Genomic DNA, 53,292 nt, shown 5'->3' on the forward strand with positions numbered 1-53,292 from the left:
TTGATGGGCTCAGTAGTAAAGAATACACCTGCCAAGCAGGAGATGCAGGTTCGATCCCTGGGTTGGGAAGATCCCCTGGAGAAGGAAATGGCAACCCACTCCAGTATTCTTGCCTGGAAAATCCTATGGACAGAGGAGTCTGGTGGTTTATAGTCCATGGGGTCGCAAATGAGTTGGACAAGACTGAGCATCTAAACCACCACCACCGCATTATTGATACTATGTACAAAATAGATAACTAAGCAGAATCTACTGTATAGCACAAGGAACTCTGCTCAGTGCTCTGTAGTGACCTAAATGGGAAGGAAATCCAAAAAGGAGGGGATACATGTGTATGTATAGCTGATTCACTTTGCTGTGCAGCAGAAACTAACATGACACCGTAAAGCAACTATACTCCAATGAAAATCAATAAAAAATAATCATGTATGAATTGAGATAAACTCTAAGATGGAGTGGTGAGTTGCTAAGTAGTGTACAACTCTTTGTGACTCCCTGGACTGTAGCCTGCCAGGCTCCTCTGTCTATGGGATTCTCCAGGCAAGACTACTGGAGTGAATTGCCACGTCCTCCTCTAGGGGATCTTCCCAACCCAGGAACTGAACCTGCGTCTCCTGCATTGCAGGTGGATTCTTTACCAAATGAGCCACGAGGGAAGTCCTAAGATGAGGACCTGCATGTAAAAGGCAGTCAATTAATGGAAAAAAACAGGCCTCCGGAGAGCCAATGAGACCTCGGAGGGACAGAAGTGCCCTTTTCAGCACTTCTGCTTTCGGTTTGATAAGAATCACGTGTCACACGTATTTCTGGGAATCCCAAACTCATCAGTGTTGGGGCCTATGGTTTCCTTCTGTTGGGGCTGATGCACGGAGCTTTGCCGCGGGAGGACTCCAGGAACCAGTGACTCACAGCCACCAAGGAGTGTTGGTGACACATCTGAGGAGGTTTCCCAAGAAGCAACAGAGGAAATCTCTTTCATCCTCCACACCTGGAAAGGCCCCTAAACACAGGGCTCTTTCTCTCTTTCCCTTTGACTGGGGTAGTAGATTCAGATCAGCTCTGCAGCCCACAGTGGGGGTCCGGGGATCACGTTCTGAAAACAAGTTGCTCACTTCCTACAGGTAGAGAGGGTGGGGGTGGGGGTGGGGCTGAGTCAGGGTGTAAGGGAAGGGGATGTGAGAGCCTCCTTTCTCCTTTGAACTTGGCCTCCACTGGGGGAGGGGGCACACCCTTGCTTCCCACTGAGAGGAAGGGAGGGGAAGAAACCAGCATTGCCCCAGACCCTCCTATCTGTGATCATTCAAGGCCAACGGCAAGATCAAGAAGGAGATACCACTGGAGCCTCCATTTCAAGGGAAAGAACAGGTTCACAGAAGTCAAATAGCCTGCTCAAGGTTATAAAGCTGGTAGAGTTAAGACCCTGTTGTCCAGCCACCTCAGTGTGTATCACTGATTTCCATTGTACAGATTTTTAAAAATCATGATTTAATAACAAATCCCTCATTGATGGTTATTTAAACTGATTCCAGTTTTTTAATATTACAATCACCAGAGCCTCTTTTAATAGAAGCTGTTTCTTTCTTCCAAGCTTTTTCTTTCTCCCCAATTATAAAAGTAATAGGTGATTGTTGTGGGGGGAAAAAATTCACAGACCATAGAAATGTACGATACAGAAATGGAAATTCCCCAGTGCAATTGCCATTACCAGTTTGGAGTCGATCTTTCCAGACCTTTTCTTATGCATATAGGAACAAACATGTTCAGCGGTCTCAATATATTATTAGAGAAAAAAAATCAAGCAAAACGATTCTGTGTTCTATGTTTTATATTATACATTATATTTTATAAGATTCCAAGTTTTGGTTTAGAAAGTACATGCAGAGGGACTTCCCTGTGGTCCAGTGGCCCAGTGCAGGGGGTCTGGTTTCCATCCCTGGTCAGAGAACTAGATCCTACATGTCCCAACTATGAGTTCACATCCTGCAACTAAAAGTTTCCACATGCTGCAACTAATACCTAGCACAACTAACTAAGTAAAAAGAAATAAATTTTTAAAAAAGATAAGACAGAATTTTTTAATAAATAAATAAAAAGTACACGGAATTTTTAATAAATTTTTTTTAAAAGTACATTTTAGAAGCATAAGAAACTTTAAAATACCAGTTTTACACATTTCTGCAATGTTCTATACTTAGATTTTTAAAATCTCTCTTTTTTTTTTTAATAGAAGTATAATGTACATCTATTTCCATAGCTATATGTGAAAGTTGAGGGCTTCCCACGTGGCTCAGTGGCAAAGAATCCGCTTGCCAATGCAGGAGACGTGGGTTCAATCCCTGAGTCAGGAATATTGCCTGGGGAAGGAAGTGGCAACCCACTCCAGTATCCTTGCCTGGAAAATTCCATGGACAGAGGAGCCTGGTGGGCTATAGTCCTTGGGATCGCAAAAGAGTCAGACACGACCTAGTGACTAAGCCACAACATGAAAGTTGACATCGCATGACTATACAGCTGTATGACTTTTCACAAGCTGAATCCCCCCTGGGACGAGCTCCCATATGGAAAAACAAAACATGTGCACCCCAAACCTCTGCTCCCTTCTCATGATCATCCTTGCACCAAGGGTACCCATATCCTGCCTTCTAACTTACATACATTTGCCTGTTTGTTAAAATCTGTTGAATTTTAACAATGACCACGTATTACATTTAAAATGAGAATAATCTGGGACTTTTTAGGCATTCCAGTGGTCAAGGCTCTGTGCATCCACTGCACGGGACTCAGGTTCGAGTCCTGAACAGGGAATTAAGATCCCACACGCCTCACAGTGAGGCCAAAATAAATAAATAATAAAAAGAGAATAATCCATACAGATGTTAAAATAGATACAGATGTAGTGGCCATCATTTGATGGCAGCGAATAGGCATCAGTTCTTTTCTTCACAGCTACACGGAGTCCCTTGGACAGCATTCGATCTAACTGGCTCTTTTTAAGGGACATTTGGATTGATTCCAATTTTTGGCTCACAGGCAACACTCTAAGGAACAACCTGATGCCTATTTCTATGGCACATCACTTTGGGATGTGTCTCGTTAAGATACACACTGACAAGTGAAACTGCTAGTCAAAAGATAGCTAAATCAAGAAACATTTTTGGATATTTTGCTGTAGCAACCCTACAGAAAGCAATAAATGCTCTGTTACTTCTTCAAAACAAGAGTCAGATGCTGAGTGCAAACCTCCTCACCGCAGCCCCCCTCACTGGCAGCCAAGTCAGTACACCTGGCTCCCAAAGCAGATGGAGCCCAGGCGGCACCGAAAACAGAGGGTCCCCCTCCCCCACCCAGACCCCCAAACCTCACTTCATGAGAATGTGCAAACAACTAAACACTACCACAAAGACAGCGGCTGGGAGATAGAGTTAAATAGCAGAGCTCGTAAAGGGATGAGGCTGTTGAGGCCTGCTCTTAACTTCCTCTGCGGACGGGGTGTGACCTTCAGGGAGGGCAGAGTGCTCATCTGGGCCTTAGTCTCTTATTAAATAGGGCATCTCGGAGCTAAGTGAAACCTGGAGGACTCCGGTCCAGGCTGCCCTGGTGGCTCAGATGGCAAAGAGTCCACCTGCAATGCGGGAGACCCAGGTTCAATTCCTGAGTCGGGAAGATCCCCTGGAGGAGGAGATGGCAACCTACTCCGTTATTCTTGCCTGGGAAATTCCATGGACAGAGGCGCCTGGTGGGCTACAGTGTGGGGGGTTGCAAAGAGTCAGAAACAACTGAGTGACTAACACTACACTTCTAAATAGGGCATCTTGGAGCAAAGTGAACCCTGGAGGACTCTAGTCTAGCTTAACTCGGCCCTTTCCGCTGACCCGTCAGCCTCAGAAGACAACCTGTTCTGTTGACCTCACAGTTGGTGGGCAGAAAATGTTTGCTTCTCTTCGGCACTTCCTTCATCTAAGCGTTTCTGACTCCCATCCACCACAACTAGACCTGCCCGGCCCTCCGACTCCACAGGGAGCCTTTCAGATGCCAGAAGATGTTTCACACCAGCTTGAGTCACAGTCACATTCTGTGGCTGCCAGAGGCCTCTGCATGGAGCCTGGTTTGTCATTGCCTTTCTTAAATTACACCTCCCAGTCCAGGGCAGGCAATGGGACTCTCTCCTCCTTTGACCTGGGTCGGGTGCTTCTATTAACATGGCCAAAGGCTCAATTCTTCTTCCACCCGATAGCTCTTAAGTTGCTCAAGTGCAGGCTGGGAAACCAAGATAAGATCCAGGGCTCTTATGACTCCTCCATTCCAGCTCAGCATCTTCTCCTTGTAGCTTTCTTCTCTGACTACCGAAGCTGAGAGACAGTAAAATATTAATGGACATGCGGCAGAGACCTCGAGGTCTCTCACCTTCCCCCCTCTCTCTATTTTTTGATATGGGTCATTTTTAAAGTCTTTATTTGGTTTGTTACAATGCTGCTTCTGTTCTATGCTTTGGTTGTTTGGCCAGGAGTCATGCAGGATCCCAGCTCCCCAAACTGGTAGACTGAACCTGTCTCCTTCCCGCATTGGAAGGTGTAGTCCCAACCACTGAACCACCAGGGAAGTCCCTCTCACCTCTTCTTTGGTGCAAGTTCTCCTGCCTCATGGCCAGGCGTCCCCAGGGTTTCATGCTCAGTAGAAATGAACAGGCGCTAGTGAAAGCAGTTTCGGGGTTGGGCTGGAGCGGGGTTTGGCCCTGGAGGCACCTGCTTCTTGGCTCTAGGTGCCCTGGGTGCTTCCATCCCCTCCAGGCTTTCTCTACAGCTACTAAGAGGACTACAGCATGTTTGGGGGCAAATGAGGGTGCTCTAATGGTAAAGAACTCTCCTGCCAATGCAAGAGACATAAGAGATGTGGGTTCAAATCTGGCTTGGGAAGATGCCCTGGAGGAGGAAATGGCAACTCACTCCAGTATTCTTGCCTAGGGAATCCCATGGACAGAGGAGCCTGGCAGGCTACAGTCCACAGAGTTGCAGAGTAGGACACAACTGCAGCAACTTAGCACGTACACACGAGGAGCTTGATGCAGAATGAAGCCATAGTCATTTTAACCTCGTTAATTTCTTTTTAACTGAGCACAAACATCTTTGCCGCATAGATGAGCTTTTGTGCATTTACATCACAGGAACCATCTGCATTTTTTTACTCAAGACTTTATTGTTCAACCAAGATATTATCATAAAAGGAACAGCGAGCAAGAAAAGAAATATATAAACCATGGGAGGGCAGAAGTGAAAGCGGAACTTCCTAGTGGGAGATCAAGGGGCCTCGTCTCCCAGACTACAAGTTCCTGCCCAAAGGAGGTCCTCAGAAACTGAAGTGACCCTGAGAGCCAGATCAGCCCCTTGGAAGCCTCATTTCCAATCTGGGTCTGCCCTCAAGGGCCACCCTGTGGAAAGGGTTAGCCCGGGAAGACCAAGGGGACGCATCCTATCACCATCCCATGAGAGATTCGGGTCTCAGTGTCATTGCCCTACCTGGGCAAAGAAATGTGGTGGCTGGAGAGTCAACACAAAGTTCCCAGCCCAACCCGGGCTGAGTTACAGGAGCCAGAAGTGGTGCACTGGGCACCATTCTGTATTCAGTCCTCCAGAGTGCCTTGCAAGTAGCAGGAAGTGCCGTGGGGTTCTGAAGCCTTCTTTCTAAGATTGCCAGTGATCATGAACAAGTAGATCCCATGCAGGAGGCCCATAGAAAGAACTTGCTGTCGTTAAAAACAGGCAGCTTCTGCGGTTTCAGTGACAGTTCCATGGCTGAGTGTGTCCATTCTCTCTCATTTTTCTGGATCTCGCTCATCACTGACCAATGTTTTTGTAGCGGGACACCAGAAAACATATTCTCTGGTCACTTGTAAAACCTTAAAACAAAGGGAAACTTGTGAAACCACTTATTTTCAGGCAATTGCTACTGAATTTCCTAGAACAGAGATAAATAGCTCCTCAGGATGCAGGGCTCCAGTCCCAGTAAGTAGCCTAGGGCCAAGAGTTTTGTGTTAGAATGTTTTTAAGGCCCATCTTCGTCATTAAAGAGAAATTAAAAATGCCTGGAGAAGGAAATGGCAACCCACTCCAGTATTCTTGCCTGGGAAATCCCATGGACAGAGGAGCCTGGCAGGCTACAGTCCATAGGGTAGCAAAGAGTTGGACATAACTTACCAACTAACGCTAACACTTTCGCTCTCAGGATGGATTTTCTAGCTCCAAGTCACCTTTTGAGGAACTGCCTCACTTTGTACTGCTTTGTGTAAACAGAAAGACTATTGTTTAAGACACACACAAAATTTAAATGCTTAAAAAAAAAAAAATGCAGCTCTAAGAACTCTAGCTTTGAATAGTGTTACCTCTTGCGGCGCCTTCTAAGATAAGCAATTCACCCATGTGCATTAAGGGACCAGAGGAAGATGACCTGCTGACCTGCTGGATGATTTTCTAAAGCCAGTTAGCAGGTGGGGAATGTCTGCCCCAAACTGCAACCTGAATTTGTAACAGCTGCTCTTTGAGGCCCAGGGACTATTTCATCCACACCTGGATCGTGAGAGTTAACCCAGAGGTGGTTTCCAAACTTCTTTTAGCCTCAGACCCTTTTGTTCAATGACATCTTACAGGTAAGTGTAACTATGGGCAATGGATGAGAGGAGAGCTGTTTGGAATGAAGAGGGTGAAGGGGCTTGGGTCCCACCTAGGGCCACCCCCAGCCCCTTGCTCGCCTGACCTGATCCTCAGCACCCCTGGGTTTGCCACAGCATGAGGTCTGGCAAAAGACTCCCCCTAAACTGGCATCAAATCACCAAGGGAACAGATTAAAACAAAGTGGTGGGAGGGAGGCAGAGTCACAGGCAGTACCCTGACGGGGAGAGATTTTCCATAAAAGGTCACTACAAGGAAGATACGAAGGAAACACACCAGAGGTCTAGAGTGAGACAAAAACTCTGAAGTTACTGTCTCCTAAATGTGGGGGAGTGTCTAAATCTAGCACATGAAGTAAGAATTGCAGACCATCAAAATGATCATTGAAGGACTTCCCTGGTAGTCCAGTGGTTAAGAATCTTCCTGCTAATACAGGGGACATGGGTTCAATCCCTGGTCCTGGGAGATTCCAGCTGCGAGGCAACTGAGCCTGTGCACCACAACTACTGAGCTCACACTCTAGAGCCCAGGAGCCCCAACTGCTGAAGCCCACGTGCCCAGAGCTTGTGCTCTGAAGCTAGAGAAGCCACCACAATGAGAAGCCTGCACACCACAACTACAGAAAGTCTGCTCGCAGCAATAAAGACCCAGTACAGCCAAAAAAAAAAAAAAAAAAAATCATTAAAAAAATACGAAATGTAGCAGGCATGTTTAAGCAACTGCATAATACAACATGTATAAATATACACAAATACAATGTATATGATAATGTAGAACATATAGTATAGCGAGTACATTTGAAAATTTATAATTTCAGAATATTTAAGAGTACATTGTGGTCTTCCCTGGTGGCTCAGTGGTTAAGAATTTGCCTCCCAATGCAGGAGACACAGGTTCAATCCCTGATCCAGGAAGATCCCTCTTGCCTCAGGGCAACTAAGCCCAGTGCGCCACAACTACTGAGCCTGTACTCTGGAGCCCAGGAGCTGCAACTACTGAAGGCCGAGAACCCTAGAGCCTGTGCTCCACAAGAGAAGCCACCGCAATGAGAAGCCCTTGAACCACAGCTAGAGAGTAGCCCCTGCTCACCTAACCTGGAAAAAAGCCTGTGTAGCAATGAAGACCCAGCATAGCCAAAAATAAGTAAATAAATAAAAATAAACATTTAAAAACTATTTTATATGTTGCACACCTGAAACTATTATAATATTGTATGTCATTTATAATCAACAAGAAGACATTTTGTGTCTTGGTTGTTGGGCTCGTAAAATTGTCTTTTGTAAGTAGCATGAGCTGGTGCTTGGACTCCAAGAGTATAGGAGCTGAGCACTTGGAAGGTGTTTCCCCAGTAAGTCCTTACAATAGCCATGTGGTTGTTACTGCTGTCCCATTTTATAGATGAGGGATCAGAGGCTCAGAGAGGCGAAGTGACTTGCCTTGACAGTCACAAGGATGGTGAGGAGCAGACGGAATTCAAACCAAGATCTGCTTGAATGGAGCCAGAGCTCTTGATCCTCAATCTAGGGGCAGGAACTTTCTTTTTTTTTCAAACACCTCTACATAGAGGGGAATGTAATTAATGAGATAGGTAAATGTGAAACTATCTCTGTTTTGAGGCAGAAAAATCAGTCCAAGGGCACTGCCCATGTCCAAATAGTGGTCCAGAAGCCCTTCAGTATGGAAGCAGCAAGCAGCCTTGGTTTCTGCTGGAGCTTACACAGTTCAGTGGGCCTAAAGAGCAAGCTTGTTGCCTCTGTGTCTGTGTGACTCAGCCGGTGGATTTGCTGACTTCTGGGACCCAGGTGGGGTCAAGTGCAACACACAACACTAGCCAGGAAGGAATTCCAGTGCCTATGGGGGTCAACTGACTTGTCTTCAAGTTACATTCTGCTCTCTACAGCCCAAAATGCTTTAAGCAGGTCTTGATCTGCAAAAATAAACCTCTTATGTCATATAGGACCAAGTTTAATGAAATAACAGGTGGCAAAAGTTTGGGATATCCTACTGGTTCTAACCAAGCAGGAGTTGATTGCTTAGTCAATAACCTATAGTGGAAAAGAATCTGAAAAATAAAATATATGTAACTGCATCACTTTGCCGCACACCTGAAACTAATGCAGCAACGTAAATCAACCGTATTGCAATTAGGAAAAGAAAAGAGTTCACTGTTATCCTCAGAAAAGCTAAGAGCTAAATCTTACCACACTTGACATAAAGTTAAACAACTAGCCAGTATTCTGTTTGCTTAGTTTCTCTCTTTGCCTGAACTCCATCACCGCATCTACCTATACAGCGTGTGAGTTTTTGAAGGTGGTGTCTGGCTGGGGCTCCTCAGATGCCTGTGAGCAGCCACCAGGGGTGAGAAAGCCAGGGTCACACCCAGGGCTGCAGGCTGGGCACTTCTTTAAGACCTTAACCACTTACTGTTTTAAGAGACGAAGCCGGGCTCTCATCTGCAGGCCTGGAAGGAGAAAACAAAAGTGCTGGTTGATATGGGTTGTGAACTGCAGATACCAAGCCCCAGAGAGCAAGCAGAGTGATGGCAGGGACAGGGAACACCTGGAACCACTTCTTTTGGTTCCAGGCTCTGCTCCAAACATTTCATGGGTTTTAACTCCTTTAATGCTATGAGTTGAATTTTATTATCTCATTTTGCATATGGGGAAACTGCTCTAGAGAGCGAGTGTGTAACTGAGTAACTTGCTTAAAATCCTGTAGCTAGTGAGTGATTGTATGCCCTTGAATGCACCATCTTGCCCTTCACGGCACGTCACGAAGGAGAGGCTGTACAGACAGGTGGTCTTAAACCAGAGCTTGTGGACTCTGGGGGTGTGCAAGATTTCCCCTTGGAATGTAAGAAGGAAATATAAGCATGTGTATTTTCATGTTTATCTCATCATTTTTATTTCTGAAGAACATTTAATAATATACACAGTATTCAGTTGGCCAAAAAGTTTATTTGGGATTTCTATAAGATGGTACAGAGAAATCTGAACCAACATTTTGGCTAATGCAACATATTAAATAAACCTAGGTAATATAAATGTTAATAATTTATTAAATAAGTATTATAAGTATATATTAAATATATACATACATAATATATTAAAAAATAGTTAGTTGCAGTTAGTATTTATAATTAAAAGATTTTTTTCACTGATGAGTTCATTGAGCAAAATGTTTGCAGACCCCTGAGCTCTAATGGTTCTTAGAATGAAGTAAATGGATCCTTTTGGGGGTGGCAATTATATGCAAAAGTGTGCACACCATGCATTTCCCTGTAGAGGGGTGCATAATTGCAATCATATGTTCAAAGGGGTCTGTGACTTATGAAAGAGCCACTGACCTAGTCCATGTTCCAGTGGCCCAACCCCTCTCATTTCATAGAAGCCCAGAGAGGGTGAGTGGCTCGCTCAAGCCCAGAGTGGCACCGGTGAGGAGAGTCTGGGGCTCTGGGGTGCTGGCCTTCCCTGAAACTACCCTGAAAGTGAAAGTGTTAGTTTCTCAGTCAAGTCTGACTCTTTGTGGCCCCATGGACTGTAGCCCACCAGGTCCTTTGTCCATGGAATTCTCCAGACAAGAATACTGGAGTGGGTTGCCATTCCCTTCTCCAGGGGATCTTCCCAACCCAGGGATCGAACCCAGGTCTGCTGCATTGCAGGCAGATTCTTTACCATCTGAGCCACCAGCTCCCCTGGGGGCCCAAAGAAGGAGGTGATCCTACCCTTGAAGTGGCTGAGAACAGCAAACCATCTCTGAGTTTCCCAACAGCCTCAGGGGAGGATTTCTAGTTCTGGGGAGTGAAATGCAACCCCCAGTGTAATTTCCATGCACTATTTCCACCCCCAACTGCTCCTGGGTGTTCCTGCTTGCACAATACCATGCCCTGGGGCAGGACTTTACAAAAACAAGCCGGGGAGGTAGGTAATATGGTTACCCTGGGTAGGGCTGCTGAGCCTCAGTGGGGCCAGGGCATCTGCCCAAGTCGCTAGATCAAGAGTTGAATTCAAATCCAGGTTTGTCTGACTCCAGAGATGGGGTGGTCTCTGACTCCTGCAGCTTGGCCTCAGGCCAAGAATCACTTCTCAGAATTATCATGGGTTTGGGGTTGGAGGAGCAAACTTCCCACCAGCTGCCACCTGCCCTGTTCCCCTAGAGAAGAAAGGACCCTTGGGGACACAGCCAGCAGCAAAAGGAGTCACCATGAAGACCCAGGCTTGCTAGGTGGCTCAGTGATAAAGAATCTACCTGGAGAAGGAAACAGCAACCTACTCCCGTATTCTTGCCTGGGAAATCCCATAGACAGAGGAGCCTGGCAGGCTACTGTTCTTGGGGTTGCAAGAGTAGAACACGACTGAGCGACTGAGCAAACACGTGTTCATGGCGGCCCAAGAGGACACAACTTACAGCGCAGGTGGATGGCTACACCCAAGGACACCAGAAGAATCAGGACACCGGCCACCAGGAGGCCGGTGATGAGCGGGGCACAGGACAGACCTGGAAAATACACGCATGTTGAATGAACATTTGAGACGTGCAGATAAACACAAAGAAGGAAAAATCCACAGGAAGCCCCACCCACCACTCAGAGAATACCACTTTTTTGCACACTTCCTTCTAGTCTTTTCTAGGCTCTTTAAACATATTGAAATCATTTCATATATAAAACTTCAGGAAACTGAAAGTGAAGTCACTCAGTTGTGTCAGACTCTTTTCGACCTCATGGACTGTAGCCCACCAGGCTCCTCCATTCATGGAATTTTCCAGGCAAGAATACTGGAGTAGGTTGCCATTTCCTTCTCCAGGGGATCTTCCTGACCCAGGGATTGAACCTGGGTCTCCCACATTGCAGGCAAATGCTTTACTGTCTGAGCCACCAGGGAAGCCCAATCTTCAGATCCCACATCCAAATTTAAACAGTTAATAAACTCAGTAGCTACTTTTGTTCAAAATGAGATAGACAATGTGTATGCCTGTTAATGGGATTTTTATTATTTATTTAAAAACATTTTTAATTTTAGAAGAAATAGCTGAATATATATTCATTGTAGCTCCTTCACAGAAGTAACTACCATTATTAATTTGCATATACATATATGTAATGTATATAGACACATCACATACAGTTTTTTTTTTAATTTAGGTTTAATTGGAGATAGTTGCTTTACAGTGTTGTGTAGGCTTCTGCCATACATCAACATGAGTCAGTCGTAGGTATACATAGGTCCCCTCCCTCTGGAACCTCCCTCCCGCTCGTCTAGGTTTTGACAGATCACCAGGTTGAGCTCCTTGTGCTATACAGCAATTTCCCATTACCCCACACTGGTCAGGATGGGCATCACCAAAAAGTCTACAATAAATGCTGGAGAGGGTGTGGAGAAAAGGGAACCCGCTCGCGCTGTTGGTGGGAACGTAAACTGATACAACCACTATGGAGAACAGTATGGAGATTCCTTAAAAAACTAAAAATGAAACCACTATGACTCAGCAGTCCCGCTGCTGGACATATACCCTGAGAAAAGCATAATTGCAAAAGACACATGTACCCCAGTGTTCATTGTAGCACATATAGTTTTAAAAATACAAAGGCTTATACGGTACAAATTGTTCTGCAACCAGGCTTTTTTCTTAAACATGCCAGCATATTCTTTTTTCTAACAGCATGCCATCTGAAGTATGGCTGTACCATGGATTATTTAGCCATTAATGTACATTTTGTTTGTTTTTTGCATTTTACAAATAAGGCTGCAGAGAACATCCAGGTATGTTTCTCCCTATGCAGGAGCCTGCCCAAGGCAGATACTGAAAACAAGAACAACTAACCATAGACTACATCCATTTTCAATAATAACAGATTGGTAAAATGCCTTCCAAAAAGGCTTCACTGATTTCCATTCCTAATCACCAGTCATGTACCCTGCCTACCCCTGATATTATCAGAGATTTTAATTTTTGCAGAGCAGTGGGTGAAAAATAATATTTCATTTCAATTTCCTACTTGCCAATTTCAGCCTGTTTTCATGTACTGACCATGCATGATTTTTCTTCTATGGGTTGCCTATTTGTCCTTCTGCCCATTTTGTAAATTATGTAAACAGCAGAGTTTATATCAAATATAAACTGATACCCCAAATCTTTCTCTGATACTTTCTTTCCCTGTGACTGGTCCTTGTGAATAGCAAAGCAGGAAGAATCAGGACCCATGGGTGAAAATGGCAAGGCTGCAGACTGACGCCCAAGGTTGAAAAAGAAAGAGTTTTGGATGTCAGAGAAGGGGTAGAACGTTTACCGAAGATCTGTTACGTGTCAAGTACAGTACTAACTGCAAACTTCCATCTTGTGAGGAAGGAAGGGATTACTATCATGTTTATCTCTCATTTTACAGTTCAGAAAAAACAAGATTCAAAGAAGTTCAATTACCTGCCCAGGGCGATCTGGATAGTAAAAAGCAGGTCCTGGATACAGACTCAAGTCCCCTGAGTTCTACAGTCCCTGCCAGTCTCATGGCTACAGCTTTAGGTCAGGAGAGGTGGTGGGGCGGGGCGGGGTGGGGAAGGGAGGAAGGAAATGGCATGGGCTGCTCTTGGGGAGGGAACCACCATCACCAAGGCTGGATGGTGCCACGTGGAGAGGAAAGTTTGGTGAGAGGCCCTGGGAGGTCCCTTTCCCTTCTGAGACGTGAAGCTTCTGTTTGCCTCCCTCTCATCTCCATGGGTTTCCTAACCTGGATGAACCTCAGAAATGTGATGCGAAGTGAGAAACCAGGCACGAAAAACCATATACCATATGACTCCATTTGTATGAAATGTTCAGGAGAGATGAATCTATAGCGACAGAATGTAGATTAGCAGTTGCCAGGGGCTGGGAAGGGGACAGAGATTAACTATAAATAGGCACAAGGGATCTGAGAGTTTGATGGAAACGTTCTAAAACTAGTTTGTGGTTATGGTTGCATTACTCGGTAAATTTATTAAAAATCACTGAGTCGTGCACTTAAATGGGTGAATTTTATGACATGCAGATTATGTCAGGATAAAGTTTTAAGTAATGGAGGTGGGCATAAGCTGCATGGATGTGGAAGGTAGAAAGACCCCTTTCTTCTGGGCAGAGAGGGGTCAGCAGAGGCCTCCTGAGCTATGACCTGAACGAGAGACCTAGACACAGCTAAAGGTCCTCGGTGAAGTGTGATCACCTCCCCAAAATGTGACTCTCCAGGGAAAGCTGCTCCTTGCCTGTGCACCACAACTAGAGAAAAGCCTGTGCAGCAGTGAAAACCCAGCACAGCCAAAGAACAAACAACAACCTAACAACAACAGAAACAAAGAATAATGCTGCTGGGAACATTCGTGTGCAAGTGTTGGGCAGATAGATCCTTCATCAGGGGCGCGGGTATCTTAGTGGTAAAAAAATCCGCCTGCCAACGCAGGAGATGCAAGTTCGATCCCTGGTTGGGGAAGATGCCCTGGAGAAGGAAACAGCAACCCACTCCAGTATTCTTGCCTGGGAAAGTCCATGGACAGAGGAGCCTGTCGGGCTATAGTTCATGGGGTTGCAAACAGTCAGACACGACTTAGCGACTGAACACTGAGTCCTTCATTAAGTTTTGTCCTGTGACGATTTACGAGTGTGTCCTGCACTAGAATATGAGCGATTGGAAAACAGCACTGCTATCACACTCAGCTCTCCTTTAGACTCCAGCTCAGGGCTAGAGAAACAGGCTAGAGTCCACACTTGGGAAGAGTTTATGGAAGGAAGGGAGGGAGAGGGGGAGGAAGAGTGTTGGCTGTGTTTCTGAGAATCCGGAGGAATGGGAGAACTCACGTTTCCGAGTCACCGGGTTTGGGGATCGGCACACTTTCTTTTTAGGGCTGGTCTTCTGAGTTGGCTGGGGAGAGGTAGGAAGTACATCAACTGCAAAAACAAGCAAGACACACGTCTTAGCTAGGTAAACAGCAGGTGGACTCAGAGACAAAACTTACAACTGCATGTCTGATACTCAGGTATTAAAATCCTTCTCAGTGTTTCCTAGGTTGTCACGGGCTTGAAGGTCACAGATCAATGGGATTTTTGATCTAGTAATTCTCAGATGGATCTGAGGGCTCAGAGATGGAGGTCAACTTGGTGTCCTGGAGAGAGGGGCTCTGGAGCCATCCAGATATGAAAAGACCCCTGATCAACCACTGTGTGGACTGCAAGGAGATCAACCAGTCAATACTAAAGGAAACCAACCCTGAATATTCATTGGAAGGACTGATGCTGAAGCTGAAGCTCCAACACTTTGGCCACCTGATTTGAAGAGCTGACTCACTGGAAAAGACCCTGATGCTGGGTCAAAGAAGGAGGCAGTGAGAATGTGATTAGAGAGCATCACCATCTCAATGGACATGAATTGAGCAAACTCCAGGAGACAGAGGAGGACAGAGGAGCCTGGTGTGCTGCAGCCGTGGGGTTGCAAAGAGTTAGACACGACTTAGCAACTGAACAACAGTAATGACTAGGGGCAAGTCCTATCGCTTCTCTGTGAGGTGACCCCCATCTCCTTTCTAAGGTGGTTGTGAGAATGAAAGGGAACAGTGAGCCCAGCAAAGTGAGTAGTATGGATGGCTTCACCTCGCTGAAGATCTTGAGCTACATCTGGAGTCCCTTAGCCCTTGGCACGACCAACCCCCGAGCCCTCCTCCTTGTGCGGAAGAAGCTGGAAGAAAGGAGATGGTGGACAATACTAAGCAGGTTGGGAGGTTGTGCAAGTTGAGATTTTCTTTCTCAACCTCAGTGGTTAAGAATCTGTGTTTCCATGGCAGGGGGCACAGGTTCGATCCCTGGTCAGAGAGCTGAGATCCCACATGCTTTGGCGCTCAACCAAGTAAAAAAAAAAAAGCCAAGCAAACATATGTTATCAGAGGGACTTTTAGACTAGTCTCAACCTTTGATTTCAAAGGTGAACACTAGTGATGTAAGGGACTGACCCCTACAAGGCCCCACAAAGGAAAGGGCCCGGCGGGGGTCCACAAGCTCCTCTCCTGACTCCTGGTGGGTAACGCCTCTCTTTCATTCTAATCCACTGTCACATGACTGAAGTGGTGGGACAGGGCAGGCAGACAAGCCCACAGGGCAAAGGGAGACACCAGAGGCTGGAGAATCCAACCCCCTGCCTCTGACAGCTGGGGAAGGACATTTCACTGATTTTCTGCAAAATGGTAGGAGAGGGAATTGTGTGACACGCGAACTTGGACTCTAGAGTCAAGGGCACTGGGAGGGGCAGCCAGTGTTTGATCCTTTGGGTCTGGCATCTTCCATATAAAATGTTGAGCCTTTGGACCCCCACCACCCTGAGACATGGGCAGTAGAGAAATTATGCCCCCTGCTCTGCATGATCTGCGGGGTTTCAAGAAGACCCAGCTAACCAGAATTAACCCTTACCAAGCTCCTATCTCATGTTAGTGGTTGTGCCAAGCACGTCAGCTTAAGCTTACTGAACCAATAACTTTGGGGATGGGCGCTAGTTTCTCCATTTTATCCCCAGAAGTCTTGGCTCAGAGGGTTGAAATAAGTTCAAGTTGCTTATTTGAACTTGCTCAAGTTCAAGAGCCAATAATCAGCAGGGCCAGCATCTGAGCCAAAGAATGCCTATATTAGATTCTCGTGCCACACATTGCCGAAGGGCCAAATGTATTTTGACAAAAAGTTAAGCACGGGGACTTCCCTGGTGGTCCAGTGGGGAATCTGCCCTGCAAGGCAGGAATCGTGGGTTTGATCCCTGGTCAGGAATCTAAGATCCCACATGCCATGAGCAGCTAAGCCCACGTGCTACAAATACTGAGCCTGGGCTCTCTGGAGCCTGCCCCACAACTAGGGAGCCTGAGCACCGCATCAAAAGAGCCTGCGTGATGCAGCGAAGATCCCACGTGAGGCAACTAAGACCTGATGCCGCCAAACACATAAATAAATACATTTTAAAGGTTAGGCACATCAGGTCATCAGGGTGTTGAAGGAAACAGTTCGGGGAGAACGGCCTTAGTCTCATGTCCTGAAAGCCTGGGAGGAGCCCGGCCCTCAGCTGGGGTGTCTCAGCCTGGCCTTCCCTTAGCCCTTTTAGTCCTCACTGCTCCGGAAGTGTTCATCTCCCTCCTTTCTACAGGCCCCCATTGGGGCAGTGGTGAGCCTGCAGGGGGCAGACCTACAGACCCCAGTGGCCTGGGGCTGTTGGGAGGTTTGTGGGGGAACTTGTTCTAATTTTTGTTTTAAAATTTTTGGCCACACCACGTGGCATGTGGGCTCTCAGTTCCCTGACCAGGGATCGAACCCACATGCCCTGCCTTGGGAGCATGGAGTCCTAACCACTGGACCACCAGGGAAGTCCCACCTTTGGATTTTAATGTCTTCTTGCCCAGAGTCAGGAGTCCTTTATTCTTCTTGATCACCCACCCTCACCTTCCCAGGTGGCGCTAGTGGTAAAGAACTCACCTGCCATTACAGGAGACGTAAGATACGTGGGTTCGGTCCCTGGGTCAGGAAGATCCCCAAGAGAAAGGCATGGCAACCCACTCCAGTATTCTTGCCTGAAGAATCCTCATGGAGAAGAGCCTGACGGACTACAGTCCACAGGGTTGCAAAGAGTCGGACACGAATGAAGCACCCAGTTCAAATCTCCCCACTTCTCTCCTCTTTGGAAAGGGCAGGACTTTTGAGCCCATGGTGTCTTTATGTGCCTGAAAAAAGCCTATCTTCCCCCCCAATACTTTCTCTGCCATCCAAGTGCATGGTAAGTTGATTTAGTCGTGTCCAACTCTATGCGACCGTAAGGACTGTAGCCTGCCAGGTTCCTCTGTCCATGGGGATTCTCCAGGCAAGAATACTGGAATGGAAAGCTCTGCCCTCCTCCAAGGGATCTTCCCGACCCAGGGATCAAATCCACATCCCTTATGTCTCCAGCATTGGCAGGCAGGTTCTTTACCACTAGCATCCAAGAGTCCTCTTTAAACTGTCCTGAACTTCCAGCCAGAGGGTGAGCTCTTGCTCTGGAGTTCCCACCCCCGGGGAGATGATACGGTTGGGAGCACGTGTTTGGGGAGAGATTGCCATTTCCGGGGAGCCAGGCAGAGTCAGGGGGTTGGGAAGATCAAAGCCAGGAGTGGGCAGGTAGTGGAGGAGGTGAGGGGAACTTCTGAAAGCCAGTTTTTCTTATTTCACCATCTACCTTTCTTAGCCCCTGAAATCTCTGAGTGGAAAGTGTGAGGCTTATAGAGACAAAAACAATAAACCAAACTCAACCCCCAAACTCAGAAGAGCCTAATATTCAATACAAGAATCAGTTAGCACCCATCCCTCCAGGGATGCCTCAGCTTCTGGTGCGAGAGTTCTCCCCATCCTCCCCACCTCCTGATTTAAGACCCAGGGCAGGAAGGGACAGTTTGGGAGTTTGGGATGGAGACATACACGCTGCTGTATTTAAAATGGATAACCAAAAAGGACCTACTGTGCAGCACAGACAACTCTGCTCAATGTTATGTGGCAGCCTGGATGGGAGGGGAGTTTGGGGGAGAATGGATACATGTCCATGTATGGCTGAAACCCTTTGCTCTTCACCTGAAACTATCACAACATTGTTCATCGGCTATACCCAATACAAAATAGAAAGTTAAAAAATAAAAAAGATCATAGGCTGGTGACATGTGAAGAGGGCATCACTCTGGCTTGTGTCTTAATTATGTTGCTATGTCTGCACCTCCCATGCCGAGTGATCCAGTTCCTGGGGGCCCCCTGTCACTCTCAACGCTCCAGCTGAGAAGATCTCAGGTGAGAGGGAAGCAAGATAGTGGGAGGCCCACTGCGGGCTGGCCTTGACTATGAGTTAATCTGGGGAGGGGGATGAAGCCAGACATTGGCCTTTGAGAATTCCTTTACACCTTTGACAGTTTAATCCTCACTGTCCAACACAGCAGCCACCGGCCACATGTGCTACAGAACACATTAATGCGGCCAGTCTGCCTCGAGATGTGCTGTACATGTGAAATACGCATCGAGCGCTTAGTACGAAAAGGAGATGTAAAATATAGCAGTAATTAATTGCATACTGATTTCATGCTGAAATAATAATATTGTCCATAAACTGGGTTAAACAAATGTATTAAATTAATTTCACTTGTGTCTTTTGACTTTTTTTGAATGTGGCTACTTAGTAGAATTTTTTTTTTCTTGCCAAGGTTTGTGGGTCCTAGTTCCCTGACCCAGAATTGAATCGGGGTCCTACGCAGTGAAAGTGATGAGTCCTAATCACTGGACCATCAGGGAACTCCCTAGAAAATTTTATATTACATCTGTGGCTTGAAATATATTTCTACTGCACTTGCTGACTTAACTTCTGAGGAACTGCAGCTTCTAAGGGCCAGAGGGAATCATGGAGGTCCTTAGCAGTCCCATGATACAGATGGGAAAACTGAGGCCTGGGGAGGGGAGTGACCTGCCCATGGGCACATGGTAAATTTGCAGCTGGGTCTGGGGTCTAGCCTCCTTGCTCCCTGCAACTCTGGGTGTGGGTTCAAGCCATAGGCCCCCATGCACAACATGAATGCTCTTGTTGGGTATGTCCAGGCAGCAAGAATATTCTTTCCCTGTGGGCACACTGGGAGGGGACTTCTAGCAGGTGTTGGGACTTGGACCAATCCAGCCTCAGCCTCAGATGGGCCTAGAATGCCACCCTGTTACTGGAAGAAGCAGCAATGCGCCAAAGCATCTCCAATGGGAATCGAACAGCACCTGCCTCCCAGTGTGGTCGATAGCATGAAATGAAATAACTACATACGACCTTTGCACCAGCTTGGCTCTGGGTTGTTGTAACAGTAGTGTTAGAGAACGAGGCTTATGGTTGCCAGGGGAAAGGATGGGAGGGAGGGATAGCTAAGGGGAGTTTAGGATGGACACCCACGGCTATACTTAAAGTGGATGACCAACAAGGCCGACTGTACAGCACTGGCAGCTCTGCTCAGTGCTACGCGGGAGCCTGGATGGGAGGGCAGCTCGGGGGAGAATGGACACACGCATATGTATAGCTGAGTCCCTTCCCTGTTCACCTGAAACTATCACAATATTGTTTGTTAACTGGCTATACTCCAATACAAAATAAAAAGTTTCAAATACAGCTTTCAGTCATGAAAAAAAAGAGATCAGTAGTGCTGTTGCTCCTGGAAGTCAACCCCTCCCTCCAAGTAGGGCTCGCTGAGAATGGGAGCCGTCCCAGGACGTGGCACGCACTCAGCACCCAGTAGGACTCAGTGCTCATCTGCAGCACTGAGCCGGATTCTTACCCACACTCAGCTGAGTTCCCGTCCCAAAGATCAGGTTGGGCATCCCAATGATCATGCAGAAGTAGACACCACTGTCGGCAGGCTTCACACTTTGGAGCTTGAGCACGTTCTGGGGAGAATTTCCAAGCACAGTGAGCTTCTCCTTGTCCACCTCCTTGCTATGCACAGTCTTTTTGGTGGACTCCCAGTAGGCCAGGAACTCATAGTGACTGCTAGTGCTCAGGGCCTGGCGCAGCCGCAGCCAGTAGATGCGTGTGTTAGAAGGTGAGGTGTTGATTTTACAGGACAGCATCACCGTCTGGTTGGTCTGAACCATCAACGATGCAGGGGTCTGCACGAGGGCCAAGCTGCCGTGCAGAGCTATGAGAAGCAGAAAGAGCAGAGACCATCAGCACCTTTTCTTGGCCGGGGTTGTGGGGTCCCAGAGTCAAACATGAGAGGAGAAGTAATGAGAGAGCCTGCCCGCTTGCAGGGCCCAGGGGCTGTGTGAAATATAGCTGGTAGTTCCCGGACTTAGAGCACCCCACCCACCAGGGTGATCATCTCAGGCAGGTGTTCATGAAGCCAGCCTGACATAGGGGACAGGGGAAAAAGTGCCACTTGTTGACTGCATGCTTCTATGTCTGGCTCTTGGCATAAGTTACCTCCATCAAGCTTCAGACTTACTTTAGGATTTTTATCCCCACATGAGAAACTGAGGCCTGAAATGCCTTCTTCAAAGTCCTGCGTACAGCTAATAAGTGACCCAGGAGTCAAAGTCAAGGATACAGTCTGAAGTCAAAGCTGGTTGCCTTTCACCTTGTTCTGTGGCCACTCTAGGAAGACTTTCAAAAGGTTCCAGGTGGCCTAAGGAAACCCAGGTCAAGCTCAGAGAGGAGCTCAGAATTACTGGCAGAACACCTGGCTGCTCTGGTCAACCTACAAGAGGACCAGTCGCCATCTCCAGACAGTGACAACAACCAGCAAAGGGAGCTCACTGTCCCCCACAGACACAATCCCAGCCCACTACTCCCCAAGCCAGTGATTGAGGAGTAATGCATCCCCATTCCCGAGTGGAGGGACAGACACCCCAGAAGAGGTGCTGGGAGTTCCTTCAGGCTCAAATGGGCCCTGACGGTAGGGCCTTGATCAGGAGGCCCAGAGCAGAACTCACAGACCTGGCCTTGAACCCTGCCTGTGCCCCACACCAGTTGTGGCATCTCCGGCAAGTTGTGGACCCTGTCTCCTTCCTGGAAAAGGAGGGTGGTTTGATGCTGCTGTCTTGCCTACGTCCCAGGCTTGTTGTTGCTGTTTAGTGTTGCTGAGTGTCTGACTTCTTTTGTGACCCCACAGACTGTAGTCTGCCAGGCTCCTCTGTCCATGGGATTCTCCAGGCAGGAATACTGTACCAGCTTGCCACTTCCTTCTCCAGGGAATCTTCCCAACCCAGGGATTGAACTGGGGTCTCCTGCATTGGCAGGCAGATTCTTTACCACTGAGCCACCTCCAAGACTCAGAATGTCCAAAAAAGCACTGCAAACGGAACCTCACTGTACTCGGGTAAATCATCGTCTATGTGACACCTCTCAGCAGTTGCTACTGGAACGGAACCTGACTTGATAAAGCTTTCATTTTAGCTGTGGGGCAGAGAAGACTCTGCAGACCAGGACCTAGATCCGGGAGCATTGAACCCCTGAGAAGATATAGGCTTGGATGGGCAGAGGATGTTTGTGTGTGCATGCGTGTGTGTGTATGTGTGTGTGTACCCAAGCCTTTCTGAACCCACATTCATTAGAAAAGACCCTGATGCTGGGAGAGATTGAGGACAGAAGGAGAAGAGGACGACAGAGGATGAGACAGTTGGATGGCATCACCGATTCAATGGACATGAACTTGTGCAAAGCTTGGGAGATGGTGTGGGACTGACTGAGGCCTGGTATGCTGCTGTCCATGGGGTCGAAAGAGTGGGACATGACTTGGCGACTGAACGACAACAAGCCCACAATCATAATCCTACTTGGGGCTCAGGTTCCTTGGCCTTGATCTTCTCTAACACTGAAGAAGCAAACTTCTGGACTCCCATCGCAGATTACTCTAAGCTTTTACTCCCACTGAGAATGAAAAGATACCTGGGGCCCAAGTGGCTAATGAGCCTTCTCTCCTCTCCCTGAAAACCATGCTGCCTTTTTAGCAGAGTAGAGATTCTCCATTGTTGGGGGTCATTGACCTCCTGGGGAAGACAATAAGAACCGGATAGGGACTTCCCTGGCATCCAGGGATTAAGACTCCACCCTTCCACTGCAGGGGACACAACTTGAATCCCAGTTGGGGAACTAAGATCCCAGATGCTGTGTGGTGGAGCCAAAAGTAAATAAATTTTTTAAAAGAACTGATAATGCCAATATTTATCAAACTGTGCTGAACATGGTTTATGCATTATCTCATTTATTCTCACCAAAATTTTTGGGAGGAAATAACACCTATTTTACACACGAGGAAACAGAGGTTCAGGGAGGTTAACGACCTGCTTAAGGTCATACGGCCTCTATGTGGTAGATTCAGATTTAAACCCAGGTCTGGGACCCCAGAACCTAAGCTTTGTGTCACTCTCTGAAATGAGGAAACCTGTGATCCTCTCTAGGATCCCAGTCACGGGCTCATGTGCACATAGTGGGGTTGAGAATACATAGACTTCCCAGGCCCTTCTAAGAAAGCCCCAATGGGCCCCCTCTAGAGACAGACAGGTCAGAGGGGCTTTGGGGTCTTTGTGTAGGTCCTTGCCTGCGTCCTGACTCGAAGACTTCCTGGCTCAGACACACCCTGGTTTCTCTCACGCCCACTTGCTTTTCAGCCCCTGGAGACGGAACCCACGGCTGTGGTCGAGTCCCGTGTGAGCTCTGGTCCCAGGGCCAGGCCTTGCCACACGCAGGGTCTCATTTGATTCATTTCATCGTCTCAGTGAGTCACCCAGTGATCCCACTCAGAGGGACCTGCTCTTTCTAAAATGATCCGCAGTAACTCTAGTCGCTTTGAATGGCCTAGACTAGCTTCTGTTGAGATGCCATTGAGTTCACTAGGTCAGAGCCAGGCTGGCAGGCCGTGCCACCTTGGCAGGAGGACCAGTTTGGGATTTTTTGGATTAGAGAGCAAATCAACCACAAGTTAGTGGGCAGTTTGGAGTGGGGAGGGATTTCTTCTACAAGACAGACTGACTGGGCCGGCCAGAGGGACAGACTCCCTGCTCTGTTCTTGTTCCAACATTCCAACTCCATCGCTGCTTGTTCTGGAAGCTACACTGCCCACAGTACCCAACCCGGGGGAATATTCAGGAACCAAGTCACCCTGGGGGGGCACCCTGCCGCCACACCTGTCTGAAAATTGGCAACAGCCTGGTATTTGGCGAACTGTCCTACAGATACTTCCCCGGAAGTAATCAAAATGTGTCTATGGAACCCTGGGCCAAGAGATGGGCACCAAAGCCAGAACTGGGGCCCTGGCATATGACCTTCCTCTCCGGACCTCCCCATCTCTTTTCTTCTTTTCCATCTCCTTCAACTCTCCCTCCTCTCTTCCGGTCTCTGTTTTCCTAGGTTCAGGCTTTGGGGGCAGAGGTGGCCTCAGTGCAGAGGCTCTGGGGACTCCTGGGGGTAATGGGCTCCCTGGGAGGTTTTCCATCCCCAGGGACCAAGGCTGCCTCCCGGGTGCCCCCGCAGATCTGGGGCCTGGGTACGGCATCCTGCGGGGACAGCTTTGCCTAAACTTCACGCCTCAGGCCCTTCCCGCGCCCAGCGCAGAGCCCTCGCATCCAGCCCCGCGCCCCCAGGGTATCCCCGCCTTACCTGCCAGCTGCGCGGCGAGGAGGAGCCACAGCCGCGCCTGCATCTTGGCGTGCCCGGGACACCCGGTCCCAGCGGCGCTCGGCTGAGAAGGTCCGGGCGGGGCAGTTGGGGGCGGGGTGGGGTGGAGGAGGGAGCGGGGAGCGGGGAGCGGGGAGGGAGGGCCCTGGCCGGGGAGAGGGCGGGAGTCTGGTGTGAGGATGGGGAGGTCTCCGCCCTCATCCTCCACGCATTTCAAACGTCTTGGCTGCGTTTCCTCCAGTAGGGAGGCTACGCCGTTTCCCGCTCCAAGCGATCGCGCGCGTGTGGGATCGCCTTCTGCCTTGGGAGGTCAGAACAGGGTCATGACTCCATGTGACTCCAGATGAAGCAGCTGAGGCTCAGAGAAGTCAGGGTGCTCAGGAGGGTCCCTCGAGAGTGCTTATGGAGCATGACCCTAACTCCGGTCACTTCCTTCCTTTTTGAGTCGTTACCTAACCGAGAGAGCCTTCTGGGTGCCCCTGGGCCAGCAGGTCCCGGAGTGACCAAGACCCAGGCCCTGCCCTCAAGAGCACACACTTGAGACGGTGAAAGAAAGCTAACTAACAGTGACACAGAGTCTGATGCTGAGAAAGGTGAGCTGCGGCGCTGGGCTGGGCCAGGGGCACATCCAGACCTTGACTTTCAGGGTCCGGAAGAGCTGAGAAAATTATCATGCTCTCTCTACCTTTTTCACACGTGTAATTCCTGTTAAAATAACACTGAAATGGAAAGTCAGCAGCTGGTCAACAAAGCTTCCCTGGTGGCCCAGGTTCGATCCCTGGGTCAGGAAGATACCACGGAGAAGAATATGGCAACCCACTTCAGTATTCTTGCTAGGGAAATCCCACGGACAGAGGAGCTTGGTGGGCTATAGCCCATGGGATTGGAAGAGTCAAACACAACCTAGTGACTAAACCGCCACCACTATACCTAGGATTGTAATTGCTATGTTATGTAGTAATTCTGTATTTAACTTTTTGAGGAGTTTTTACAGCTATTTTTATAGCAGCTATGCCATTTTACACTTCTACCAACAATGTATGAGGGTTCCAGTTTCCCCACATCCTCACAAACATCTGTTACTTTCTATTCTTTTTTTTTTTTTTTTATATCCATTCTAGTGGCTGTGAGGTAGTGTCTTATTGTGGTTTTGATTTGCATTTTCTTAATGACTAATGATGTTAGATATCTTTTCATATGCTTCTTGGCCATTTGTATTTCTTATTTATATGTCTATTCAAATCTTTTGCCCATTTAAAATTTTAGGTTTTCTTTTTGTTGTTGAATTTTAAGAGCTCTTTATATATTCTAGATACTAGACTCTTCTCTAATACATGATTTGCAACTATTACCTCCCATACTGCTAGTTGTCTTTTCACAAAAGTTTCAAATTTTGATGAAGTCCAATATTTCTATTTTTCTTTTGGTCTTGTATTTGGAATCAATTGCTGAATACAAGATCATGAAGATTTACCCTGAAATTTTCTTCTAAGAGTTTTATAGTTTTAGTTCTTATAATTCAGTTATTGATCCATTTTGAGTTCACTTTTATATACAGTGTGAAGTAGGGGTCTAACTTCATTTTTTTTGCAAGTGGATATCTAGTTGTTATGGTGTTATTTGTTGAAAAGACTGTTCTTCCCCCATTGAAAAATCTTAGTATGCTTGTTGAAAATCAGTTGACCAAAGGTATGGGATTATTTCTAGACTCTCAGTTTTGTTGCATTGATGTATATGTCTACCATCATGCCAGCAACACATCGTTTTGATTACTGTAGTGTAATGGCCAATTTTATGTCAACTTGACCGACCACAGATACCCAGATACCTGATTAAATGTTACTTCTGGGAGTGTCTGTGAAATTGTTTCTGGAAGAGAGTAGCATGTGAATTAGTGGGCTGAGTAAAGTATATGGTCCAACCTAGTGTGAGTGAGTAACATCCAATGTGTTGAAAGGCTGAGTAAAACAAAAAGGTGGAGGGAAGTTGGATTTGCCCCCTTTCTGCTTGTCCACCTGTGCTGAACACTGATGTTTTCTTGCCCTTAGCACTCCTGGTTCTCAGGCCTTTGGACTAGAACTGAAATCTACACCACTGGCCTTCTGGCTCTCAGGCCTTTCTTTGAACGACAAAACCCAATACATGTAGTTGTGTAGTAAGTTTTAAAATGGAGACATGTGAGTTGCCTAGCACTGTTCTTTTTAAATATTTGGGACCCCTTATATTTCCACATGAATCAGCCTTTCCCTTTCTGCCAAAAAAAAAAAAAAAAAAATGTTGAAATTTTAATGGGATTTGCCTTGAATTTGTAGATTGCTTTGGGTAGAATTGCCATTTAAACAATATTACATTTTCCATTCCATGAACACAGAATATTTTTTCATTTATTAAGGTTTTCTTTATTTTCCTTTAGCATTTTATTTTTTATTTCAGTGTACAAGTACTTCACTTTTTTGGTTAAATTTATTCTTTGGTATTATAGTTTTTTAGATGCTATTGTAAGTTGAATTATTTTCATTTCCTTTTTAGATTGGTCATTGTTGGTGTATAGAAACAATGATTTTTGTGTGTTGATCTTGTACCCTACAACTTTGCTTAATGTTTATTAGCTGGAATAGTTTTTTTGTGTGTGGATTCTTGGAGATTTTCTACATACAGGATCATGCCGTATGAGAACAGAGATAGTTTTCCTTTTCAATTTGGGTGTCTTTTATTTATTTTTCTTATCTAATTGTGCTGGTAAAACTACCAGTATAATATTGAATAGCAATGGGTGAAAGCAGATAACCTTGTTTCATTTTTGATCTTAGAAGAAAGACTTTCACCATTGAGTATAATGTTGGCTATGGTTTTGCCATATACGTGTTGATGAAGTTCCCATCTATTGCTAGTTTTCTGAGTGTTCTTACCATGAAAGGGTATTGAATTTTGTCAAATGCTTTTTCTGTTTTCACTGAGATGATCATGTGGCTCTTTTTCCCTTTGTCCTAATAATGTGGTGTACTACATAGATTAATTTTCTTTTGTTGAACCCCTGCATTTCCAGGATAAATACCACTTGGTCATAATGTGTAATCTTTTTAATATGTAGTTGGGTTTGTTGTTGTTTAGTTGCTAAGTCATGTCCTAGTCTTTTGCAGCCCCATGGACTATAGGCCGCCTGACTCCTCTGTCCGTGGAATTCTCCAGGCAAGAATACTGGAGTGGGTTGCCATTTCCTTCTCCAGGGGATCTTTCTGACCCAAGGATCAAACCTGTGTCTGCATTAGAAGGCAGATTCTTTACTGCTGAGCCACCCAAGAAGCCTGGGTTTAGCTTGCTAAGATTTTGTCAAGAATTTCTGCATCTATATTCATAAGGGACATTGGTCTCTAGTGTGAGGCTTTGTGCCAGTTCGGCCACTGAGCTGCTTTGGCTTGTGAAAGCTTTTAGAACTGAAGCCATTCCTGTGCTGTAGTCCATGCGGCAAAGGTATTAATGACTGAATCATCAAAGCCGAGCCACGTTTCCAGTTTACTCTCCAGCCTCTGCAGGCTGTGCTGATCTAGAAAAGCTTTCTTGCCCTCATGCCTTCCGTTCAGCAAACAAGTAGTTTTCTCAGTCGTATGCTGGAAATGACATACGACTTCATCGTGGGGGATGATGATGTAGACTCCTGAGCTTTCTAGTCAAGAACTTTCAAGTTTAAGGAGCTCGAGATGATGTGAAATACATTTGAAACAGCTCAGTGGTTATTGCCTCCTGATGAAGCAAAACTAGCTTGGATCCTCCTAGAAAGCCCTCACCATTCAGCCTAAATCTTTTCCCAGGGACTTCCCTGGAGTTCCAGTGGCTAAGACGCCACACGCCCAATTCGGGGGACCTGGGTTCTATCCTTGGTCAAAGAGCTAGATCCCACATGCCAAAATTAAAATATGATGCTGCCAAATAAATAAAATATATTTAAAAAAGAAAAACCTTTCCCAGCCTCCAGACACAGCTTTAGATATAACTATTCATAAATTCTTCCCAGATTGCCAGTTATTCCTTATTTGAATTTCAACCTTATCTCATACCACAACATGTCAGCCTGTAAACTCTACAAGGTGTGGTTTAGGCTGGTGTTTCCCAACCATTTGTTACTCACCTCTCACTTTTATTTTTCCAGATTACGTCTTCCAGGGTTGCATTTTCTTTAAATTGACTTTTAAAAGAAAAGCTTGAGTAAGTTTTTTAATTTTTAAATGTTTCTTGGAACATAGTGGATTTACAATGTTGTGTTAGTTTCTGCTATACTGAAAAGTGTATCAGTTATACATATACATGTGTGTGTCCTCACTCAGTCATGTCCGACTCTTTGTGACCCTATGGACTGTAGCCCACCAGGCTCCATTGTCCATGGGCTTCTCTGGGCAAGAATACTGGAGTGGGTTTCCATTTCCTTCTCCAGGGGATCTTCCTGACCCAGGGACTGAACCCACATCTCTTGTGTCTCCCGCATTGACAGATGGATTCTTTACTACTAGTGCTAACTGGGAAGCCCATACATATACATATAGCCACTCTTTTTTAGATTCTTTTTCCATATAGGTCATTTCAAAGTATTGGGACGAGTTCCCTGTGCAGTACAGTTGTTTCTTTTTAGTATCTATTTATAAGTAAACTCCGGGAGTTGGTGATGGACAGGGAGGCCTGGCATGCTGTGATTCATGGGGTCGCAAACAGTCAGACACGACTGAGTGACTGAACTGAACTGATATATAGTAGTGTGTATATGTCAATCCCAGTCTCCCAGTTTATCCCCCCAACTGCTTTCCGCACTGGTAACCATAACATTGTTTTCTACATCTGTGATTCTATTTCTTAAATTTATTAAAAAAAAATTTCTACTAACAAGGGCCATAAATGGAAGGTAACTGCTACATATACCATGCAAACAAAAGCTGAAGTCGGCAGGGGAGGTTAACAGTCCTGGAGAGGGGTGTAAAGACACACCAGCACTGAACAGAGCCTTTCTCCTTGCTGAGCAAAAAGAGAGGACAAGAACTCAACAGTGAACCACCTTCTCCCTGTGTCACTTAACGTAGTTTGAGGCTGTATTCGTGCATCCCTTAAGGTAGCATTTGGAAGCAAGGGTGGAAAGAGCACTGGGTAGGGTCTCAGAGAACCTAGGTTGGAATCAATACTAGGATCTTCCACCCCATGAGGTCTTGATTTCCTCCTCTGATTAGTGGAGGTTGAGGTACCAGCCTTGGGGATTTACCTGGTGGCCCACTGGTTAAGAATCCGCCTTGCAATGCAGGAGACATGTGTTTGATCCCTGGTCGGGGAACGAAGAACCCACGTGCTGTGGAGCAATGCAGCTAAGCCTACACACTACAGCATGAGAGACCGTATGCTGCAGAGGAAGGTCCCAAGTGACACAGCTAAGATGTGATGCAGTCAAATAAGTAACTAAATATTGTAAAAGACATCAAATTGTACACTTTAAATATGTATATGTCAATTACAGCACAACAAAACTGTTAAAACATATTCAACTTATTAAAAAAAAAACAACAACAACCTTACATGTCTCATCGGGTTGTCTTCAGGGACAAAGGAAATCAGGGACTTGATCTTTAGTTGCTTGTTCAACTGAACTCGGAGGCTAAGTCAGGCATTCTCGGAGGGAACAGAAACCTCTGGGAGGGGGCATGTTCTGTAGACACAAGAGGGCTATGATCGTCTGTGTTTCGGGTAGGGAGAAGTGTTTGGGGTACTGGCATTTGTGTGTGCTGTGCATGCGCGCTCAGTCCTGTCTCTTTGTGACCTTATGGACTGTGGTCCGACAGGCTCCTCTGTCCATGGGATTCTCCAGGCAAGAATACTGGAGAGGGTTGCCATTCCCTTCTCTAGTGGATTTCCCTGACCCAAGGTTCAAACCTTTATCTCTTGAGTCTCCTGCATTGGCAGTTGGATTCTTTACCACTGTGCCACGTGGGAAGCCTACTGGTTTCAAGCAGCTGGGAACGAAGGATACCAGATGTACTTCCCTGATAGCTCAGTTGGTAAAGAATCCACCCACAATGCAGGAGACCCGGGTTCCATTCCTGGGTCAGGAAAATCTGCTGGAGAAGGGGTAGGCTACCCACTCCAGTGTTCTTGAGTTTCCCCTGTGGCTCAGCTGGTAAAGAATCTGCCTGCAATGAGGGAGATCTGGGTAAGGTCCCTGGATTGGGACTATCCCCTGGAGAAGGGAAAGGCTACCCATTCCAGTATTCTGGCCTGGAGAATTCCATGGATATAGTCCATGGGGTCGCAGAGTTGGACGGGACTGAACAACTTTCACTCACCAAACAACAAAAAATGGATGCTCCCACAGCCTGCAAGACTCTCAAAGGTTCATCCAGATCCACTTCCAGGTGATCTACCTGCTCATCATGACCCCATCCCAGAAATGAGCTCTATTTTATACATCAGCAGAGGCTTCCTTCTCACTTTTCTTAGTTGTATTTCACTTGTATTTTATCCTCTGCTTTATCTTAAGGCCTAGAACAATGACAAGAATTCAGTATTTTTTTCACTAAGTGAATGGATCAATGTTTATGTTCCTATTAGGTTTTTACATATTTTTTAAAAATAAAATGGTAGAAGATATTTGTCTTTTAGGGTTATATCATTCAGGGCCAAATCAAGAGACAAACTGTACCACTAATCTGAATAGAGAAAATTAGATATAAAGAATTTTTAACTAATAAGAGGTGGTTAACAAGAATCTTCACTGGATTCGATCCCTGGGTTGAGAAGATCCCCTGGAAGAGGGTATGGCAACCACTCCAGTATTCTTGCCTGGAGATCCCCATGGACAGAGGAGCCTGGTGGGTTAGTCCCTGGGGTCGCAAAGAGTTGGACACAACTGAGTGACTAAGCACAACTAAAAGAGGTATAAAAAAACTGAGGCAGGGACAGGCAAGTTTCAGTTTAGTTTAGGCTTTGTGAAGGAAGAGGCACAGTCAAGGATATTACGTAGCTGCTTATAAAACAACACAGAAAACAAATTTCCACCATCTTTGTAATAACTGAGTACAAGCTTTGCTAATAAAGTTCTTTAATGAGAAGAATAGGATCCACTGCTTTGGGATAACATTCTGCTACTTTGGGGTTCAAATGTGAAAATCGTCCTTAGACGGAGGGATGTGCAAATACAAGAGGGCTGGATTTAACCTGCAGGCTTAAGTTTGCCCACCCTTGCTCCCTGAGGGAGGAAGAAGGTAGGAGGGACTGAAAAACTGAAGAGGGGCTCCTGTGACCCAGGTTCAGACCTCTGCAGAAAGAACATAAATGCCCACAGTCTTTCAGTAACAAAGAAATATGTCAGGGTGCATGGGCTGCCGCTAGATCACACACACAAAGTCAGGGAGTTGCTACCACGAAAAACGCAAAGCTGGGAAAAGGAAAAGTCCCTCCAGCTCCCAGTTTATGGTGTCCCTCCAGCGCCGCCTACTGGCAGAGACTAACAAGACAGCTGGCAAAGGGTCAGTTTTCAAAGAGCAAAGATGCTTGGAGCTAAGAGGCAGTCATTTGATACGGGCACAAGAGATAGTAATAGTGTTGCACATAGTTTTTTCCCCAATCTGTTTCTTACCTTAAAAAATTTTTTTTTGTTGTTGTTGTTTCAAAGGTAAGGACTTCCGTGGTGGTCCAGTGGCTAAGACTCCTTGCTCCCAATGCAAGGGGCCTGGGTTTGATCCTTGATTTGGAACTGGATCCCACCTGCTACAAGTAAGAGTTCTTAGATACAACTAAAGACCCCACATGCCACAGCAAAGATCAGAGATCCCAAGTGGTGCAACTAAGACCAGGTGCAGCCAAATGTCGACTTAAAAAAGCATAATGTCAGAGTTGCAGGTTAAGTTTTATTTGGGGCAAAATGAGGATTGCAGCCCGGGAGACAGCATCTCGGATAGCTCTGAGAAACTGCTCCAAAGAGGCAGGAAGAAAAGGTGAGTATATATATGATTTTTGCTGAAGGGGGAATACATGCAATCAAGCACATATTTTTCCAGAATGTTTCTACTAGTCTCATGAAGCTTTTGCTAGTCAAGAGAAACAGTCATCACCATGAAGGATTTAAGTCCTTTTCTAGATATGGAAAGATGCAAGATTCGGCTCCTGATAATATCTAACTATCTGAAGACCTATCCTGGTAGTTTCCCCACCCCTACACCAGCACAGAGTGCCTCATTTCTGCTCTCCACCCTGAACTCCTTTCAGAGAGTGTTCAAGGTCAGCAGCTGCAGCAAAACAGGATTTACTTCTTATAGAGGTAGATGGCAAGTGCCCACGGCAAGTGTCAATTTGTAGTTGACACCAATAAATAAAAATTTAAAAAAAAGATTGATCTGTTAAAAACAACAACAACAACAAACCAGTGACCCAAAAGATAATCTTTCAAGCTTAAGGAAATGGAGTCAGAAGAAACTCTGGCAAGAGGATTCATTTTTACTTCCTGCTCTGGAAGAAAATGGTATTTGGATCCTTTTTTACTTTTAATGATAGACTAGGATTAGTTAATTCTAGCACCCTGATCACTAAAGAATATTTTGATTAGAAACTTAAAGTTGATATAAGGAGTACATCCTTCAGCATTGATTTCTTAAAATCTATATTCTTAACATAGTATACCAGTCTTTCAAAAGTTTATTCCAACCCACTTCTTTTGTACTCTAAAATATCTTCATTATGTTGTTTGATGAGATAGATCCACAAGAAAACAGAGGTGCCCGAGGTCGATCCAACTTTCAGCCAATCAGGTCTGCCATGTGGAGACTCCCAGATGTAGACCTTGCTGACTCAGGGGCCTCGCTGGGTCTCAGCTTTGAGACAGGGACACAGCAGCATGGATGGTATCATCTTGCTGGCTTACATCTATATCTTGAAACCAACTGGGTTTTCTATTTGATATATTTGAAAAGAGTCAGAGGTGGGGATCAAATTTTATATTCTTTGAAGTGTTGTTGCAGGAATGGGACCTCTTCTAGGGCCTGAGGTTGGGCTCTTGAATAACACTCAGAAATGAATTGTCTGAGCTGACAAAGCAAGAGACTTTATTGGGAAGGGGCACCTGGCTGGTGAGCAGGAAGGTCAGGAAACCCAGGAGGACTGCTCTGCCACATGCTTCACAGTCTCGGGCTTCTGCGGTGATGGGATGAGTTTCTGAATTGTCTCTGGCCAATCACTTCCTCAGGGGACTTCCTGGTAGCATGTGGTTCACTCAACCAAGATGGAATCCAGAGAGAAGGATCCTCTGGAGGGAGGATGGTAAAATACATGGACTGGAGTCTCCTCTGTCCTCTGACCTTTCCCGAGTTCTTCCGGTTGGTGGTAGCTTGTTAGTTCCAGGTTTCTTACTGGGACCTCCTGTTATAAAACAGCTCACGTAAGTGACTGCTATCTTGCCTGACCAGGGATGGCTGTTTCAGTTAGTGTCTCCTCTAACAGTATGGCCAATGAATTGCTTCAATACCATGTAATCCAGTCTTTCCAATGGATCCAAATCATTTAATATCCAGGCCTCAAATCCCCAGCATCAGTAACAACCGCCAAGGATAGCTTCATCCCACAAGTCCCACTCTTGGGCGCTGTGTTTGCCAGGATGCTTCTTCTCTCTACTGGACCGTCTCCTCTCCTTCCTGATGTCCCAGTCGTGGGTGCTCTTCTTTCTGTGTTTGGACTTCTCTGTGCTGCCTGGCTCCACCTTGGCCTTCCTCCTGTTCTCTTTGTAGGAATCTCCATCCTTGTGGTTCTTCCTCTTCCACTCTGCCTGCTCCTCGCCACCGAGTCCTCCTCCTTCCTTTTCCCTGGATCTTCTCTTCCAGCCTTTGTTTTGATCTCTGTTTTGATGGATGCTGGTGAGGTACTCTGAGATGCAGCTAGCCTTATCTTTGTGTTGTGTGGCGTGGGGACCAGTGGTCATTCCTTGTACAGGAGGCCTTGGAAACCACCAGTTATTGAAAAAATGGTCATGTTTTTTCTGACAGTGACTTACAGGTTCCAGTCTTGGTCTCAAGTGATGACTACTGGACAGTGGGGACGAGTGGCTCTCCACTGTTTTTGGCCTTTTGTAGGAACCACAGGACTTGTGGGGCTGCCTGAAGGGGAAGCCCTGCTCCAGAACTGGAGGTCTGGGTGCTGTGTGGTCATTTTCTCTGTATGCAGAGTCTTCTGTCCCCCTTCTAAAGCAAACCTCTGGCTTTAATCCTCTGGCTCTCTGCTTTCTGATGTAATCCTGAAGTTCATGTTGAAAAGAGTCACAAGTCTTAGAATTTTCCATTATACTGACTATGGATGAATCTCTGCCAAGGAAGATGAAGAAAAACTTTCCGTTAATTGTTTTGCTACAAATGTATGCTTTTTCTTTGAAAAGATCAGGTTGTCAAATTTCTAGTGGAGATAATATTATTTTAATCATGTACTATAAATACCATGTAGCTATTGGTTTTGAAAATATATGTATATTGAAAATATTTATTATATATATATATATATATAGAAAATGTTGATTTAAAAAATATATGTAGCTGTCAATACCATGTAGCTCTTGATTTCCAGACAAACACCCCAATCAAAAAATGAGCAGAAGAACTTAATGGACATTTCTCCAAAGAAGACATCACACTGGTCAGAACGACCATCATTTAAAAGTTTATGGATAACAAATGCTGGAGAGGGTGTGAAGAAAAGGAAATCCTCTGACACTGTTGGTGAGAGTGTAGTTGATGCAGCCACTAGGCAGTGCAGTATGGAGGGTCCTCAGAAAACTAAATGTAGAATTACCATATGATCCAGTAATCCCACTCCTGGTCATATAGCGGACAAAACTGTCATTCAAAAAGATGCAGGTATCCCTATGTTCATAGCAGCACTATTTGCAATAGCCAAGACATGGAAACAACTTAACTGTCCATCAGCAGATGAGTGGAAAAAGAAGCTGTCTACATATATACAATGAAACACTGCTCATCTATTAAAAAGAACAACATTATGCCATTTGCAGCAATATAGATGCAGCTAGAAATTATCATAGTAAGTGAAGTAAGTCATGAAAGAGAAAGACAAATACTGTATGACATCACTTATATGTAAAATCTAAAATATGGCACAAATGAACCTAGGTACAAAACAGAAATGGACCTATAGACATAGAGATCAGACTTGTGGTTGCCAAGGTGAGGTGGGGAGGGAGAGGGATGGACTGGGAGTTTGGGGTTGGTAGATGCAAACTATTACATTTAGAATGAATGACCAACAAACTCCTACTGAACAGCCTGAGGAACTATACCCAGTCTCCTGGGATAAACCATAATGGAAATGAGTATTAAAAAATGAAATGTATATATTTGTAAAACTGAGTCACTTTGCTGTATAGCAGAGACTGTCACAACATTGGCAATCACTTATACATCAATAAAAACACATGTGGTTTTGACATAGACTGAGAATCATAAAATATAATGGACTAAGAAAATGTGTCCTAAAAAACACTGTGTAAGTTTGAGGATCTGGGAATATATCATTAAAATGATCACTTATTTATTCCTGGCTGTGCTGGGTCTTTGTTGCTGTACGGGCTTTCTCTAGTTGCAGCGAGCGGGGGCTACTATTCGCTGTGGTGCATGGGCTTCTCACCTCAGTGGCTTCTCTTGTTGTGGAGCGAGGGCTCTCGGGTGCTTGAGCTTTATAATGGAGGCACTTGGGCTCAGTATTTGCAGCTCCCGGGCTCTAGAGCACAGGCTCAGTAGTTGTGGTACACAGGCTTAGTTGCTCTGAGGCATGTGGGACCTTCTCAGACCAGGGATTGAACCCATATCTCCTGCATTGACAGGTGGATATGTCAATATCCACTGAGCCCCCAGGGAAGCCCTGGGAATATACAGAAAGTCAAGTCATTTTAAGAAAACAGAGAGAACATCGGGCAAACAAATTATTCATAAATTCTACAAAAACAGAACTGGCTAGTCCTTGTGTTATGTGCCAAGAAAGAAATAAAAGAGATCCTCAAACATTTTCTCTCTCTCACACACACACGTGTGTTTTAATCTCATAGGTGGGGTAAAAGAACAGAGAAAGATTCTACTTATTGTGATAAAGTCTAGACCTATTCTTCTTCTTCTTTTTTTAACAAATGAGAAACTGAGTTAGAGTTTAAATAACTTACTTAAGGTCACACAGCCAGAAAGTGGAAGAGCCAAAAACTGAACCGAGGCAGAGGATCCAGAGCCTGCTCACTTAACTACTCCAGTATTGGTACCAACCTTCTAGGTGTTATGAGGACTGGAAGAGTGATGGGTGCAGAGACACTGGTCAGTGCCCATCAGCTATTAATATTCTCATTAGGAAGCTGGAATGATGGCTAGCAGCATTTGATGTGTTACTGGTGGTCTATTCTGAGAACTTTGTCTCTGTTTTACGTTAGTGTTTTGTCTTTCTAGTTAATTAAAATAAACACCTATTTGTGCTAAAAGTTAAAAAAAAAAAAAAGTCACAGCAGCAATATACACTGTAAAATCAAATAGTGGATTTCGGGCTTCCCAGGTGGCTCAGTGGTAAAGAATCGATCCCTGGTCTGGGAAGACTCCACATGCCTCAGGGTAACTAAGGGCAACTGAACCTGTGTGCTACAACTACGAAACTGGAGCTCTAGAGCCCGTGCTCTGCAACAAGAGAAGCCACTGCAAATGAGGTGCCGGCGCACTGCAGCAAAGTGCAGCCCCCACTTATCGCAAGTAGAGAAAGCCTGAGAACAGCAATGCAGACTCCTGGCAGTATAAATAAAAATGAATAAAATTCCTTTAAAAAAACACCTGAGCTGATTTCTCTCTCCAGAGGTAACTACTGGACGTATTACTATTTTGGGGTGTCCATGGACTGAGGCTCGCCAGACTCCTCTGTCCATGAGATTTCCCAGGCAAGAATACTGGAGTGGGTTGCCATTTTCTTCTTCAGGAGATCTTCTCAACCCAGGGGTTGAACCTGGGTCTCCCACATTGCAGGCAGATTCTTCACTGTCTGAGCCACCAGGAATGCTCTATATTACTGTGTTCCTGAGGGCTAAAACTCTGATCAAACAGGCAGGAGGTCAGACTGTGCATTCTGGTTTGCAATTCAGCTTTTCTTCCCAAACAATGTATTCAGACTCATTTTCTACTTCAGTGCACAAAGTTTGTACCTTATCTTTATGGGATCTTCTTGGTGTGACAGAACAGACATGGACAATGATTCTTTAAAAAGACAAACAGGGATTTCCCTGGTGGTCCAGTGGTTAAGAACCTGCCTTCCAATGCAGGTTTAATTCCTGGTGGTGGAACTATGATCGCACATGCCAAGCAGCAACTAAGCCCAGACCCTACAACTAGAGAGCCCTCCAGCAGCAACTAGAGAGAAGCCTGTGCACAGCAAGACCCAGCAAGGCTAATATATATATATATATATATATATATATATATATATATATATATATACTTATGCTAAAAATATATATATATACTTATGCTAGTATATATATACATATATATATGTATGTATGCTACTGCTAAGTTACTTCAGTCGTGTCCAACTGTGTGACCCCATAGACAGCAGCCCACCAGGCTCCCTGGTCCCTGGGATTCTCCAGGCAGGAGTACTGGAGTGGGGTGCCATTTCCTTCTCCAATGCATGAAAATGAAAAGTGAAAGTGAAGTTGCTCAGTCGTGTCCAACCCTCAGCGACCCCATGGACTGCAGCCTACCAGGCTCCTCTGTCCATGGGATTTTCCAGGCAGGAGTACTGGAGTGGGGTGCCATTGCCTTCTCCGACATATACATATACATATACATATACATATATAAAATTTACTTTAAAAAATCAGATCCCTGAAAATTTAGGTCCTCCTAATTTTTAGCTATGGTCAACAAAGTAGCAGTATTTTGCAGACACTGACTGAGCGACCTGGGTCTGTGGGGCACTGTAGGGTGCTGCCAAGCGGTGCTAGTGGTAAAGAACCTGCCTGCCCATGCAGGAGATGTAAGAGACTGCAGGTTCAATCCCTTTGCCAGGAAGATCCCCTGGAGGAGAGCATGGCAACCCACTCCAGTATTCTTGCCTGGAGAATCCCATGGACAGAGGAGCCTGGCAGGCTACGGTCCCTAGGGTCGCACAGAGTAGGACATGACTGAGCAGCAGCAGTAGGGTGCTGGCCCAGAGGTGGGCTGCCAGGCTAAGGAAGTTCCTCCTTGGGAAGGAACTGCTCCTGAAACATTCTTGGTCAGGAAGAAAACTTCCTCCCCTAAATAGAACCTGAGAGGGGTTTGAATTTGTAGGAGAGGGGTTCAGTTTTTTTTTTGTGGGGGGGCGGTTCAAACTGATTCTGGATTCTGGTGAGGTGATTTCAGAGAGGTATCCAGTCATTTCCTCACTGTGGAAGGAAGAAAGTGAAAGTGTTGGTCGCTCAGTTATTTCCAACTCGGCAGTTCCAGGGACTGCAGCCCTCCAGGCTCTTCTGTTTATGGGATTCTCCAGGCAAGAATACTGGAGTGGGTTGCCATGCCCTTCTCCAGGGGACCCACCCAACCCAGAGATTGAATCAAGATCTCCTGCATTGTAGGAAATTGTAGAAATCCAAGTTGCCCGCATTCTTTACTGCCTGAGCCACAAGGAGGGTGGAATGCAAAGTCCCTGAAAGGATTCACTCCCCCCACCCCCCCTCCACACACACCCCCAGGGCACAGGTGGGATATGAGAGCCTTTAGGCAGGTTACAGCTCTGGGCTGGTGTGGATCTGGAGTCGGGCTGCCACTTAATCATGCTGTTGACTTATGTCAATAGTGAAGGACAAGGAAGCCTGGCGGGCTGCAGTCTATGGGGTCACAAAACAGTCAGATGACTTAGCGACTAAACTGTCACCCACCACACCCCCTAAATATGCAACATAAACAGACTTAACAAGCAATGGTAAGAGAGGGGTGTGGTCCAGACCTGTCCACTGGGAGGTGAGTGGGAGGGGCCAGGGCTGGGGAAAGCAGGCCCTGCTTACATAGGGCTTGGATATAGTCATACACAGAAAATGTGTGCACTGTGGCATCTGCCAAGCCTGGCCTAGTTTACCTACTACATACCCCTGGAAGCTACCTAGAGTCCTTCTTCCTGGCTACCACCTACCCAGTCTAACCCTGGTCTCTTCACCAGTGCCGCATATGAGCCTCCATCCCTTTTCACCCACCCCTGAATCCTTCTCCAGGAAAAAGCAGCCAGAGAAATCTTTTTAAAGTCAATCTGATTACAGCCAGCACTCTCTGCTGTGCTCCGTATCTACGAATGTGAAATCACGAATACCAGAGCCAGACTGTATTCATAGCCTGAGTCACATTCATTATATAAGAGACCTGAGCATGGGGGCAGGGGCATCCTGGGCCCAATTCCCACAGACCAGAGGACAACTGGATGTCTCCTCCAGTCAAGGCCCTCTGTTTCTTACTGCTCTAAAATTGTCCTTTGTTCCGTGGCTCAGCTGGTAAAGAACCTGCCTGCCCATGCAGGAGATGTGAGAGACACGGTTGGATCCCTGGGTCAGGAAGGTCCCCTGGAGAAGAAAGTGGCAACTCACTCCAGAATTCTTGCCTGGAAAACTCCACGGACAGAGGAGCCTGGTGGGCTACAGTCCATGGGGTCACAGTCACTCAGGACTGACCGAGCGAGCATGCACGCGCACGCACACACACAAGTCCCCAGGCCACCCACGTCTGACCTACCTACTCCTCAGTCTCAAGTACCAGCTGCAACTGCTGCCTGCCTTTCCCTTTCTGCACCCCACCCCCACAGCCTTTATAGAATCCATACTCCGTCTGGTCTCTCCCCCCAGCCCCCATCAGCTTCTCCCTTTCTTCATGGTCTGCTAGGTTATCCCTTTCTAGCCTACTTCTCTGCCTCATCTCTGGTCCTCTGGCTTTGTTTTTAGTTGGGATGCTCTATATTAAGATAAACTTGGCTATACCATAGAGTAGGAAGCAAATTTGTTAAATAAATAATAATAATACCACATCTGGTTAAAACCAAGCCCTCGAAGACATTTCCTTCTGCTCAGAGCTCACATCATTTCCTCTCCCCTCCCATTGCTCTCACCCTCAGAGTTGGAGATTCCAGTCCACTTTTCTCCCAGGGAACTTGTAGGGAGTTTGGGGAGTTCGAATTGCCTCCAGGCTCTCCATCTCCCTCCACTCCTATCCTTCCTTCCATGGTTCAGACCAGAACCCTAGGAGACATTTGCTGCTCCCTACCTCACCAGGCAGCACCTTTACAAGTCCTGCTTGCTCTGCAGGATTGGGGACTTCCTCGGTAGTTCAGTGGTTAAGGCTCCCCTGCTTCTAATGCTGGGGGCCTGGGTTCGATCCCTGGTCAGGGAACTAAGATCACACATGCCTGAGGTGCCCCTTGGAGCCACACACACACACAAAGCATCCAGGAGGGGAGCATTTCTTTGCATGGAAGCTGCTCCTGTAGGGGGCGGGACCACATTTCTGCTATATCACAGCTTTGTTGATGTTGTCTTAAACAATAGTCTTTATGTTTACACAAAGCAGTACAAAATGAGGCGGTTCCTCAAAGGGTGACTTGGAGGTAGAAAATCCATCCTGAGCGTCAAAGTGTTAGTTGCTAAGTCATGCCTGACTCTTTGCGACCCTATGGACTGTAGCCCACTAGGCTCCTCTGTCCATGGGATTTTCCAGGCAAGAATACTAGAGTGTCCCTTCTTAATTGGCCTTCTAGCTTCTGCTTGATGAGTCTGTTTCCAAACCAGCAGCCAGAATAATTACCTTTGTTTGTCTAAACTTATTATTTTTTAAATTATGAAAATATGATTGCTATATCCTTCTACGTCTCTGTATATTCATTATCTTAATTTTTGAGAGTTTGATATTGAAACTCCAACTAAAAACCTTATCTACTTAAAAAAAATTGTAAACTATATGGAACCTTGTTCTGTATTTTCTAAGTCTCCTGCAAATGTGTTATCTTGCAGAATACTTGCAAAATAATTCTTTGAATGTATGTAATCCTGGTCAAACCATCACTCCTCTGCCTAAAATCCTGTGGGTATGCTTCTTTCCTAAGTGATAAAGTGATAAAAGTGAAGTCGTGTCCGACTCTTTGTGACCCCATGGACTGTAGCCTACCAGGCTCCTCCGTCCATGGGATTTTCCAGGCAATAGTACTGGAGTGGGTTGCCATTTCCTTCTCCAGGGGATCTTCCCAACCCAGGGATCGAACCCAGGTCTCCTACATTGCAGACAGATCCATTGAAGTGAAGTCGCTCAGTTGTGTCCGACTCTTTGCAATCCCATGGACTGTAGCCTTCCAGGCTCCTCTGTCCATGGGATTTTCCAGGCAATAGTACTGAAGTGGATTGCCATCTCCTTCTCCAGGGGATCTTCCCGACCCAGGGATCAAACCCAGGTCTCCCGCACTGTAGACAGATGCTTTACTGTCTGAGCCACCAGGGAGCCCAAACCCCCAAGGGTGCCTACAAAGCCCAGCCACTATTGGTCGTCTTACTTATCTGAAGTTTCTGGTTTCTTTCTGACAACCCTCCCCTTGTTCCTCCTTTCTAGCCTTCGTTCTCCCTGCCAGAGAAGATGCATGGGCACCCTCTAGGTCAAGCTCTTGGACTATGGATCCTAGGAGAAGTCATGTCCAACTCTTTGAGCGACTTCACTTCTTCACCCTCCAATGGAAACCCCTCACCAAGGGCATTTCCTGACCATCCAGTAGTCGAGCTTAAGTGCTCCCACTGCAGGGGGTGCGGGTTGGATCCCTTGTTCGGGAACCAAGATCCCACATATAGTGCAAAGTGGCCAAAAATTAAAAAAAAAAACAACCCTTTTTAAAATTAAAAAGGGTTTCCCTAGTAGCACAGTGGATGAGAATCTGCTTGCCAATGCAGGGGACAGAGTTCCATCCCTGGTTCAGGAAAATTTTGCATACCATGGAGCAGCTAAGGCTGAAAGCAACAACCACTGAGCCCTAGAGTCTGTGCTCTGCAATGAGAGAAGTCCCCCAAACGAGAAGCCCATGAACTGCAGGAAGGGTAGCCCCTCCTCACCACAACTAAAGAAAGCCTGGGCAGAGTAACGAAGACCCAGTGCAGCTACTAACAACAAAAATTTGAAAAGAAAAAAATATTTCAGCAAGCAGAGATTCCTCATTCGCTGCTGTCTCATATCGAATTTTGCTGACCTAACTGCGTGCATGCTCAGTTGTGTCCAACTTTGAATTTTGTGACCACATAGACTGTTGCCCTCCAGGCTCCCCTATCTGTGGACTCTCCCAGGCAAGAATACTGGAGTAGGTTGCCATTTTCTCCTCCACGGGATTTTTCTGACCCAGTGATTGAAGCCATGTCTTTTGTCTCTCCTGCAATGGCAGGCAGATTCTTTACCACCATGCCACCTGGGCCAAGGTAGATGCCTAATCCCACACTTGCTGAATGAATATGGGAGTGAAGAAGGGCCTTGACCTCTCTCCACACTTCGCCCCCACAAGTCCAGGTGCCCTGAGAAGCCCAGATCCAAGGAGTCCTACCTGCCTCAGCCGTGCTTCCCACCCAGCATCCTCCAGTTTGCCTCTCAAGCCACCACCTCTCCCAGCTAGCATACCCACAGCCATCAAACAGGAGTGCAAAAAAAAAAAAAGAAAAAGCAACACATTTTGCTCACCTTTTACCTGGAATCACCACCATGCATGCACTAGTTTACTGAGAGAAATTTCCACGGGTAGAACCCTTAATTCTCGAGCCTACAAGTCTTTGGGGTCATGTAAGTAGACCTGTGGGCCTACAGAGAGCAGAATTTTGCCTGCCTAGTACCTCAAAAGGAAAGAAGGAAGGAAGGGAGGGAGGCAGAAAGGGATTCCTAGCCCGGGGTAGGTTTTACTCAGCTCCAAGAGAAGAATCTCAGCTTCTTCGCAGCTCAAACTTCTCTGCCAGATCCCCTAGGAGCAGGGAAGCTGGGAAGCAGGAAGCCACGCCTCTTTGTCTGGGGATTTCAGGTTTTAGAATCTTACCATTTCACAGCTTCAGGCTATTAGGAGAAAGAAATCCAATCATAGCATTTAAGGTGATTTAGGAACACTTAGGGCTTCGCTTGTGGGAAAGAATCTGCCTGCAGTGTGGGAGACCTGGGTTTGATCCTTGGTTTGAGAGTATCCCCTGGAGAAGGGAAAGGATACCCATTCCAGTATTCTGGCCTGAAGAATTCTATGGACTGTATAGTCCCTGGGGTTGCAAAGAGTTGGACAGGACTTTCACTTTTTCTTTCTTTCAGGAACACTTAAGCTCATCAACTTGGGACACAGTCTCAAATCTAAACCTTATTATTCTATCCTGTTTGAAGAGTTTAGTTTGAAATATTTTAAAAATAAAGCAAGCCATTCTCAAATCATAAAATATAGCATACAAACAGAAATGTGCACCATCAAAAACCTACAGCATGATGATTACAAAGGAGAAGTTTATTAAACTACAGTTTTAGTTGGTAAATAAAACACTGCCATGCCCTGGCTCCTTTCTTAATCTTAACTCCCCAACTGTGTGATTTTTATGGTCACCCCATCCTTGCTCTTTATAGCTTATCACTCAAGTATAAATCTCAAGCTATGATAGTTTTACTTTTTCTTGGTTATAACTTTATATAAATGGAATCATATCACAGACAGTTCTTTTGTTCTGAATTTCACCACAGTGCACTCATTTTCATGGCGGTATGGAATTCCATTCTATGAAAAAAATATACATACGTACATACACAACCACAGTTCATTTATCCATTCATGGCCATCATGAGGGTTTCCAGTCCAGGGCCATTTTTAAACAACACTGTCATGTATATTTTTACATAATCTCTAGATACACTTCAGCCTGCATTCCTGTCGGCTGTATACCCAGTAGAGGAATCTCTGCAGTTACAGTCTACACGGTGGGCACATTTAGTTTTATCAGACACAGTCCCACACTGTGGGACACTGTTATTTATCAGACACTGTTTTTCAAGCGGTTCTTTCAAGAGGTTAAATCCTCCCAGAATCATTTGAGTGCTTCACATTTTTTCTAATACTTGGAATTGTCTGGCTCTAAATTCTGTATTAAATTGCAACAATTAGAATCAATAGTATTTCCATGTTCACAATGATACTGAGTACCTTTCCTAATATCTATTGACCTCTTGGATTTTCGACCTCTTGGATTTTCTCGAGTTCTCTGCTGGGTCTGTGTATATGAGATCTCCTACTCTGTGCCTGGCATCTTCATTCTCTTGGAAGTATCTTTTGATGGACAGAAGTTCTTAATTGTAATGTTGTTAAAGTTAATAATTAAACAGCACTTTCTGTGTCATATTTAAGATGTAATTTCCTAACCTTAGACCAGAGTTTCTCTACCTCAGCACTACTGACATTTGAGTTTAGGTAACTTTTTGATATACACGTTGTCCTGTGCATTATACAACGTTGGACAGCATCCCTGTTCTTAACCAGCTAGATGACAATAGCAACATCTACCCCAAGTTTTTCAAATTAATTAATCTTTGGCTATCTGAATTGCAGCACATGGATCTTCATTGGGTGTTCGTTGTGACATGCAGGATCTTTAAGCTTGGCCTCGAGTACACTGGTGTTTCCCTGGTGGCTCAGTGGTAAAGAACCTGCCTGCCAATGCAGAAGATGCAAGAGATATAAAATGTGTTGGCAAGATCCCCTGGAGTAGGAAATGGCAACCCACTCCAGCACTCTTGCCTGGAAAATTCCATGGATAGAGGAGCCTGGCAGGTTACAGATCACGGAGTGGCAAGGAGTTGGACACAACTGAACAATTGAGCACACACACCAAATCAAATCCCAGACAGAGTTTTGGTAAGGTAAAGATAGTGTTATTGCTTTGACAGGCAAAGGGAGATACATCAGGCTTATGCTTTGAAAAATTATGTGCCAGAGAACTTGAAGGTTATTATAATACCAGGTCAAAGCTGGGGTCTCTGAGAATAGGGTGTGAGCAGGGCTTGTACTCCCTTAATCTCATCTCAGGTGGGTGGTTTCCTAATCTTGATGTGTTTCTGTGGTTCCTTTAATCTTGCCTCAGGTGTTTTTTTGGCTGTTCCTCCCTTGATTATGGATTTCCCTGACCAAAATCACATTGATTATATTATTTGCAGCCAAAGATGGAGAAGCTCTATACAGTCAACAAAAACAAGACCAGGAGCTGACTGTGGCTCAGATCATGAACTCCTTATTGCCAAATTGAGACATAAATTGAAGAAAGCAGGGAAAACCACTAGACCATTCAGGTATGACCTAAATCAAATCTCTTATGATTATACAGTGGAAGTGAGAAATAGATTTAAGGGACTAGATCTGATAGAGTGCCTGATGAACTATGGATGGAGGTTCATGACACTGGGCAGGAGACAGGGAGCAAGACCATCCCCATGGAAAGAAATGCAAAAAAGCAAAATGGCTGTCTGGGGAGGCCTTACAAATAGCTGTGAAAAGAAGACAAGCGAAAAGCAAAGGAGAAAAGAAAACATATAAGCATCTGAATGCAGAGTTCCAAAGAAGAACAAGGAGAGACAAGAAAGCCTTCTCAAGTGCAAAGTGATCAGTGCAAAGAAATAGAGGAAAACAACAGAAAGGGAAAGACTAGAAATCTCTTCAAAAAAGTTAGAGATACCAAGGGAAAATTTCATGCAAAGATGGGGTCAATAAAGGACAGAAATGGTATGGACCTAACAGAAGCAGAAAATATTAAGAAGAGGTGGCAAGAATACACAGAAGAACTGTACAAAAAAGATCTTCACGACCCAGATAATCATGATGGTGTGATCACTCACCTAGAGCCAAACATCCTGGAATGAGAAGTCATGTGGGCCTTGGGAAGCATCACTATGAACAAAGCTAGTGGAGGTGATAGAATTCCAGTTGCTCTCTTTCAAATCCTAAAACATGATGCTGTGAAAGTATCATGCCAGCAAGTTTGAAAAACTCAGCAGTGGCCTCAGGACTAGACTAGGTCAGTTTTCATTCCAATCCCAAAGAAAGGCAATGCCAAAGAATGCTCAAACTACTGCACAATTGCACTCATCTCACATGCTAGTAAAGGAATGCTCAAAATTCTCCAAGCCAGGCTTCAGCAATATGTGAACCGTGAACTTCCAGATGTTCAAGCTGGTTTTAGAAAAGGCAGCAGAACCAGAGATAATTTGCCAACATCCACTGGATCATCGAAAAAGCAAGAGAGTTGAGAAAAAACATCTATTTCTGCTTTATTGACTATACCAAAGCCTTTGTGTGGATCACAACGAACTGTGAAAAATTCTGAAAGAGATGGGAATCCCAGACCACCTGACCTGCCTCTTGAGAAACCTGTATGCAGGTGAGGAAGCAACAGTTAGAACTGGACATGGAACAACAGACTGGTTCCAAATAAAAAAAGGAGTATGTCAAGCCTGTATATTGTCACCCTGCTTATTTAACTTCTGTGCAGAGTACATCTAGAGAAATGCTGGACTGGAAAAAGCACAAGCTGGAATCAAGATTGCTGGGAGAAATATCAGTAACCTCAGAGAGGCAGATGACACCACCCTTATGGCAGAAAGTGAAGAGGAACTAAAAAGCCTCTTGATGAAATTGAAAGAGGAGAGTAAACAAGTTGGCTTAAAGCTCAACATTCAGAAAATGAAGATCATGGCATCTGGTCCCATCACATCCTGGGAAATAGATAGGGAAACAGTGGAAACAGTGTCAGACTTTATTTTCTTGGGCTCCAAAATCACTGCAGATGGTGACTGCAGCCATGAAGTTAAAAGACGCTTACTCCTTGGAAGGAAAGTTATGACCAATCTAGACAGCATATTAAAAGTAGAGAGATTTTTTTTCCAACAAAGGTCCATCTAGTCAAGGCTATGGTTTTTCCTGTTGTCACGTATGGATGTGAGAGTTGGACTGTGAAGAAGGCTGAGCGCTGAAGAATTGATGCTTTTGAACTGTGGTGTTGGAGAAGACTCTTGAGAGTCTCTTGGACTGCAAAGAGATCCAACCAGTCCATTCTAAAGGAGATCAGGCCTGGGTGTTCTTTGGAAGGACTGATGCTAAAGGTGAAACTCCAATACTTTGGCCACCTGATACGACGAACTGACTCATTGGAAAAGACTCTGATGTTGGGAGGGATTGGGGCAGGAGGAGAAGGGGACGACAGAGGATGAGATGGCTGGATGGCATCACCAACTCGAGACATGAGTCTGAGTGAACGCCGGGAGTTGGTGGTGGACAGCGAGGCAAAATTCATGGGGACGCAAAGAGTCAGACATGACTGAGCAAAAGAACTGAACTGAACTGAACTGGTCAGTTCAGTTCAGTCACTCAGTCCTATTTGTGACCCCATACACCGCAGCACACCAGGCCTCCCTGTCCATCACCAACTCCCGGAGTTCACCCAAACTCATGTCCATCGAGTTGGTGATGCCACCCAGCCATCTCGTCCTCTGTCGTCCCCTTCTCCTCCTGCCCCCAATCCCTCCCAGCATCAGAGTCTTTTTCAGTGAGTCAGTTCTTTGCATCAGGTAGCCAAAGTATTGGAGTTTCAGCTTCAACATCAGTCCTTCCAATGAATATTCAGGACTGTTTTCCTTTAGGATTGATTCGTTGGATCTCCTTGGAGTCCAAAGGACTCTCAAGAGTCTTCTTCAACACCACAATTGATGCTTCAAAAGCATCAATTTTTCGGTGCTTAGCTTTCTTTATGGTCTAATTCTCACATCTATACATGACCACTGGAAAAACCATAGCTTTGAGTAGATGGACCTTTGTCGGCAAAGTCATGTCTCTTCTTTTTAACATGCTGTCTAGGTTTGTCTGAACTAGGTTTGTCATAGCTTTTCTTCCAAGGAGCAAGCGTCTTTTAATTTATCTACGTTTCAAATCCACCTTTTGGAACTCAAGCAAGGCCATGGAGGCTGGAGACTTGCCTACAAGAAATGGGGGATAGAAAGGCTCTCCAAACCTGGGAACTCTGCATGTTACAGAATTAGCTGAGAGACGAGGTGTTTAGGCAAATAATACAACTTTATTCAGAAAGCCAGCTGACTGAGAGGATGGCAGACTAATGTCTCAAATTAGCCATCTTACCCAGGTCTGGGTGCCAGTTTCACAGGTGGGCTGGGTCAGATTCTAACAAAGGCACTTTAACAGCCCAGTAGAGGGGCAGGATTCCCTGACACAGGCCATTATGTATGATTATAATAACAAAAGCAGCAAAAACAAAGGTTAAAGTCAAAGAAACAGATCCATCGGGGAGTCAGAAGTCAGAATTGGCTCTTCCCTGCTGCAGTTCCCCATTGTCAAGGTCCATTCCACAGTCTTGGAAAATGGGGGTGATGACTGTTCTAACTGCTTTATCAGATGGATCCGTCCAAGAGTGTCTGCTATCGGTGTTCCAGTTGTTGATATTTGTCTTCTTCTGTTCCTATTTGGAATGTGTCTACCCTGTAGACTTGGAAATATTGGACATATAAGCCAGGAGGCAGCATCTCATGTTAAGGAATTATGTGCTTTTCTATGTATGGGAAGATGCAAGAGTCAGGGCTCATTAAAATTATTTCCTTGATATGTACCTCAGCTGTCTGGGGCCTGTAATCCTGTATTTTCATATCCTGAATTTCCTCAGGGTTCACCATAGGTAGTGGCTGCAATCTGATGACTGCCTGGTGGCAGGTATTCTCCTTCTTCTGTTTTCTCAGGGCTCATCCACTCCCACTGGAGGGCTGAAATTGCTGATGATTGACAAGGCAGGAAGTATTCCATTTCTCAGATTCTCCCCTCTTGGCTGGAAATTTGATCAATATTTGGGAGACAGTTCATGATCAAATTTCGTCTCACGGTGCTGGGAGGCTCATCCCAGATTGGGTGAAAGCTCTTGATATGCCACTCCAGGTGCTAAATTTTGGATTAGACCCCAGGCGTAATGAAAGATCCTCTGTATCTTGTGCCTAATTACGACCAGCAGACATTTTCCCTTGTCGCTTCTTCCCATACCTAGAATGAAACTGTTGCATTTATTTTATGTTATATTTTTAGTCATTTAAGCTTTGTTGGAAGCCTGGTTACACACTGGGTATTACACGAGACAACAGTCTTGTAAATTAGACCAGATCTAAGTGATGCGGCCAGCACCATTGACAAAGTGCAGCAGGGAGGCAAGAAGCACAAACAGTTTGAAAACAAAGAACAAATTAAAACAATGACTAGTACAACTAGTTGAAATCCAGTTGCAATAGTCAAGCAACCAAAGGAGTCATAACTGATGTAATGAGCTATCCATAGTTTCATTGTCAAGGCAGTACACAGCTTACACATGGCTTAACCTTTGAGACAGGCAAATGTTGCTTGCAGGATCAACCAGATAGAAAAAGATAAATGTTTCAATTCTTCTTACAAAGGTATAATTTACCAAATTATTGTAAGTCATAATTAGCTTAAGGGGGAGATTTTCCTTACTCTTGGAAAACACAGATTTAAACCAGTAATTTTTTAGATAGTAGCCATAAAAATTATAACCATATTTACCAGTTCACTCAGTTCTATGTAACTAACTTCCCTGGACCACCAGGAAGTCCCTACCCACCACCGCCACCCCCCACCCCCCGCCCCCAGTTTTAACAACCAAAAAAAGTCTCCAGACATTGTCAAATATCTCCTGAGGAGCAATATTGGCCCAGACTGAAAACCATTGCCATAGATCATAAAGATATATTCTCACAGGATGTCTTGTAAAAAGCTTCATGGATACATGATTCAGTTGGAATTGATTTTTGTCCAAGCTCTGAGGCAGGCATTCTATGTCGTTAGTTCTCCCTTGCAGATATCATATTTTTTCAACACCATTTATTAAAAAATCTATCTTCCTCACTGTTCTGTGGTGCTGCTTTTGTAACATTAAAAAACAAAATTCAACCGAGTAAACTGGAAGATCTAATTGGCTTTATTTGATAGTCTGGCAGTTATCCCTTCTAACAAATAGAAAAGAACGCTGAGGACCTGAACAAAATGGAAGGCTTTCATAGACAGAAGGAAGATGGGAAGAGGAAGTTAAGATTGGATTATTTTAGGCAAAGTCACCTCCCTTAGAGAAAGGCAGGGGGCTTTAGGCAGATTACATCGCAGGAGTTGATTGGGTAATTCTAGATTGATTGGTTTAAAATTCTACTCCTGGGAGGGGCCTAAACTAATCATAATGGGGCTTAGCCCAAGGGACTCAATTTTGGGCTTTTTTTTTTTTCTTGGTTTGTTTCTTAACACTCTTATAAACAGCATTTATTCTACATAGTACTCTGAAGGAAGAAAGATACGTGCAGCCATTTGAATTCATTAATACGAATGCAAACGTTCTTTTTTGTCCTGAAATACTGAAAAGGCGAATGTATCTGGTAGAAACATAATCCTTAAGAGTTACCAATTAGAAAACAACACCTTTCAAAACAGATTTTTCTTTTCCTGGTAGAAAACAAAACAAAACTCTGGATTATGGGGAAGAAATTAAACAAATCTTATCAGTTGTTGAGGTGCCTTAACACAAAGTTTTGTCCCTTAAACCAACTTGTCCAAAGTAGTAAGTGGACTTCTCTGGTGGTGCAGTGATTAAGAATCTGCCAAGGCACAGGAGTTGATCAGTGATTCAGGAAGATTCCACATATGTCTCAGGGCAACTAAGCTTGGGAGTCAAAACTACAGAGCCTGAGTGACCTAAGAGTCCATGCTCTGAAACAAGAGAAGCCACAGCAAGGAGAAGCCCGCACACCACAACTCAAGCAAACCTGTGCATAGCAACAAAGACCCAGCACAGCCAAAATCAATCAATAAAATGAAAGGATTTTTAAAAACTTTAAAAAAGCATGAAATGTTTGAAATCTAAATCTAAATAAACAGACATTACTGCCCGATTACTAACCCAGTTTCAACAACTTATGGTAACACTTTTGGTGTTCTTCCTGCAGAAATAATACCCGTTCTTGGCACCCTTATGGGGTACACGTGCAGGAGAGCTTCAATTGGAACTGTGATTTACAACCTCAAGTCCAACCTCTCACTACATGGGACCGTCCACAACACAACAAATACACTAAAACCAATTGGTTAAAAAAAAAAAAGTGGGTGGAGGAGGCAGGAGCACACGACAGCCATTACGATGTCCTCCTGAAACCCTTTAGAATAGAGTAGATGTTATTAAAGGCTTCATAAATTTCACTTCTGACTTTAGCACCTGCTAACACCACTTTTCCAGAAACAAAAATAAGGAGAACAAGTCTCGGTTTGATCATTCTGTAGACTAAACCAGGAAATAACTCTGGCTCATAACTAGCAAACTGTTGGTGGCTGAGCACAAGGGCTTCTAACCTTATGGGGAACTTCACATCACAGCTCCCCACCATGTTCTGAATCTTGAAGTCTAAGAACTTAGCTGGAAAACCCAACTTCTGTATGATTCTGGCATATTTTCTTGATGCTAGTCTGGCCTGTTCTTCACTCTTGCCTCCTGTGCACACCATCTTCCCAGAACTGAATAACAGTGCAGTGGTCCGGGGCTCTCTTATTCTCATGATTACAGCAGCAAACCTCTTGGGATTGTATTCAGCATTTCGAGCAAGAAGGGCAATGCTCTTTAGGTCAAGTTTACAACCGAGATTCACTGTGCATACAATATTGTGCAGCTGTGGTACCAACTCAGCGATCTCTGAGGCTGGCATGGCAGGGGTCATGGGGGTCACGGGGGTCATGGGGGTCATGGGGGATGGATACAGGGGAGTGGTACCCAGCACGGGTGCGGTCGTAAGAGGCTGTGAGTCGAAGAGCTGCGGTGTCTGGTCCGAGGCCTCCTGGGTTGCCTGCTGGGACGTCTTCGAAAGCTGACCTGTTGCCACCGTCGCCTGCTGCTGCTCCTCCTCCAACGTAGACAGACTGTCGGTGCTCTGAACTGGCTGCGGAGTCAGTCCTGTGCCATAATGCATCATTGGACTGAAGACAGGGGTTCCAGGACTCATGGCACCTTGAGGGGAGGCCAGATACTGGTCAAACAGAGAGAGGCTATCATTCTGATCCATGATGTTCACTTTCTTCCTGGTGAACCAAAACCTTCAGACTGGAAATTGCCTAGGAAAGTGTTCAGTCTTTTCCTAGAGGTAGTCTAGCACACTCTTCTCAGAGACTGACTTCTGTTACCGAAAGCTCAGCTCCTCTGTACATCTGTGTCGAATCAAATCCCGGAGACAAGAGTCTTGGGTGAAGTAGAAAAGAATAGCTCCACCACTTCGCCAGGCAAAGAGAGATGCACCAAGGCTTCTGTCTTGAGAACCTAGAACTTGAGGGTTTTTATACTGTTGGGGTCTGACAAGGTTAGTGTGTGTGGGTGGCGGGGGGTGGGCTTGCACTCCCTTAATCTCATCTCAGGTGGGCGGTCTCCTACTTTTGATGAGTTTATCTGGTCCCTTTAATCTTGCCTCTTTTGGGTTCTTGGCTGCTCTTCACTCTATTAGCAACTGTTCGCATCTGCCCTTTGGAACTCAGGGAAGGTCATAATGACTGGATATGGATACATCCATACATGACCACTGGAAAAACCATAGCCTTGACTAGATGGACCTTTGTTGGCAAAGTAATGTCTCTGCTTTTGAATACGCTGTCTAGGTTGGCCGTAACTTTCCTTCCAAGGAGTAAGGGTCTTTTGATTTCATGGCTGCAGTCACCATCTGCAGTGATTTTGGAGCCCAGAAAAATAAAGTCAGCCACTGTTTCCCCATCTACCCCCTCTCCTATCAGACCAGGACAATAACCTCATTTTTCAAGTGAAGCCTGTGCCCACCATCACCTGCATATTCTCTCATACGCCCTGAGGCTGGGACTCCCTGCTTCCCTTCAAGATCTATGGTGAATGCAGTTTCTCACCCTTGGCCCCTCCAGACAGCACCTATGTACCGCATGCCCCCAACCCCACCCAGTAGGCTTCTCCTGGATTCCAGCTCCCTAAAAGGCGGGTAGGGTGTTTCAAACCTTGGTCCTGGAAGGAGAGACGACTGGGCTCCAGAGTAACCCTGGACAAATCCGTTTCTCAGAGCCTCAGCTTTCTTCAGTCTCTTCCAAGCAAAATGGTGGGAGTATTGCAGCTCTCTTTGTGGTAGTTGTGGGCGTGAGGTATACAAGGATGTTCAATATTTGCCAGGACCTGGGGACCATTTGGAGTCCCTTGTTACGAGGGACTCTGTTCTCCAGGCGATCTGTGGTATATTGATTTGATTTGGACATCCACCCTGCCTTTGAGAGTTGTCCTTTCCTTCGGCCTGTTCCTTGTCTGCAGAGGGCCGTGCATTATACTCCTAGAGGAGTCAGCTAAGTCGCTGAGTGCCCCTGCATCCATTGCTGGGGGTGTGTGTGAGGGGTCAGTTGAGGCACGTGGGTCTTCGTTGC

At 45.6% G+C, this 53,292-nt stretch overlaps 2 protein-coding genes and 1 long non-coding RNA gene across 3 annotated transcripts; 1 reads left to right on the forward strand and 2 right to left on the reverse strand.

The window, feature by feature from the left end:
• Positions 1–5,169: 5,169 nt before the first annotated feature.
• On the reverse strand, positions 5,170–23,848 carry CD8B (CD8 subunit beta). Its single transcript, XM_004007264.5, has 6 exons — positions 23,785–23,848; positions 19,967–20,326; positions 14,484–14,573; positions 11,070–11,159; positions 9,087–9,123; positions 5,170–5,893 (listed from the first exon to the last, which is right to left on the reverse strand). Exons 1-6 carry the CDS (start codon positions 23,825–23,827, stop codon positions 5,881–5,883), a joined length of 633 nt encoding a protein of 210 aa, XP_004007313.2. The 5' UTR covers positions 23,828–23,848; the 3' UTR covers positions 5,170–5,880.
• A 103-nt stretch (positions 23,849–23,951) lies between these two features.
• LOC132659395 (uncharacterized) lies at positions 23,952–35,360 on the forward strand. Its single transcript, XR_009599821.1, has 2 exons — positions 23,952–24,395; positions 27,950–35,360. It is a non-coding gene; the product is annotated as an uncharacterized LOC132659395 (long non-coding RNA).
• A 12,522-nt stretch (positions 35,361–47,882) lies between these two features.
• On the reverse strand, positions 47,883–52,804 carry LOC101108205 (TATA-box-binding protein-like). The gene has a single exon (XM_060413867.1). The coding sequence runs from the start codon at positions 51,930–51,932 to the stop codon at positions 51,015–51,017; it is 918 nt and encodes a 305-aa protein (XP_060269850.1). The 5' UTR covers positions 51,933–52,804; the 3' UTR covers positions 47,883–51,014.
• Positions 52,805–53,292: the final 488 nt, after the last annotated feature.

Source organism: Ovis aries, chromosome 3 (genome assembly GCF_016772045.2).
Source record: "Ovis aries strain OAR_USU_Benz2616 breed Rambouillet chromosome 3, ARS-UI_Ramb_v3.0, whole genome shotgun sequence".
NCBI lineage: Eukaryota > Metazoa > Chordata > Mammalia > Artiodactyla > Bovidae > Ovis > Ovis aries.

Excerpts from the sequence above, each read along its gene's own strand:
- CD8B (XM_004007264.5), bottom strand. The coding sequence starts at position 23,827 with ATGCAGGCGCGGCTGTGGCTCCTCCTCGCCGCGCAGCTGGCAG. Across the intron at positions 14,574-19,966 it reads GGGAACTCAGCTGAGTGTGG|TTGATGTACTTCCTACCTCT; the intron begins GTAAGAATCCGG and ends TTGTTTTTGCAG. Across the intron at positions 9,124-11,069 it reads TGTAGCCATCCACCTGCGCT|GCCTGCAGATGAGAGCCCGG; the intron begins GTAAGTTGTGTC and ends TTCTCCTTCCAG.
- LOC101108205 (XM_060413867.1), bottom strand. The coding sequence starts at position 51,932 with ATGGATCAGAATGATAGCCTCTCTCTGTTTGACCAGTATCTGGCCTCC.